The following is a 72,089-nucleotide window of genomic DNA, read 5'->3' as shown; positions in this document are numbered from 1 at the left end:
TGGCCAGGCCTACCAAACCTAGCATGATCATCCACAGCCTACGTGTTAAGCTCATGAGGCCTAAACAGCGTTGGCCCAAGCTGGGTGTTACCATGGATGCCATGATTGATGCAGCTCTATTGATGTATCTCTGACTTGGTTTAAACTCTTCACTTCAATATCCAAACCATAGTGACAAACGTTTAAAACGGCAAAATCTCGTTTTTCAAAAAATCAAGAATTTGAAAAAATTTCATAAATCTTGCATTTTTTTGGCAAAATCTCAGTAATAAAAAATTTAATTAAAAAATATAAAAAATATTTTCATAAAACAATATTAATAAAAATTATTTAAAAATAAAAATACACGGTTTTTTCATGATAAATAGCTGTTTAAAATGTAAATATCGTGTTTAAGTCATATTTATATTTTTTCATAAATCTCGCAATATTTTTGAAAATCTCACAAAAAAATGCCGTTTTAAACTAAGGCAATTTTTCGCAATGTTATTGCAAGATTTTTCATAAAATCTCGCGATATTTGTCACTATGATCCAAACGCATATGCTTGCAAAGGAACTGCACTTATGCAAAAGCGTGCATGGGCTTGAAGATGCAAGCTGGGGAGAGAGAGAGAGAGAGAGAGAGAGAGAGAGAGAGAGAGAGAGAGAGAGAGAGAGAGAGAGAGAGAGAGACCCTTGTTGGAACTCTAAAAGCCTCCAGTGGTAGAATCGGTTCTACCGGTAGAGGCCTCCCAAATGGTGGCATGCAATTTGTGGTCTATAGCCATCCCAATGGGGTCGCCATTACTGTGGTAAAATCATTAAAAACAAAGGGTTTTAATAAGTTTCTTTATTCACACAAAGAAAAAAGAAAGTTTTAGAATTTATTTATTTTTTATTTTATTTTTTTTAGAGAGAAGGTTTCATAAATTTTTACTGCCCAGACTTGGCTGGAGGGAGTGGGTTCTTGTCTTTGCCTTCCCCTCTATGCTTCGTTTCCTTGTAGTTTGAATGCAATGATTTTCTTTTCCTCTAAAAAAAAAAAGGTATAGAAGGAAGCTACCAACCGGGGGCTCAGCCTGTTTGGTAGGAGCAGTTAGTGCAGGTCACCTTATCTGTTTAACACCCAGCTTTCATATGAACAAAAAAAAAGTATGGAAGGAAGCTTCACCATCCCTCTTCCTTCTCCCAAAGGAATTCAAGGACATTGGACATGCATATATATCAGCAAAAGAAGGCGTTAAAATTTGCTATGTTAAATTGCTGGAGAATTAAAATATTGTGAGCGTAACTCTACATTTGATAACTGATAAAATTTTGTTCTCTCTCTATATATAGGGTAAATATTGACTAAATGAAGGTTAGAAACTAATTAGTAGAAATCACTTTTTTCTTTATTTTTTTATTTTTTGTAGATCAAATGTTACGGATGTGATCTACATAGTTTGTTTAGTAGGAAACTTGTTTTAAATTATGCGATTATGAAAAGTAATTAGGTTTTTAAAAGGGTTCAAAAATCAACAGCCCACAATGTGTAAAAAATTCTTAACTCAAAAGATCACATTTTTTACATCGGAAAAGCATTATCCAAAGGCTTGATCCTTAGCCCACAAACAAACCATGCTGAACACATCCGTGTGGTTAGATTGAGTCTATACAACTTGCTCATTAGTTTTGTACCTTCATTAGTAGTCCATATTTACCCATATATATATATATATATATATATATATATATATATATATATATATATATATATATATATATATATGTGTGTGTGTGTGTGTGTGTGTGTGTGTTTACAAATAATTTTCCTTTTTTTTTAATAACTGTGACCTTGTTTATGTGATCTACATGGTCAGTTTTGTGGGGATCAGGATTTGGATTGCAAGACTAGGTTATTCCGGTGATTCAAAATTCCACTGTCATAAACACTTCAAATTTTGTCTATTTAAAAAACGTGATTTTTCAATCACAGATAAATCAACAATGCAAAACACATCTACATTATCAAATTGAGTCAAAACAGCTTGCATCATGAGATTGCAGGTTGAGTGTACCTACAATCGATTATGTATATCTCCAAGTTGCCCCAGTGGCAGCCTGCTTGAGGGGTGAAGGTGCTAACCACTTTGTTCCAGGCTTAGGGCATCTTTAATTGGTGACCACACCTGCCGTTTACCTTGTAAGGGAGTGTGCCCATGAAGTGGTCCGGTTCTATATATATATATATATATATATATATATATATATATATATATATATATATATATATAGAGAGAGAGAGAGAGAGAGATGGTCCACCATTAAATTGTCCACCCCATTATTCTTTCCTTTAAAATGTGTATGTTAGATATGTTTTTTTTAGCACATATAAATGTGATGTTCATGTTTAAAAAACTTATGAACATTTTGCAGCCAACTTTTTTTTATGTTTAGATAGGATTTTATAAGCATCCAAAATTCAAGAAATTTATGAAAATTTTTATGTTATAAAATCTTACCAAGCCGCAAAAAACATTGATCCAAGAGTCTTATCACATCTTTTCAACCATGAAAATCACATCATATGGTAAGATTTGTCAAAAAGAAACATAACATACAAATTTTGAAAGGGTGTACAATTCAATAGGTGGATCATCCTCTCATATATATATATGCTCTCTCTCCCTCGTAAAATGCATACGCACGTGCATAGGTACGAATAAAACATTCAAGATGAGAAGAGGACAGTCATGGAATGAACAATGTGAACCGTTGGGTCAAACCCTAGGGATTCTCCACCCCCAAATGCTTAAAAAATAGAGAAGGACGTGGGTTTGCGTAGGAAAGCACACTCCCTCTTCTTTGCACTGTTAAGCGTCCAACCAATTGGCTCGCGTCCCAAACCTGACCCCATACAGCCCTTTTTTAACTTATCCCATTTCCCCACCACATAAACAATCAAACCCTAATTAAAATAAACCAAGCTTTAGAGGATTGTGCCCTCTCCTCCCATATATAACCACACCACTCCAACCAACCATTTAGACTCAACTCCCCTCTTTCCATACACCTGCAAGGGGTTTCCAAAGAGAGGTCTTGGTCTACCTCTAAACCTTATCTGCAAAGCAAGAGATGGCCACAACCCATGTCTACACTTCATCTAGCATCAAGTACCTCAGTGGACCGAGCTCGTCGAAGCGCGGCAACTGTTTCACAAGGCGGTGCGCACGGCTAGCCAAGGAGCAGCGAGCTAGGCTCTACATCCTACGTAGGTGTGCTACAATGCTGTTGTGTTGGTACATCCATGGGGATGATTGAGCCATTGTGGCTAGCTAGCTTAGTGGATCTTTTGTAAAGATGAGGATAGACTAGACATACACACACAAGAAAGGCTATTTTTTAGGAGTTTTTTTCTTTCTTTTTTTGGGTCTCTCCTTCATGGCTGTTTGGAAGTTCCCTTTTTTTGCCAGATCTTTGATGAGTTTCTTCGAGAGGGCTTGATGATCTGGTTTTTGGCAGTCATGAAGGCAACTTACACCTGCATTTCACCTAGATAAAGGAGGGTCTTTTTCCTTATTTTGGGGTTTAATTGTTCTCTGTCTCTATACTTCTATGGCTATGTACTTTCAGATCTGGTTTTGTCAATGGAGGAGTGTTTGGAAAAAAGAAAAAAAGTGGGGATATGGAATATGGAGATTAGAGGATGCGGATCTTGTATCTTGTGCTCTTCTCACTTAGCTTGTACCTGCTAGTTTTTTTTGTTTTTGTTTTTGTGTTTTTTTTAGGAAGGAGAAAAGTTTTATTTAAAGAAAAGTTCAGAAAAAGCTTGTACCTGCTACTTTTAAATCATCTGAATATAAAGAAGTGTTAATATATTTTTAGAAATATAAATGTGGTTCTTTTCTTTTTGTAATCGTAATACTTATAAAAATTGTGGCAGTACATATCCTGTTTTCCTCCATATATGAAACATTTGTGGTGCTCAGTTTGACAGCTTAAGAAGTGTGGTATTTAACTTTCAGGCATTTGGGACTATTAAACATATCCTAAAAGCCTCCAAATGATTTTAACCAACCGGGGCTCTGCTTGTCTGGTAGGAGCAGCTAGTTCACGTCACCTTGTGTTGGGACGTTACAGGTTCAAAACCAATGGTCTACTTGTATAACTGGTAGTGGTCTGCATAACCCCATCTTGCCTTTCAAAAAAAAAAGAATGGAGTTGGGTATTATCGACAAAGGCAGCTAGAGCATCTTGTGCTACCAACTTGCTTTTCTATATATGTATGGTTAATATTTTCTATCCAACAATTGTACCATACCCCTTTATCAATATTAATTTCTTATTAAACTTTTCATGGATCAAACCCTATCCTATGGACATCATCTACGCGGTTTATTTAGTCAAAAAACTTATCTCGGGTCGTCTGATTGAGCAGTCAAAGGAGGAATTTTAAGAGCTCCAAAAATCGAGGGCCATAATACACCATAATTTTATTACGGAAACTTTTTTATGTTGAAAATAGTTAATCCAATGATCAATTGCTGCTCAAACAAACTCGATATGTATATATACTGTTTCCTACCGTTGACTGTACCGTATACCCTAGTAATATCCGCTTCTTTTCAACATTTTTTTTTTGTGGATCAAGCCCTATGGATATCATCTATTCGGCTGGCTTAGTCAAGGTCATGATTTTGATCATCTAACTGGGTTGTGAAAGTAAGATTTTTAAGAGCTTAAAAATTATCGGCCCACCAAAATTTCAGATAAAGAAAAAGTTTTTCAATATTGAAAGCACTCGATCCAATGTCTAATTCCTGATCAACAGACCATAAACACATCCGTTGAGTCAGATTAATCATATAAAACTTGCAACCATGGCCTCCTAGTAGATAGTATGGTAAAGTTCGATACACCAAACATTCAACATTCTCAAATATATATAATGCTACGATGCTCTCACACCACCTACACCCACTTACTAGAAATCATTGGTGTAGGTTTCATCTTATCAATCAGACCTTATAGATGTATTCAGCATATTTTATTTGATAAAAAAATATGCTTTTTAGACCAAAATGTATTTTTTTAAGTCGTGATATTTTAATACAGTGTGAGCCCTTGATTTTTAAAGATCTTGAAAACCTACATGTATGGCAAAATCACATGATTAAAAACTTGTTTAAATCTGAAAAAATCGCATCATGTCTATAGGGTTTGATCGTTGAAAAAAAACAAAAAAAATGAATATTTAAAAGCTTCTACTTGGTGGGAGTAGGAGTTCCCCAAGCACCATATATATATATATGTGTGTGTGTGTGTGTGTGTGTGAACATACTAGGCCCCATTTCTCGTTCAGACCCATAGGTTTCAAGTGTTTTATGATAGATCTGAACTGTCAAATGTGTTTAGCATGCTCAATTTAGTAAAAATCCACTCTTGGATCATATTGTTTCCATGAAAAAATATATTTTTCTGAGCCAGAAGAAACTGGTACCTTCATAACCATTGATTTTAGATCACCAAAAAAACTTATATACATGTCAGATTTCGGCCATCCAAAAGCCTGTTTCCACTAAACAAAACCTATACATCACATTTACGGTGTTAAAAGTGAGAAAAAAAATACTTAAAACTATATTTTTTTAGAGGGGGGCTAACGAGACCTAACCAAAAAAGGTTTGATCACACGAAAACTTTAACATGTAGATCACATGTGTGTGTCTTTGTGTTAAAGTTTTATAATATGGATTGTAGATGTAATTGACTTGGTAAATACCGATTGTTTTATTTTTTATCACATTTAGCACCTTCAGCCTTTGAATCGTTGGAATCTAACTTGTATGCTGGTTTTCTTGGCAATCCAAAAATCAACGGGTATGAATGCATCAATTTTTTTTCAACTCATAAAAAAGATTCTTTCATTGAAAACAAAAAAAGATTCAAAGATCGATTCCTACTAAATCGAGCACGTTGCACACATCTATCAAATCAGATTGAGTCAAAACAACTCACATCATGAGATTCCAACTCATTGTAGCATATATATATATATATATATATATATATATATATATATATATATATATATATATATATATATATATATATATATATATATATATATAAACGCAGATGATACCGCTGTATTGAGAATGCCTGGCTTAGAAACTGTTGGATAGTAAAAACAAGCATAGTTTTGTATTGGATAAAAAATTGTAGGTGACGTGGTGTACTGCTTATCCTAGTGACAAATATCGCAAGATTTATGAAAAATCTTGGGATAATATCGTGAGAAATTGCCTGAAAGTTTAAAATGGCAATTTCTTGAGAGATTTTCAAAATATCGCGAGATTTATGAAAAAAACATCAAATGAGAGATTTATGAAATTTTTTCAATTTCTCATGAGTTTTTTAAAAACTAGAAAATGCCGATAAAAACGTGTCACTATGCTGCTTATTATGTGTACCATTTTCCACTAAAGATCATTAAAATTCTTTACTTAAAAAAAAGAAATTCTCATTTAGACTTCATCTTATTCAAATTTTTAAATGTATAATAAGTTGTACACCTGTTATGAAATCTATTTTTCGTTCTTGGTGTTGCTGCAAAAGCTCTGCGTGTTGTTTGAATCTTTGAAAATTTATAACAAGTATTCCAGTAATAAAAAACAAGAGAAGCCTCTCTCTCTCTCTCTCTCTCTCTCTCTCTCTCTCTCTCTCTCTCTCTCTCTCTCTTTGATATATACAGTCATTTTCCCATGTGAAAAGTGGTTGTGTAACCCTTTGGTGGGGCGATAAATCTTGGAATTGTTTGGTACCCACAACTGTTGAACTCGCTTATGGTCAGGCTTCTCTTGGACCAATTTTCCTATATGACTGAGATTTTTGCTGATGACATGAAACGTTAATCTTTACCTTCAAACAAATCCCTTTGGTGATTCCAAAACTTGAAAAATGTGAATGACATTACGCTTATAAATAGTCGTATTTTACTGAACAAGATTGATAGTGTTCGATCTTGGATATGGATCCAGTGTGATCAGAGGGTCTTAGACCAGAAGAGTCTGTGAACTCATTATGAAACATGATTATATGGCTTTATGGGTTGTATTGTAACCAAAAAATGATCGTAGAGGGGTTACGTGAATTGAATTTAATCCTCAGGAAAGCCTATAAACGGATAGAGCATATGTTTTTTTACACAGTTGAAGGTTTGAGTCCTCCTATCACATGCGATCCAATGACTCAATCCATCCAGGATTTCGGAACCACTGGGTTCCAATATTAGTATCAGAGCTACGTAGATGGAGTAATCCAGTCTAGCCTCAGACTTCCTCTGTTCATGGTCGAGTTCTCCGGGGGTCGACAGACCGGCGGCCTCCTTTGCCAGCCACAATGTTCTACGAGGGAGACAAAGGGTATACCCCTGCAAGTCCGCCCACCGAACCGCTGCCGATATTGCGGCATCAAAGAAAGAAAAAAAGAGAGAGAGGATTGCAAGCACTGTTGGACGGCCGAGCCTCGCTAATCGGTTGGGTTCGCCGGAGAGCTGTAAAAATAAAAGAAAAAAAATAGTCTTTTCGGTCGGAGAGTCTTGACGAAGTCTCGCCGATTGGTCGTGCCTTGCCATCTGCCGGAAGGAGACGACGACCTCCGTCAGCAGTCCCAACTGCTGGAAAACACAAATGAAAAAAAAAAATATCAACCTCTCTCTCTATGTTCGATTTAAAGGACAACGGCCCCCACCTGAGCGGGAGGTTCCGGCCAGGGACAACTGTCCGCCTCTACAGGCTCCGCCTAAATACATGTCCATCAAGATCCGATGAGGTTTTCGACAATTCAGACTTCGAAAGACGCAAATGGGGCCTCAGCCCCATCATCTCCTCCTCAACCGCCTAGCACAAACACACCACCACACCCTTTCCAGAGACAGAGTGGGAGTTGTTGCATGCCCTTAAAGAAGGCGACCCAAATCGCTCTCACAGATCGAAGCATGCTATCATGCGGGCTCTGACGAGTGAGCGCTTGGATGGTTCATTCCACTCAGAGTCCTCTCTTGGTGGCTTGCTTTGCTTCTCCAGGCATTGGTATAGAACAGGGACCGACTACTTGGTGTTCGGTTGCCACTACCAATCCTTCCCTTCATCGCAATCAACAGTAATCGGCCAGTAACCGTTGTCGGCACACAGACCATGAAGCTCCCTCACTAATGCATCGGCCTCGGAGGCGTGGATGTGTTGGAGAAGGCCAAACCGGCAAGTGGACAAGAGGTCGATGGTTGAACCACCACCTGGCATCGGCATGCCGAGCCTGCCGGTGACGCAGGTGGTGGAACCCCGTCAGGCGCCACTGTCAGCGGCGGTGGTTCGCGATGATGGACGGCGGCTAAGGAGGATGCTCCTTCGTCGGACCCCTGCTACCAAGGGATCCCTGCTGCCATGAGAGAGAGTTGCTGTTGTGAGAGGCAGCAGCTGAGGAGGTCGTCCCCGCCGACCGGCTGTTGCAGGAGTTCGACGGCGGCAAAGGAAACGAAAAGAAAAAAAATGGAGGAAGAGGGCAGCAGCTGTAGCCTCTTACTCTTGCCTCGGATAAAGAACCCTAATTGGGTTCCCACTTTTACCGTAAAGGAAACAAAAGGAAAGAAATTAAATAAAAAACATAAGAAAAAAAACAAAAAAAGAAGCTTACGTTTTTTTTTAAATGAAATTATGTTTCAATCCCGATATTTTCAGTTATTTTCGTTTAGTGTCTCTTTGTTTTACACAACAAAGGCAGTATTTTTTGGTATATTTTAGAAATAGTCTAAAAATACCTAAAATCGGGTCATATTTTTTATTTTGTTTAGAATGGTGCCCAAACTTTTCTAAAAAATACAAAAAAAATACTTAAACTTTTTGTTTACCTCTAAAATTTTTAAATATTTTGTTTTAAAATTTATGTTTGTTGTTATTTTCTAGAACTACTTCTCACTTTTTTTATTTTGCAAAAAAGTGCTTCTTGCATGTGAAATACCTCATACAGATTTATCCATTAAGGTTTGGATCTGGATTAGATGTAGTTTCTTATAAACCTGATTGGATCTGATAAATTTTTTTTTAACTCACTTATGATCTGCTTTGGATCTAATTATATTCTAGATTTTGAGTAAGTTTAGATCCAAATAAGTTTAATTGGATCCAAAATTTATTTATTTGCAAAATTAATCCATTATGTTGTTTGCTTTGTTTGATACTTCTTTGAATTCTCTCATCATATGAGTCCAGATCTAGATTTGATTTAGTTTTATGATAAAATTCATATAGTATCATGCTGGATACATTTTGGATCTAGGTGTCGATCCAATTTTTGAGTCCTAATTTATATGGATTCGGCATGACTTAGTTTTGATCAAGTTTTTATATGGATCAAGTTTAATTGAAGTAGGATCTATCAGATATGATGTTTTGATCAAGATTGGATCTGATAAGTATTTGATCAGATGTTTTGATCTAATAAGGTCATATAGACCTAGTTTGATCCAGTAAAATAATATTAGATTTAGATGAATCTGTATGGATTTGGATAGATCAATTTAATTGAGTATAAATTCAGTTGGATTAGTTTTGGATCCAGGCAATGCTATTAGATCTTGTTATACTTGAATGGATCTAAATATATTCAGTTAATAGGATATTGATTCAAAGTTTATTTTGGTTTCGGATAGTATAATTCCCTGATATGGGATATGGATCCAAATATGATCTAGAGACATCAGAAAATATACTGGCAGATGTGTAATATGGATATAGATTTGATTCAGGTTTTTTGTTGGCTCAAGATAGTATAATGCTCGAATATAAAATATGAAACTAGATTTGATCCATGGATAGTATCAAGACTGAATATTGGATCTAATAATAACATGTTTTGCATGGGCCCTAATTTGACCAAAATAAATCCAAATAAGAATAATGTTGGACCTAATATGTGGATCCATTTGAATTTTAATATGGATCATCTTGAACTTAATGGATAACGTTTCAAGTTGCATTTGGATATTGACTCATACAAATACAATAGATTTAACTCTAGATTTTTTTAGTGGGTCTGGTAATGAATCTGAACTTATATATTCACAAGCTTGTGGTTAGATTAAAGTCTTGGAATTGACTTATCATGTTTAGCATATCTAAATGGTAATTGGATAACTCTCATGGGTTTTGGATCTTGATATATTGATCCAAAATGATCATGTAGTAATTAACCTAATATAAATTTAAGCATGTTATATGTGATAATGCACATGGACAATGATAGTATATGGATTATGGTGAACGTTTGAAAATTGAGTACATTTGCTCCATGACCTTATAAAATCTATAGTACTCTACTAGTGTGGATGTGGACATTATGATGTCTAATGGTATGGTCATGGAAGAGCAAAATGAAACCCCATAACTTATGTGAGACCCACATTATGATTTATTCTCTTTGCTTCAGAACTATGAACTGCATGATTGAGTATGCAGTAGATGGTGAATATTGAGAATAAATTAATATACATTATATTGCACATAAAGGGTTACCATAAAAATTATGACATGACGAGAAACCTATATAATTATGTAAAATGAGTGCATGAAAAGATCTTGATAAAAAATTAACTTAGTTTGTACATAGCTTTATGATAGAGATATATCATGAAGAAGAAATCCAACTAATTTATATAAGACTTCATGATATCATGGTTAAACTCATACTATATGTGAAAAAGTATCATGGTTTATATGATGATGAAAAAACAGCATGACTACGTGGGAAATAACTCATAGCATGTGTAAAAACTTTATAGTTAAAATTGAATGATGAAAAAGTTTACATGATTATATGAAAAACAACTCATAACATGTGAAAAAAAATATCATTGATATAACTCCAAAAATTGTGTATGGTTATTTGGTGCATGTTTTATCATGAAATGTTATATGTGGTATATGATGCATCCATTATAATACAATGTGTGTGTTTGTTCCATATGGCCAAGTAAGAGATATTGGATCCTAGATTTAGATCTAGTATGGTCATAGGGTCTCACATCAGAACCCCAAAAACCATAAGAACGGTAGATTCATTAAGCCTAATTATGAAACAATTTTATGGGTTGTATATAACCAAAAAAAAATGTTATGAAGAATTATTGGATTTTATGGGACATTATCTCTAATTAGTGAAGAACACCTATAAATAAAAACTACAGAGCGTCTTATTTTATACTTGTCGAGAGCTTCACCATCTAAAAATTGGCTAAGCTAGCTCACCCAACAAAGCATGAATTTTTTGCACATGATGAAAGTTTGAGTCTTCATTTTATTACATGCCCCCATGCCATTCGATTCAATAAAGGAATCCAAACCGAATTTTGAAATCACCGAGTTTCAACAAATAGCTCGTGACAGCTGATCAGCACCACGTGACCACACTTATAAATAGTTCATTTTCAATTTCTTATCTCACGGAGTGGTTCAAATCTCTACTTAAAATTTTGTGCCTGAGCCCGTACTTGGCACGAAGAAACTTGCTGCAAATTACTAAAATGTATTTTAATTCTTGGTCAAGTACAAGTACCATACTCTGATTTACAGAGCAACAATTTCATGCATCTATTTATTATTCCTCATTAAATCCAACCTTTTACCTGAAATTTCAGATGTGGGATAATCTTTTCTTCAATTTCTGATGCAGTCCTAGGTTTTGCTGATAATGGTCAAATAAAGACCTATTTTAACCTACCGGTGCCTTCACCTAGCTAACCTGCATTAAATATTTTAAAATATCAAAAATACCCTTATACTTATTGGCAACTAGTTAACTTAAGTTAAATATCATTAAATACTTTAATTAGATATATTTATTTTGGATTTGACACCAATACAAGTTTATATCCAAAACTGAAAATATGAGAGATCGTTTTGAACCTAGGTCAAAACTTTGATTTGTTTTACTGCTGATATGGGTTGTCCATGGGTCAAGCTTGCAGCCTGACAATTCAGGATTTAAACCTTGACAGATGGGATCAGTCGGGCCAGCCCTAATGTCAATCCCTACCTTTGTATAGCATTTCCCTTTTAAGTCCAGTTCTTTGATTGTGAAGAGGGAGAGATAGGCCTGGATGTTTGCCTAGTTTCCATGCAGTAGCTTAGTGACTGATTGCCTAGCTTACATGCTAGCTCCAAATAGCAGGCAAACCCATACAGGAGGTAGGTCCGATCCGACCTGATACCCGCACCTCACAATTGGATCCAGGTCCGAAGCCACTCAGTTCTGATGAAGGTCCAACCTGTTGACACCCCTACCTTTTCACCCACATATTGCCATAGAACAGAAATTGGTGACAATGAGAAACTTTCAAACATCAAGGCCCAACTTTGGATCAGATAACTTCCGAAACCTAGCAGGAGCGGATGGCCGAGTTGTAGATTAAAATAACAAGTAGTTCAATCAAATTAAATAAGTTTAGACCCAATGTCCAAACAAGGATGGTTGGAGCACCGCTAAGTCATAAGAGTCCAAGGATGACTACCTTGGTAAGTCCCCTATGAGCTTTAGGTGAAACCAGATGTGTAGGGATGCAAACAGCTCGGATCCTAAACAGCTAAATACATTGGGGAGACAGATCCAGAACAGCCAAGATTTCCAAAATCTCCTTCCTGGATCCGACCCACTTGCATCCCTAGATTTGAGAAGATAATTCTATGGCTAACTAGTCTAGATGAGTAGGTGAACAAGATGAGACAACCACGAGGTGGAGTGCAACTAAAAACCAAGATTACAATCACTAAAACAAGGCCAAAGGATCAATACTTAAATATTCCCTTGTAGGCGTGACTCAAAGCAGAACAAGGTAGCCAAAGCAACCTTCGAGTTCCAATCGCCAAAGAAGGTCAAATTACTCTGTTTGGGAGCTGGTAGCTGAGACGGGAGGTGAGGATTTGGGCCTAAATTTGGTCAAACTACTGTGGTGGTGGTTGTTTGAATGGCATTGAGAAGGTAGTTGAGAAAGAACCCGAGACAATCTCTCCTTTGTATTTGCATTGAAAACTGGTTTTGAAAGCAATCACCTCTTAGATGTAGTAGCTGCCAATTTCAGGAATTGATGGCTTCCACTTTTCATAATCCATAAACTGCCTGCTTCAACAGAACAAGAGAAGAAAACGAGCAAACAAGCTATAAAGCGTGGGGATGATTGAATGAATGAAGATACCACAAGGGAAAATGAATGGATTGAATTAGGTTGATAGTACCCGTCAATATGTTCAAACAGAAAATTTCCAGTATGATTCAAAGACATTTTTTCCCACATACCATGCACTAAATCAAACCTCCCTTCTCATAATTAATCAAAATAAGGAGGGTCCAGATTGATCACACTTTAAAATTAGAAGAACAGAGCATCTCCAACAAGAGAGAGAGAGAGAGATCATGTCCCTCTAGCAAGCGTCTTCATATCTCTGAAAGGAGAGCTGCTTTTAAAGTGACATCCTCTCGTGGAACCGCAAAATAAAAACATCCATCTCATCAACCTCATTCATAGTAACGGTCGACATCCTGCAAGCTTCATCAATCCCATGCAACAAAGACACCACACATGCACCACTTTCCATATCACCAACCTCTTCAAAGTAAACACTGGCTATTGGAAAACCATCAGCCACTGTCCTCTTTGAAAGGACAATTCCATTGCACTTCCTGCCACCCTTCCCCGCCTTCTTCCTGCCCTTCAAAAGTTGGCACAGGGACCTGCTTACTCTCTTAATACCTAATTTAGACTCTGAGGCTACATGGAGTAAATGCAGAAATGCACTCAGTGCTTGTTTCATATGCTTCATGCTGTGCACACAAGGAGAATTCCCTGTTAAAGAGTATGAAGGCATATAACCCGGTTATGATTCCTGGAAGGAAACAAGTGTTTGAGAGGGTATTTAAAAGCTTGGGCATTGGCTACAGTAGATCATGTATCTTTTTAAAATAAAAGGGGTAGCCTGATTAATGGAACTCATGAATAAAATATGCCTCTAAAGGGATGGGATACAGCGTGGTGCTATAGGAGGTCATAACTTTTTCTAGCTATTCTTTTGCTTTTAGCCTTATTCCCCAGCCATTTTTTTTTAATTTATAACCCGAAGAAACCACACCCAGCACCAAGACCTGATCGTGCTGGCTTAGCCTGCCATACCTGCAGTCATCGGCATAAAACTCCGAGGCTAGGACCCCTGCCCCCGTGGCCTATGCTATGCATCTAGCAGCCAAGGTCCCACCCAACTATGCCAACTACCCTTGGGGCTTGTTCCAAAAGAGAGAGAGAGAGAGAGAGAGAGAGAGAGAGAGAGAGAGAGAGAGAGACCGTGGCTATCGGGAGTTGAACGCTTGCTAAAAAACTTTCATGGTGCTGCTTTTGACCAAGGGGTAGTTTTAAGTAATGCTGGAACGCCGCTTGATGATTACGTTCCTAATAAATATATTGATGCTCAGAAGAAAGGCAGAACTTTAGATCTAAAGAATAGTTTTTCCTGCATGCATAAAAAGACAGTAGCTTCCATAGAGTTTCCTCAAGCATGTGAATTACATGTTGGAAGCCAAGATCATAAGGCAAAAGAAAAAGAAACAAAAAAAAAAAAAAACAATATGCTCGGTCAGATGGATGTTCAGTTGATGTGGACAAATAGGAGTTTCATATTAGATCACACGGATACTCCATTTTGGCCTCCGTATTGTGTCGCCTCATATACTAGTCATGTTGAAAACTGGACAAAAATGGTGGTATCCCTGTATCCGCAGCCGTACTCAAGTAACATATGTTTCACGACAATTTTTGTAAAACAAAAGAGGACCAAATATTCCGAGTTACAGGTCCTTGCAAACTACAAGTAGATACCATGAAACAGATCCCAAAGTAGAGTGGATAAGAAGGCAAAATACAGACATTGATAGACATCGAATTTATTCAAATCGAGCACTGAATTTTGAACTTCACAATAACTTCCACCTGTTGATGCTCGACAAAATAGGAGTGAATAAAATCACACAATATTGAACATAAAAGGAACAGTACAATTATGGGTCACTATCACATGGCACTGAGCTAAATCTACACCAAGCCTGTGTTTTACCCCCAGCTTCAAGACAAACACAAACAACATGATGCAACATGGCGACATAAACTTGATAAATATTGGAGAATACACAAGATGTCATGTTTTATAAAGATAGTACTTCACATTATTAGCTTTTCCAATGTTTTATCAAACTGTACACAAATCAAACAACCAACTTTTCACAAGAGAAACAGTGCCCAGAACGGCCCATAGAAACAGATAATTGGACCTTGTAGGTGAACAAAGAAGCCGTCTGTGTCTGTAAATGTAATCTTCAAATGCAAAACAGAGGTCGTTCCTCATGTGCCCTTATCCCAAGATCAACACTACCAAATGATGACTGTACAGTTGATACTGCTAGACAAGAGAACCCTAGATGAGAGGGCAAAACCAGGCTTTTTAAAAGGTTAACCAAGAAATCATACAGAAGGCAAAGGACAATCAGTCAGACGACAAGATAAATTCTCAAAGGTCCTGAAAAGCACTTGCATGCAAAAAACACAATGAAACCAATGATTGGAATGAATAAAAGGTTGATCGTGGATTGTTCTTGGTGTAGAGATGGGCCAAGTCCAGACTCGAACTAACAGTGACAACTTGGAGAACTGAAACCAAGTGATGTACATTATTGTTCACTTTTTCTCCCTGTGATCCAATTCACTGATTGACAGGTCAAGGGGTGATGTTGACTTGAGATAGATCTGATCACCGAAGCACCTAGCCTTTGGGACCAGAAAGAAACAGGCAACAGCATACATAAAACCTTGAAGGTATACAGAAACAGTGCTCACAGCACGTTTTCTGGAAGGAAGAGGTAGCGGAAACGAGAATCAAAAGGAACAACTGCACAATTACGAGTGCCAAGCAAGCGCAGATGCCTCTGAGACATGCAATCTTCTACCATGGCAGCTTGTTGAGGTGGAAGGAATTGACAAATCCAACCAGACAGTGAGGCATCATCAACAACAGTTTTTGCAAAGCAGTGTAGCATTTTTGGCACAAATAGTTTGCCCTTTCTGCTTACACCGACTGATGCACGAACATAATCCCCTAATGATTGTTGAAGCTCTTCCCTCAGTTTTGCGGCAGTATAAATTCTCACCTGCAAGGATCAGGCAATTGATTCATCTCATGGTCAAATATTTCTTTAAATTTTAAAATGCTATTGTTGATTGCAGTACTCAGTATAAAATATTCTCAAGTGATGTTACAATGAATATGCTGCACATAACTAAATTCTTGTTGCAAAATAAAGATAGAATGAGAAAAATTATAAGTGATTATGTTTTTCAGTGGAAGTCAACACTTGACAAGTAAACTCTATAAACCTGTCTACATCCTAGCTAGTCACTAAACTGCGAAAAAATTATGTACCAAGTTTGGTACATGGAAACAAAATTTATATGACATAATTAGTATGATATACTATTATTAAGCAGGCATGGCCCAAAGCTGTTATTACTGCAAAAATAAAATATCAATAAGTGAAATTATCATTTTCTGATAAATTTTTTTTCACCAAGAATAAAGAAATCAACTGAGTCTGCAACCATTAACAAGAAAGTACAATAAAAAGGACCACATACACCAAAGCCAGATATTCCTCAAAGTTATCAAGCAAAACATGATTTTCATGAAAAGGAAGAAACACATTTCCAACCAACTCCAAGAGTTGAGGAAGTAATTTTATCCACCTTCCCTTTCTCTGCTCTATGAAGAAAGCATCAGCCCATGCCAGGATGTTCTGCTCATTCATATAACTAGATGCAAGTCCCAAAAATAATCCAACCATGAGTTGTAAAAATGGTCTCACAAGGAAAACTAATTTTGAAAGAATAATTTTTCATCCTGCCCATCTGTAAAACTCTAATTTAAAATTAAAATCCAATATCTTGCATGATTTGATGCAGGTACCCATTTATTCAAATAATATACAATCAAAAGCTGCTCAGGTAAATCCATATGCAACTTATTGATATGTACGTACAATTTCATTCCCCTCCAACAGTAAAAGGTAAACTCATTCTTATTATTATCAAAGTTTGAATATCCTATTTCTTAAAAGACAGTGAAGTTAAAAGTGCAATGCCACTAGATAAAGGCCAGTACAACTACGTCAGAAACTGCCTTAAAGACAATATCTGGATAATCTCATAAAATTATTGTCGTAATAGCATGAAAATGTCATATAGAATACAAATATACGCTGTTTATAAAATGCCAGAGTATTTTGGGAGAATATCGTGTGAAAATAACACAACATTTTTCAAAGAGTTTTTCCATAATCATCCCTACCTTATGGATGATACCTAAAGAAATCCACACCTTGTTTGATTTTCCAGAATCGTCCTTACATTTTGAAATGTTAGGATAAATGCAGCTTCCATCATGTGACATCTAGTTACCTTAAGGATGTTTTCATGTGGTTGGCAAAATCGGGAGGATGATTTTGAAAATGGGATAAAGGAAGGATGGTTTTGGATTTGCCTTATAAGGGAATGATGATTATGGAAAAAACTCTTTTCAACAGTATCAGATTTTGCACTGTGGATTAAACTAAAGATGAACTAGTTTGGACATGTGTATCATAAAAGTTGACTCACAAGGTATGCAATGTAAGTACTAATATGTCATGTCCTACAGTTGACAGCTGTATACAAAGAAGAAGAATGTTCTCATTAGACAATGCAAATGTATGTGCTTCACAAAAAGAAGAGTGTGACATGTTATGAAGGGCCAAACAAAATGTGCATGTGCACGTGTACTTCACACAGACATGCACATGCAGAAGTACTAACCGCAGGTGAGGAGTACATCCCAGAGCTGAGAGCAAATGTTACAAGTGGATCAGGACCATCGACCGAGAATTTCCGTTGTTCCTCGGATGTCTTCAGCTTGTGAAGGGCAAGAAGTAATGCCTAAAGAATTTATTTAATTGACAACATTAGTTTAATATGGATTTTTATGGTGAAACCATAGAAGATAAGCAAGGATAGACCATGAGAAAAGGATATAGATCTCATACTGTTTGTGGCCTATGGACAGGAGGCTTCATCTTCAAAATTACATATTCAATAGCAGCAGCACTGAAAGAGTGCCCACAAACAGTATATGCTGCCTGCAGAAGTACAAACAACACAAGGAAAAACCTTTAGGCATCAAACAATATTGATTTTTTAATTTGCTTAAATAGTATATTCCCTTGAACAATTTTTCAGAAGAGTGTGGTTGGATGCATGGGCATAAGCACCAACTTATATAAATAATGGAAAGATCAATGATAACTCACAGGATCTGGAACAGATATTTTGTGAAGAATAAATCCAGGAGTTTATTGTTTGGAAAAAATGACTGCACTTGCCAAAAGAGGAGGTACCTTTTGCATCAAAGAGAAGAGTTTCAACTCGCTCTTGGGAACTCCATATGCCAAGTAAGCCTGCAACAAGCCCAAAAAAACAATTCATTTCCAATGATCCAAACAGCAGACAATCTTTAATAATGGATTAGTTGCATTCTTAATACATTATGAAAAATGCAAGTCAAAAGAAGCACAAACACAATGAATAAAAAACACGCACATGCATGATTAGTGCATTGTATAAGTTTATCCAGAAAGCCAGCTTCTCATCACAGCACAAATTAGTCGGGTTCACTTTTGCCAGCTGCTCAACCAATGATCTGCCTTGCAAGAAAATGAAGCATAGCATACAATATCAAATATCTGTGTCAAGACAATGCACAACTAAAAATCATAGAACATCAACTTAAAGTACATGTTTGACAAACCAAAGTCAGCTAGTAGTTCATCATGAATAGAAAGAAACAGCTAGTAGAGAATCTCATAATAGAATATGAACTAAAATTCAGTGGCCAAAAGCATTATACACAGTTCACATCAAACTCTACCGCAGCTATCAGAACAGAAAACCAACTAAATCCTTTGATTAGATTTAATATACTGAATAAAATTTGAAGTTGAACTAAACTGCATCTCTAAGCCTGCTGACTTAAGAAATATATGTACCCATCTTTCCAACTATAAGACCGAACCCCAGTTTTAATGTACATGTTTAAAATTGAAATGCATATGGCTTTATGCTTATGTAGGGGAAACAGAAAAATAGATGTGAATGAAGTCCGCACCAATGAAATCCAAATTTGAAAAAAAGAAACATCAGATATCGAACAAGGACTGCAAAGAATCTCACCTAAATCTTCGAAGTGCTCCAGCAGCATATTCAAGCTGTTGCTTCCCCACTGACATCCAAGAAACCTCAACAGCCGAACTGTAGTTTCCAATATTAGCCCAGCTTAGCTTTCCCCGTACTTTATAAGGATCAAATACATTATCATCTGCAAGAACATCTCCACTACAATGCAATTCAACCACTGGACTTTGGATTAATGACATTGTAGACAGCTCAGATGGCTCAGAAAACGATGACAAAGATGCAGCAGATAGGTGTCCATGTGGAGAAGTTGGGAACTGGATATTCTCCATTGAGGTAGACTTGGAAGAAACAGTGGATGAGTCTGCAAGACAAATGAATATGTTCTTCATACACCGTACCATTTCCTCTGATAGCTGATTAGGATGAAGCCAAAGGCTCTTAACTGACATCTCTTTGGTAAGCCTCCTGGATTTTATATGCCGCAACTTTTGCGGCTTTTTATCTTGGGAACAGTACACTTCTCGCTCATTCTGATGCAAAGTGTCACAGATGAGTTAAAATGATCAAACTTTTCATAGAAACCATATTAGTTAAAGAAAAAAGATTTAGGAGAAAACAAACATAGCAATTTCAAAATTCCCCCAAGAAACAAAGGTGTCCATTAGCAGAAGTTAGAAAAGCGGAGGAATTATGTAAAAGCTAATATTATAGTTCCATTCACGATTGTCTATAGACTCTGTTACACATTCTCCGCATCCAATTCTGGATAGCTGCTTTAAAAACAAGAACACATTTTTTAACTTCAGGATTCTGCCAAAGTAATCTGTACAGGTCGTTGCAGTTTGGATAGAATAGCACATCATTTGGCAGAAAAAAATTCTGTCAGCAATGAACCAGATTTTCTTCATTTAGCATAATAAAAGAAGTTCATCATAAGTATTATTTCTTGGACCAGATATCATGCCAGTGTCATCTTTTTTTTTTTTTTTTTGGGGGGGGGGGGGGGGTTGGGGGATGTGATTCCTTGTATCTGAGCAATCATCTCAAGTCTCGACCATACCCAGATCATACATTAAACGAAAGATCCTAAAAAAGCATATGGTGCGATCATCCATGAAATCTAAACTGCAATAAATTTGGGGAGAATTTTTTTTTTAAAAGTGATATGCCTTATGCCCAAACCCTAATTCCAGAACATACTTTAGGAATTAAAACTACTTAGTTTTAGCCACAAATGTGGAAGTGTAATCTCAAAAATTATTGCAAGCAACAGACAACAAAAGACACTAATCAGTGGATTATGCCATGGTTCTAACTTCTATGCATTGCAATTACTTGCTCTTTAGCAGGAGAGGCATTCAATCCTCTACATTTTACAAAACTACCTGTATATGCTGAAGTGCAGTAACTAAATCAGGTGGCTTTTTTGAAATGACACATCATCCAGAAAAAATCTAAGACCACCTACAAATTGTAAAACAAGGGGAGCACGTGAATACACTCCTAAAGGAAAGCAAGATTAATGAATTCATCATAGAATTATGACAAAGACATCAGCTTCAAAGAAAAAAAGTGAATTCATCATAGAACAGCAAGAAGATTTAGAGACCATTATATATGTGCCAACTGCAACTCTTCCCAAAATCAATGAACAAATGAAATGTCGTTTTACAAATTTCAAACCCAAGAGACAATTCCATAGCTTTGTCAAAAATCAAAACCTGTCAATTTGTTCATACAACCACATGGATGCACATACACATACACATAACTAACCAATTTTTTTTCTTAGGGCACTAACCACCATACTAAATTTTCAGTCTCATATTCTAGCTGATTTAAGCTCCAAGTAGACGGGATCTTGCTCATAATGATACAACAAAATGCTCCCATCAAAACACATGTGATTTTCTTTTTAAATCACTAAGAAACAATTATTGCTTGGCACCAATACCATCCTTCCTCTTCCCCACCCAACAGCATACACAATCCATGAATGCAACAGGTGCACACATGTACTCAAGAAATGTTATAACCTTGATAGACATGAACATATAGGATTTAGATCACTTCATTCTTTTTTTCAAAAGAAAGACATAGATTGTTATCATGTCATTGATCATTATTCTTTGCAAATTTACATGTGTGTACCATCATCATCATGCCTTATCTCATTGACATGAGACCAGTCTAACAGTCTTATGTCTCCATTCCTGCTTATTTAAAGCTAAAACAAATAAAGCTACTCTGTCTTCCCAGAAAGAACTGCAGGAGCAGAGTGTGTGTGTGTGTGTGTGTGTGTGTGTGTTATCTAGTCAAACCTCAATCTATATAAATTGAAATAATCAAATATATAACCTAGTTCCATACCCTTTGGTAAAAAATGCCAGGTCCATGACCATTCATGTCATTGAAACATAGCTTACATATGCATCACAAGACACAAGAAGATTTCATATTGCAATTTGCAAGTGACCTATGTATAGATACCGGTTTCTAAATAAATATGAACAGATAAGTGTGTTAGACATAATACACATCTAAAGAGTACAAATATTTCAGAATGAAGAGTGGATGTTTAGGCATGCTGAAAACCCAAGGCAGCAGGTGATTTTGTCCACGTTCATTATTTCCTACATATGTAGAAGATACTAACAAATGCTGTGCATGTGCTTGTTATTAGAGCATGAAGTTTGAGGTAGTCAGAACTGGACATTGATCCAGATCTGTATCACTCATGACACTGTTCACGATGTTACTATTCACATCACTGTTCATGATGTTACTGTTCAGGTCTCCTAGTTCCCTATTGTATTTTATTATACATTGTGTCCTTAAAATACCGTTATTAGTCTTCTTGTATTTTGTATTAATAAGGGTGTTTTAGTAAAGACATATTTTAGTGTAAAGTGAATATAAATAGTCACAATGAGGCACAATTTTCCCATATTGGGAATTGTGAGAGTTCAGCCCAAACCTTTCTCTTGTCTTCTTTCTTTTTGGAGGAACCTTAGAAAACCTAAATCTAACACGGTATCAGAGCCATGATCCAAAGTGGGGCTAGAAAATCTTGATGATCTTCAACATTCGATCTTTCTTTCTCCATGTAACAGTTGAGTCTTCTATTCTTTTTTCTCTTCCTCTCTTTTCTTTTCTTTTCGCTCAAATCTATGTCTCCTCTTGGTTCTTGGTTCTTAAATCATATATGCGCATTTCTTGATTCCTTAATTTCTCTTTATTTTTGTTTTCTCGTTATTTCTTTTCCTTCGAATCAAATATGCATATTTCATGACTCTTTCTTTTCTCCTTAAGATCTTGGATTTGAACTCTCTTTTATAAATTTTGGCTCGCCTGTGTTTTGAGTCACATCTTTCTGACCGAACAAGATTTATCAGATCTGAAAATATATCAGATCTGAAAAACAGATTGACGTCACCTAAAGCCAGTGATTTCTGTTTTGGCGTTATTCAACAAAAAAAGGGATTCCAAGTGTACATTGATGTATGATTTCATTAAGATATTTTATTTGAAGAGGCATATCTAATTTAATGTTCAAGTTCCTTTCTGCAAAAAAAAAAGGCGTGAATGTTATTACTGCCAATTACTGTCGCTAATTTTCTGCATCTTGGTTATTGATTATCTCATTTTCTTCTGTAATTAGTTGTTGCTCTGTTTTGTTCCTTTTGCATTGATTCCTTATTCGCCTGTCATGGATTCAAGTTCCTCTTTAGGATCCTTCACTGTTAACTTTCTTGTCCAATTAATTTCTGAAAAATTGAATAACTCCAACTACCTTACCTGAAAAAGGCAGATTATTCCTTTTATTAGGAGTCAGGATCTCGCTGGTCACCTCGATGGATCAGTTGTTGCTCCATCTGAGTTTCTTATGCAAGAAGATAAAAATGACAAAAGGATTATAACTGCAACGAGGACCGTTAGGAATCCAAATTTTGTCATCTGGATGAAGAAGGATCAAGCCTTAGTGGCCTACATCAGTTTAACCCTAACTTAAGAGGTATCGGTGAGAATTCCAAATTATTGCACTGCGATGACGTTATGGAATACATTATAGCATACCGACTTACAGATTTCAAAGGCCAAGATCATTTATTTGAAAAGATAATTTCAGATCTATGTCACATGGGTGCGGGTGCGGGTGCGGGGATTCGGCACTTCCAAAAAACCCGAGTGCGGGGGTGCGGCAGGGGCAAAAATGTAATATATATATATATATAAAAGGGGGTCCGGGGGTTCCCCTGAGGCGGGTCGGGGGTCCAATTTTTTTTGCTGGTGTGTTTGTTTGAAGACTCGTTACCCACGTTCTGCTTGTTGTGTACTTTGAGGCAACAAGACAAAATTGATGAAACGAAAGGATTGGCAATCTGATCGACCCATCCTGTTGCGTTCTGCTGACTGTCATGATTCAATCATGTCTGAAACTCCCTGGTCTTCACGAAAAAAATATAAGCGCAAGGTTTGATGTGGTTTGTTGGAGAGAGAGTCTTCATGAGGCCTACAACTCCACTGCCACGCCACGCCATAGAATTCTTCAAATTTCATTTTATATACAGTTGCACGATAGCTAAAAGAAATTTAGTGGATTGGACATGTGGAAAAGAGAGGTCTACATAAGGCTACAGCTAGAGCACCCATCTCGCCAGGAGAACAGTGAATACTAATAGCCAGCAAGGCTACCACCATCATTATCATTTATTATGGAGAGAGAAAATCCTTTACAAAAAAGAAGGATCTGGATTGAAAAGGCTCTTCAATTTTAGATGGTTTTAAAAGTGCCCCTTTATAAAACAAGAGCAGCAGCAAGCAGCTGTCAGCAGAATTCTTTTTTTTTAAATTCCGCAGCCCATTTCATAGGGCAAATTTTAAAAAAAAAAATCCAAAAAAAAAATGGACCTAAATGATCCTGGGTGCGGTCAACGCACCCAGAATCGGGTTGACCGCACCCGGTGTCGCATCCGCATCGAGTCGCGTCGACGCGGGTGCGGCACCCTGCTAGCCGAATCCCTGTGACATAGTTTCAGATGTTGAAAAAGGAGGTATCCATGTCTATTATGGAATATTTCAACAAGATCAAGTTCATTACAGATCAGTTAGCGTTAATTGGATGTCAAGTGTCAGAGAAGGACAAAATTCAGCAAGCTCTAGTTGACTTGGGACCTGAATACCATGTGTTGTCCACTACTTTACAGTATACGGGGACCGTTTATACTTTTGATTACCTGAAAATCAAACTCCTCAGTTATGAGATGTCGTTGAAGGGGATGTCAGATAAAGAAAAATCTGAAGTAGATTCCCATGATGTGTTGTTTACGGGATCCTTTTTATGCCGTATACGTGCAGGAGGACGTGGTAGAGGCAAAGGTTATAATCAGAGAAGTCGAGAAATTCTTCCTACTCCCAAAATCCCTCCAAGAGGAAGAAGTGCATTCAACAATAGCATTCCTACATACTACATTTGCTCAGAAAGGACATGTAAAAGCAAAGTGTTGGTTAAAAAATGATCTGAGGTACAATCCTGAAGCTAAAGGCAAATCTTTACCTAAGGATCAAGGGCCAAACTAGCTCTGACAAGGAGCTTTTGTTGGCTACCATTTTCGAACTCAGTTTCAAGCAAAACGATCAGGGTGTTTGGTACGTTGATTCAGGAGCTGACAGCCATGTCACAGGTGATGCAAGTAAATTCTCCAAATTGATTCTTTATTCTGGTAAAAATAACATTGCTACTGGAGATGGTAGACGCCACCCCATTACACAGACTAGAAATATTGTCCTTCCTTTATCTAAATCACATTATGTCCAGTTGTCTGATGTATTGTGTTCTTCTAATATCAAAGAGAATATAGTCTTTGTTTCTAAGACTGTTGATGATACCAATTCGTATGTTGAATTTAATTTATCTTCTACGTATGTCAAGAATCTTCAAACGAGGAAGACATTCGATGAGGGAGAAAGATGTGGAAACATGTATGTCTTCAAAAAAGATTTCTTAATTGCTTGAGCTACATTGGATAGTCACTCGAAACCTGAGTCCTCTGCGTGTATTTCAGTATTTCAAAGTCAAGTCAGTCAAATGTTTGACATAGTAGGTTAGGTCATTATGGTGGAGTTTTTTTTGAAAGACTAGTTTTAAATAAATTTACCCAAATCTATCTTGGGTGAAGAGTCTTGTGATAGTCTATGTCCTAGTTGTCAAGTTTGTAATGTTTTGTCATTTAATTTATATAATAAAAGAGTTTTGAGACCTTTTGATATTATTTATTCTGATGTCTGGGGACTATCTCCACTTCCTTCCACTTCTAATAGCAAATATTATGTATCATTTATTGATGACTATTCTCGTTACTTTTGGATATTTTTCTTAAAGCATAAGTCTAATGTTTTTTGCGTGTTTAAAACCTTTTGGGTCTATGTTCATACTCAATTTTCATCAAATATTCTAAATCTCCAGTGTGATGGTGGTGGTGAATACTCATCAAAGGAATTTGTTGAATTTTATAGAATAATGAAATTGGTCGAAGAGTTTCATGCTCGCAGATACCTCAAAAAAATGGCATTGCTGAAAGAAAGCATCATCTATTGTAGAGAGTGTGATGTCCAAGATTCATGAGAGTAAAGTTCCCATAAAGTTATAGACCGAAGCATTTCATACAGTTGTATATGTTATAAACAGATTGCCCATAAAACTTTTGTAGAACAATTCTCCCTATTTTATGCTATACGAGAAACACCCAAATTATAATGAGTTAAAGGCATTTGGATGTGTGTTTTATCTTCATGTGGACAGCCAGTTGAGAAACAAATTCTAGAATAAAGCCCATGTTTGTCGTTTTGTTGGATATGTTGATGATTACAAAGGCTACAGGTGTTATGATTTCAAGTCAAGCAGAATTAAAATATTTAAAAATGTTGTGTTTGATTAGTGTAACTTTTCTAATGATCGGTGCAGCCATTATGTTTTGCAGGACAACAATAATATTAAAGTACATCAACCTTGTCTCAATAATAGCCTATTTTCAGCTATGAATGATAAGGTACAACAGTCGAATCTTTTTCCTGATCAAAGCCAAGATATCTTAGAAGGTCCACCAACCGAATTGGATTGTGACATAGAAACCGATTCAGGCAATGTAGAAAGCACATCAAGAAGATTCAAAGAGGGATGCGTTTATACAAGTCATAATCAAAGTCAGTCGGTTCTGCAAGAACAACAACAATCGTCAGATCAAGAAACAACTTCAGTCAATGAGAAGATCAAGTAGGGTGAGACATTCGATTAAAAGATTGGTGAGTTGTGAAAATTTTGGCATAAATTTTCAGTGCTTCATTACTCAAATCGGACAGCAACAAGAACCCAAAATATTTCAACATGCAGTGCAGTCAAATAGGTAGATAGAAGCTATGAATGAAGAAATGCAAGCCTTGCATGAATGCCAAACATGAGAGATGGTGAAAAGACCTCCTGATAAAAATGTAGTTGGTTTGAAATGGGTGTATAAAATAAAATATAAACCCGATGAAACTATCGAGAGATATAAAGCTCGCCAAGTAGCAAAAGGATTTGCTCAGGAGTATGGGCATGATTATGATGAGACCATCAGTCCTATTGTCAAAATATGCATTATACAGATCAACCTTTCTCTAGCAATTGATCATGGGTGGTAACTAAGTCAATTGGATATAAAGAATGTATTCTTACATGGGCATCTTAAAGAGGAAGATTATATGAAGCAACCACGAGGGTATAGTGAAAAGGATCCAAAAACTCATGTTTGCATGTTAAAAAGAGTTATTTATGGATTGAAGCAAGCTTCAAGATCTTAGTTTGAGAGTTTTTCGGTTGCAATTTAAGGCTATGGTTTTACTCAGTCCCCATTAGATCATTCGCTTTTCATTTATAAAAGTAACAATTTTATCATTGTGTTACTAATTTATGTTGATGATATAATTGTTACTGGCAACTGTAGTAAACATATTAAAGAAGGGAAGAGGTTCTTGCACACAAATTTTAAGATGAAAGAACTTGGTCTGTTACGGTATTTTCTTGAGATAGAGGTAGATCAGCAAGTTGATTCCCTTATTTTAACTCAGCACAATTACACGATAGATCTCTTAAATAAAACGGGCATGAAAGATTGTAAAGTTGTTGCAACCCTAGTTGTCATTCATCAGAAATTGGGCGCAAATGATGGAGAATCGTTTCATGACCCAACACAGTTCAAAAGCATAATTGGAGTGTTGCAATATCTTACTTTCACTCCTCCAGATATTGTTTTTGTTGTTAATTAGGTGTCAGAATTTATACATCAGCCTATAGTATCACATATGGAGGGTGTGAAAAGAATTTTGAGATATTTACATGGCAGTGTTGGAAATGGCTTGCTCTACAAAAATAGGGCACCACATGAAGATATGTTAATGGTTACGACTTATTCAGATGTTGATTGGGCAAGAGATCTTAACAAGAGAAGGTCTATTTTGAAAAGACGTGCTTATGTGTATTTGTTCATATCGGGTCAGGGTCGAGACCCGTAATCATGTATTATACCAACAGCCGTCTTTCATTAATGGCATATATGTAATTATTCCTTGTTGTAAAAGGGTATTTTAGTACCCCGAATTTTGTATTAGTAACAACATATAATGAGAAGATTAGCAACCGATTCCTATATTGGGAATCTGGATTTCTCTGCAACTCCTTATATCTCTCTGTCCTTCACTCTTCATGCATGGTAAAACTCTGGATTTTATAAAATCTAACATGTTTTTGTAAACTGTGTTTTTCTTAGAAGAAATTTGGTCTCAAAGAGTAGTAAGAAACCAAAGGTTGTTGCGAGGTCCAATATAGAGGCTAAATATCGTTCCATGGTTGCAGTTACAGCTGAAATGGCATGGATTAGACACATGTACAATTTGGGAAAAGTCATCTCCAAGTCACTCTTTTGTGTAATAATCAAGGAGCAATCAAGATTTTAGTAAATCTCATTCAACATGGAAAGACAAAACATATCAAAATTGATCAACATTTTATTCATCAAAAAGTGGAGGATTAGGAGAATGAGACCAGCTATGTCCGGACTGAAGACCAAGTGGTTGACTTGTTAACTAAAGGCCTCACAAAGAACAGGTTTTGGTATTTAAGAAGCAAGTTGTCCATTGTTGTTAATCATGTACAATTTGAGGGAGGCTATTAGAGCGTGAGGTTTAAGGTGGTCAGATGTAAATCTTGATCCAAATCCAATCACTCATGTCACTGTTCACGACATTACTATTCACATCACTGTTTACGATGTTATTATTCGCATCACTGTTCATGTCTCCTAGTTCCTTATTGTATTTCATTATATATTGTGTTCCCAAAATACCCTTTATTACTCTTCTTGTATTTTGTGTCAATAAGGGTGTTTTAACAATGATGTATTTTAGTGTAAAGTGAATATAAATAGTCACAATGAGGCGCGATTTTTTCATATTGAGAATCATGAGAGTTCAGCCCAAACCTTTCTTTTGTCTTCTTTCTCTTTGAAGGAACCTCAGAAAACCTAAATCTAACACTTGTGTGGTCTTTTGCCCACGTGCTTATTAGAAAAGGGAATACAACAACAACAACAACTACGCCTTCATCCCAAAACAGTTGGGGTCAGCGATATGAACCAAAAAAGAAATTCATTTTGGGTCTTCCACATGAATCCTTTTCCTCCAATCATTTCTATCCAACGCCATGTCCTCGGTGAGGTTCAAAGCATTCATATCCTTTCCTATCATCTCCATCCAAGTCTTCCTAGGCCTACCCCAACCTCTTTTAACTAATATATTTTCCCATTTCTCCAACCTTCTAACTGGAGCATCATTAGGCCTTCGCCGAATATGTCCAAACCACCGTAAACGATTCTCTCGCATCTTATTTTCAATGGGTGCAACACCTGCCTTCTTACGTATCTCTTCGTTCCGAATCTTATCTTTTATTGTATTTCCACACATCCATCTAAGCATCCGCATCTCAGCTACACTCATTTTTTGAATATGATGTCTCTTGGCAGCCCAACATTCCGTACCATATAGTAAAGCGGGTCTAATAGTCGTCCTATAAAACTTTCCCTTCAACCGCAATGGCATTCTACGATCGCACAGCACTCCAGTAGCACTTTTCCATTTCATCCACCCAACCTTTATCCTATGATTTACATCTCCATCAATTTCTCCATACTTTTGAATGATGGATCCCAAATATTTGAAATAATCATTCACCGGTATATCTTGCTCACCAAGCTTCACTACACTCCCATCACTACTTCGTTGCTTACTAAACCGACATTCCATATATTCAGTCTTACTCTTACTCAACTTAAAACCTCTAGCTTCCAATGTCTGTCTCCATAATTCTAACTTAGCATTAACCCCAGCTCTAGACTCATCAATCAAAACAATATCATCAGCAAACAACATACACCACGGTACATTTTCTTGAATTGATCTCGTAAGCTCATCCATCACTATCGCAAATAGGAAAGGGCTTAAAGCAGATCCTTGATGTAACCCAACCGTTATCGGAAAATTGGTTGACACCCCTCCACAAGTGCGGACATTGGTTACTACTCCTTCATACATATCTTTAATTATACTAATGTACTTGAGAGAAACACCTTTCTTCATCATTGTCCACCAGAGAACGTCCCTAGGTACTCTATCGTATGCCTTCTCTAAATCAATAAAAACCATATGCAAATCTTTGTTCCTCTCTCTATATCTTTCAATAAGTTGTCTAAGAAGATGTATAGCTTCCATAGTTGATCTTCCAGGCATAAAACCAAATTGATTCTCCGATATCATGACAACCTTCCTCAACCTAGACTCAATCACCCTCTCCCAAAGTTTCATAGTATGACTCATGAGTTTTATACCACGATAGTTTGTGCAATCTTGTATATCACCCTTATTCTTATATAAAGGCACCAAAGTACTCTTCCTCCACTCATTAGGCATCTTATTTGTTCGCCAAATCAAGTTAAAAAGATTTGTCAACCATTCTAAACCTTTCTCTCCCAAGCATTTCCAAGCCTCGATAGGTATACCATCTGGGCCAACTGCCCTTCTTGATTTCATTTTCTTCAAAGCCTCTGCAATTTCTTTCTTTTGAATCTTGCGCATGAAGTCACGATTTATCTCATGAAAAGGAATGGAGAAGTCTCCAAGATCTTGAGCATGACTATCATTAAATAGCTTATCAAAATAATCTTTCCATCTCTCCTTAATCTCCTCATCTTTGACTAAAACCCTTTGCGTTTCATCTTTGATACATCTAACCATACCCAAATCCTTCGATTTCCTATCTCTCATCTTTGCAAGCCTATAAATATCCTTCTCGCCTTCTTTGGTATCCAACTTGTCATAAACCTCCTTATATACCTTAGCCCTCGCGTTTCGAACAACTTTTTTAGCTTCCTTCTTTGCTATCATATACTTCTCCAAATTCTCATTATCACGACTCTTACTTAGATTTCTATAACACTCTCTTTTAACCTTAATAGCTAATTTGACATCCTCATTCCACCATGATGTATCCTTACCTAGTGGTGCACCGCCTTTAGACTCACCCAATACCTCCTTAGCTACCTTTCTCATACCACCCGCTATCTTATTCCACATTGATTCTGAATCCTCCTCGAGACACCAATCAACTTCCTTAACTACCTGCTCTACAAACATTCCTTGTTTAGCTCCTTTCAGTGCCCACCACTTAATTCTAGGATCTATCCTATGTCTATCCCTTTTGCGGCATTGTCTAATTCTAAGATCTAAAATTAAGACTCTATGTTGTGTAGCTACACTTTCTCCTGGTATAACCTTACAATCGATGCAACAACCCCTATCTCTCTTTCTAAGTAGGAAAAAATCTATCTGACTCGTATTAACCCCACTTTTAAATGTTACTAGGTGAGACTCCCTCTTCCTAAACCAGGTGTTTGCTAAGATCATATCATAGGACAAACAAAAATCTAAAATCCTTTCTCCACTTTCATTTCTTTCTCCTATACCATAGCCTCCATGGATATTCTCAAATCCATCCCTACTAATGCCTACATGTCCATTAAGGTCACCGCCGATGAAAAGCTTTTCTCCATAAGATGTCTCTTGTACTACTCCATCTAAATCTTCCCAAAATTGATGCTTAATGGAATCATCTAAACCTACTTGAGGTGCATAAACACTAATAATATTAATAATATCCGTACCTAATACTAATTTAATAAGTAAAATTCTATCACCCTTCCTACGGACCTCAACTACATTATCTATAAACTGACGACTCATAACAATCCCTACTCCATTCCTATTCCTATTTATTCCTGTATACCAAATCTTATTAGAAAAGGGAATAAATAAATAAAATCACTTTATATAATCTTCAGATTAAAAACTATGAAACATGCAGAAATAATTAGCTTAAAAGTCAATTCATTTTTTAAATAACTAACCTTTTCTTCTAGCTTTCCACAATTACTGCTAGAATGCAAACAAGAAGGGTCACTTGATAATGCCATTATGGGAGAATGATTCATTTGTGAGAGGGAGCAATTAAAACTCTTTGACGAACATTCCTGAAGAAATCAGCAGAAAAATATATCATCTTAATATCTCCAATAAAAATAGAACAAACAACACAAAAAAGTGTTTCAAAGAAAGCTGACATACTGAAGTGTTAACACTATCAGGAGAAGACGGGAAATGAGAAGACGGTGACTGTTTCAAATGATACTCAGCAAGACGGCGTTCATTCCTCTCCTGACTAAGCTGAAAATGCAAGGAAACAAGCTCTTCCTCAAGCTTTGAAACAGTGACCTCCAATGCAGCAATATTGTTCAGAAGTTCCTGTGCCTGCCCATGAAAGTAAGAATGAGTCTTGAGATTCACACAACACTGTGCATGCACATGACACACCCACGTGTGTGCACCATATGGATAGGGTGTGTGCATAGAGAGAGAGAGAATCTTTTGTAAGCAATTTGCCAGTGTGTGAAGGCCGCCTATTTTAAGAAGAGCTCATGGTTCTTATATTTCTATTTGCTAATTCAGCAAAAGAAGTCAGCTTGACCTATTTGGAGTACACTACCACCTTATAATGTTTTGCAAGCACTACAGGTCTACAGCATGACCAATACCGAAAAGTTGTTTTTCCATTTTAAAGCTCATCTGATACTTATCATATTGTCGTGCAATTCAAAGAGATGTTCATGCATACTTCATCTGGGAGGCAAGTTAAACTGGATAGCGATACGGCAGTCCTTCCGATTGCACTTTCAAGGGCAGCATGGAGTTGCATTTCACCATGTAGCTTCTCTTGCAAGCTCCGAATCTATTAAGATAGATCATATCAAAAAACAGCACAGAGAACAACTTGAAAGAAAAAAAAGATACAGGAACAGCTTGCATATAATGTACTTAGATGGTTGAATTGTAATGGAAATGTGGTTAATTCCAAAAATAAAGTGCCATACAAAATCGAAAGCCTAAAAGAAAAGAACCATATTTAGATATACAAATTTTTTAATTGAACCCCATAAGTAGAAAGCTTAGCCTCTTTCCTCGAACCATATGGATCGTCTAAACATAAAAAGATAAGCATGTCAAGTCAAAATTGCTATTGTCAGGACAGCTGAAGGTTGTGGCCAATCTTAAAGGCCGTGTCAAATAACGAAAAAAACATACATGAAGGAGCTTAGGATATCCTTTTCATTTTTTTGCATGTGCGAATTCATTCCCTCAGGGTATGGCCATTCCACAGTACCAATCTAACATTCAACACCCTCATTAGGAGTGCTGGGCGAAATACCAAATTAACTGGTCAAGAGTCAGATATTTTCCTTTATGAATATCAGATGCTAAGCACAACTTTAATCAGAATACACCTACATCTCAATCGTTCATCACAATTTTCCTGACGCACTCTGTTTTTGAAGAGGTGACAAACTTTTTCTGATTGACAAGGTAGTCAAAAATTGTCATTGTCAACCTTCGCAATGACATACAATTCATAATCACAAAGATTGCTGGTATCTTAAATTATTGTGATACTATTACATTGTACAAAGTTAAAATCTTAACAAAAACAAGATAAATTCATTCTATCACGATTTTTAAGATATCATGTTCTTAATTTTTTGTTCTCTTTTAATTAATTTTTTTGTTTTTTATTTGTACACGTACTAAGTTCCCAATATTTTCCCAGAACAAATTTTTTGTTTAACGAATGCTCGTGTGCCAAGAAAACCCCAAGAACAAGATTAGTGATCATGATACAGTGGCAGCATACAGGTGTCTTGACATCAGGCAGAGAGATGCACTTACATCATGTTCAAGCTGGAGCCTGTAGGGGTTTGTACTTGCATCTTCCTCACTTGCTCTAGACTCTCCCGAAGATACCATCCTCTGGGAAAAAAACACCAAAAATCAAATCTCAACAAATGCCCAAACAGAGGACTATTCATCTTAGTAGTTTTATAGCTCAAGCCTCAAACAATAGCACGTTCGTTGAACTATGAAATGAAAATGTTGATAGTTTAATAGTCCAAACGGTAGAACAAATCAGTGGGGAAGGTCAAAAGGACGATTGATGAAGCTAATACAAAAAATAATATCTAATTCAAGTGGCCATAGCCCACCAAATAAACCAAATCTCTTGCCAAACGTAACTGAAGCAACTCATAAGACTCGTAACAGATCTAGTTAATAAGTCTACAATTTAAGTACATAAACAACCGTGTTTACATGAAAAGCTTTTTACTAAACTAGATTTCCAACATCTCTGATGCAGAACACACCACTGTAACTGCAATGAGACGAAACCAACCTCCGAATCAGAGCAACAACTGCGCCAGGACTCTCCCTTGCAAGCCAACCCATTTTCCAAAGGCAATCCTCCATCTTTGACATGTGGGTGATTTGGGGAAGAACATTTTGGTGAAGAACCACTTCTACCAAGATAGACAGAATCGTTTGAACTGATATTCACAAAGCATAAAACAGAAAGATCCAAATGAGCAAGAAAACGAAGACTAAGACCACTCATTCCTTACAAGAAGCACAAAACAGAAAGATCCAAACAAACAAGAAAAAGAAGACTAAGACTACGCATCACTCACAAGCTCATGGAGAATCCCAAACCAGGAGTTTGGAACACCCTCTTGTGGATTTCAGCGCTTAGGCAAAGCATCTGCTCCGATGAGCCCGGCTGCAAAAAAAAATTCAGCATCCAGCAGAGCGGGGATGACCACCGTTAGTTTTTATGACTGCATTCCCGCTCTCATAAACTCGCTTAATGAGTATGTTCACCATACTAATGATGCAACAGGATGGAAAAGGAAAGAAATGCAAACTCATATGTCTCTCCGTTTAAGACAATTTTTTTTTAAAAAGAAATTAAAAAGACAGGAACTAAAGCCAAAAAGAAACGATTTTCTATCAATAGAAATAGACGAGGCAGACTTGGTTCTTTCGGAAAGGAGGAAAACAGGGCCATGAAAATAAATCAGTACTAAGAAAATGGCACCATCCAGGTGGAAAAGAAAATCAATAAATTAGTTTGGGAAAACAATAAGCATGCAATTCCCCACCACGGCATTTTCACGTGAAGATAAAAAGGCCCTGCTGCAATTCAAATTTGAAGAGTACCGTTGTATCTTTCAGTCTATCTCATATACCTCATAAAAGCCGTTAAACAAATATTTATGGTTTCCTCTCATCCCTGTGCATACTACAGCAGTAACAATACGGAATGTGGAAAGGGGACATCCGTCGATTGACCTGGAACTACATGGTACCGAGCATAAAGCCAGCTCAGCCCCCACTGGCCGTACAATATTTAATATGTCATGTCCCAATATTTTACTAGAGAATAAAGACCCAACACCCACACCAGGCCCAAGTACACGTCCTTCGGAACAGGTCTACAGTACCCAGGGTGAAATGAGATTGCATTAGCTCAGAGTGTGCTTTGACGGTAATCTCTTTTGAGCGCCGTTGATCTCAATATGAACGGTATCCAAACCTGTACGAACGAGATGCCTATCATTTGGATAGGCCTCACTTTTTCCCGACACTGTTCGTGTTCCGGATGGATGGCATGTCGATGGTATCCAAACCTATTTCATGAGTGCCGTTCATTTTTAAGATGAACGGCATCCAAGAAGCCACTGACGGTGTGACTGTCAGAGGTGCCTCTGACCTGATCCTCTCTCAGGAGAAATTAACCGTCTCCGTGTGTTAATTTTAAGGATCCGGTCAGAGGGTGCTTCTGATGCCGCTCATCCATGTGATGAACGGCAACCCAAATACCATCCTTGGATAGTATATCAGATGGGTTCCACAAAACTTTTCAGAGCTATTCATATTCTAGATGAACGACATTTAAAGCACAAAAAAATGAAAAACTGACAAATAAGAAAATTGACGGAGTTGGGATTGTCGTTCATCTCATGGATTAACGGCATCCAAGATGCGTCTGACGATAATATGGTCAATATTAAAAGAGTAAAGACCCTTTCAAAGCATGAATCTATAGTGCTGAATAAGCTTATCCAAGACCGAGAAACCCTCGAGAATGACTCACACGGACACCGCCAAATTTAATCTCTCAAAATGAGGGCACACCTACCAAGTTTTTCACGGAAATGGCAACCCAACGGACGCTACGACGGACAAGCTGGCCCAAGCCCTAGCCTGGAGACTTTCTCACCACAAGGCCACAACTGAAACAAACAAGACAGCATTTGCACCATACCCCACATTTTAATACATTAAAGCATTCTTAAGAAACAGTATTTTTAAACATATATGAATACTTTTAAGAATAAAATGAGTTTTATTTTGACAAAAAAAATCTAAAAGTCAGACATATTTTTCAAAAGATAATAAAATTATTTTAGCAATTAAATACAAAAATAAGACTGACTTTTAAGCCTAAAAAGAAAATTGGTGGAATCCCATTTGGATTAGAATAGATTCTCCTAAAACCAGACTGGTGGCTTGCCTAGTAGATGTTCTTTGTGGACTAACGCTCTCATCCAAGATTTACTATTTAGAAGAGGCCTCACTAAATGACTTCTGCCTAGACATATTCCTAATCTCATATATATATATATATATATATATATATATATATATATATGCTTTTAAGAGTATTTTAATTACATATATTTATGCTTTTAAGAATATTTTAATTATTTAAATGTTGTTAATCTTAATAAAGCTAATTCAAGATTAATAAACCAGATATTTATTTATTTGTGTGCTCAGATGGAGTCATTAGAACCCCTGACAGAACATGTACTCTTGCTAACTCCGTGCGTTAGACAATGTGTAAATTAGATAAGGGAAAGGACAATACCTCCAATCCAAGCGCGTCTCTCGATGTCACTTCCAAAGCCGAGCAAGTGTCAGGGCACCGACTTCCTGTCCAAAAAAAAAACGATTAGACACCGACGATTCCACTCCACTCACAGCAAAGGCGCGTCCACCTATTCTTAAGACAGAATATTCCAATTAATCAAACGCTTCGGTGTTTACAAGTCCACAACTGTCTCAAGACAGCAACATCAACAATCTATTCTAAGCTTCCACAGCAATCCATGATTGGATGGCCCCTCTCTTATAACACTCGCATATATCAGGCAGCATACCAAGTATAAAGGCAAAGCTTTGCGCCATGTTAGGGGAAAAAATTGAGGCTCTCTCAGCTCACATGGAAGAGTGGTAACATGACTGGGATAAGCACCAAAAGGGAGTAAAGGACTCCCAAAGTTCAAAAATTTGGAGAAAAAGCTAGTATCACAAGTTCATTTTAAAGAAACGGGTCTTACATCATTTGTCTAGGACTCTAGATTCTAGAAAGCCAAAAAAGAATACAAGAGTCAAGACCTCTTTTGCTCAATTATTATTTAGTCAAGACTTAGGGTCATGAATCAGTGAAACGAGACAACCGCCGAAGTCGGCTCGGCGCTTGGATCACTCTGCACGAGTAGGCCAGGCTCATTTATGCACTAACCAAAAACAAAATCTAGTTCAATTATTGAGAGAATATAAGAAGTTTCGGATAGAAAAACTAAATTATTTGTATAGGAAATAAGAAAAAGCTGAAAACGAATTCTCAACTCAACTATTAGGACGACTATAATTACGATGACGAGGACTAGTAAAGATACACAGAAATCACTAAGTTGACTCGGGGCCAGTGTAAGAGACCCCCTCAGGCCGGGTTGAGTCAGAGCCCCCATACACATCCTCAACTGGAAATAATTAATACGCCCTCACTACCGAAATAGACCGGACTCAACCAGTCACATCTCTCATTACGAGGATTTTCTCGTAAAGGAAAAAATCGTGAAAAACTGGTTGTTGTTTTTGGGGGATAATTTCAGGAAAATATCAGGAAATATAATATTCTAAGGACCTGTTTGGTTAGCTCCAAATATCCAGAAATTTAAGATACTGGGAAAAAATAATTGAGAGATATAGTTTTCTACTGTTTGGATAGAAAAATCTGATTTCTCAAAATCAGATTTAAAAAAAAAAGAACTTTATCAATCCAGCGGTTACCTGGATTAACAGAAACCAGAAAAAAAAATCATATTTCCATTTATCCTAAAATACGGGCCTTACCCCCACCCACCAGCCCTTGACGCCCCCCTCTCTCTCTCTCTCTCCAAGAAAATAATATACCGCCTACTTCCTCCACCTTAAACACCCTTACTGGTCCCCTAGGGTTTATCTGTCGGGGCCTGAGCAGCCATTGCTATGGTTTTAGAACCCCAAACCCCTCTCTGATGGACTTTCTGCCAATATATGGTGCACGACCGTCCTCCTCTGAAGCTGTCCATCTTCTCCTCTTGCCGTTCTGGTCATCTAGAATGATCCGGAGATATGCAAAGATGGTGTTGTACCAACTACCAATCGATGGCAGTCATCAGTTCCAGTAAATCCACTTGTTGGTGCCCTTCTAAGATGAAAGCAGGGGAGACGTTCTTTGGTGATTGTTTCTTTGTGGGCTATATGAAGTGTTGGGATATGACCATCAACTGTTTCTTGAAACCGCCCCCAAACCTAGCCGCGCTGGCTCTGCCCCGACGAAGTCGCCTGCAACAGATCTCATGTCTTTTTGTTGAAATGCTTGAAATAAAGACATGAGATCTGGTGCAGGTTTGACCTATTGGCAACCAAGTGTGCATATGGGTTTGAGAGAGAGAGAGAAACAACAAATTAATTTGGGTCAAGGGAAGAAGAATCTGGATATTTTTTTCCAGATATTTAGGTGCATCCAAACACTGTCTGTTTTCAGAATTTTAAAGAACAACTTTTAGAAACCCCAAAATGCAAAAATCTAGAAAACTAGATTTCTGGATTTGCATCCAAACAGGACCTAAAAAATATAAGAAAAATAAAACAAAATAAATGCAAAAGTAAATTATAAATTAAAAATTACGTAAAATTGTGATACATTGAGGGGATGTTTGCGTTGGGGGACAAAAGCCGCCCGACGCAAGCTGTCCGGAATGCCACGTTTAAAGGGATTGAACCAGGCTGGAATACTCCAACCCAAACCCGATTCAATTTTCGTTTGTGTATCTTAGACAAATAAAATACCAGATCCAGATTAGAGAAAACCTTACAGCATCTAACCTGTCAAATGATGGGATCTCCAAAATCTACTGAATGAATTCGGATCCATCGGTGCTCTATCGAAACCCATACCAGTTAAAGTAATAATCGTAATCCTACTCTCGAACTAGGCCAAGGTATTATTCCATTCCCCAAACACAAGCCCTAAGCAAATTTCCTGCAGTGTCGTTGCTTAACTATACATACAACAAGAAAGTTGATACCTACAAGTTTTTTTATGTCAGCTCTAGTTTGTTTGTTTTTTGTCTTGCTAAGCAAGGACACTGAAGGAAATTTGTTTAAAAGTTTCCGCGTATTTAAGACTTGGTTCTCATTAGTTCGTACTACCTACTAGATTCCACCTGTCCCATACTGTTTTCTTTTGCATGATCAAACCCTACTAATATAACCCTGATATCGTCTTGAAAAACATCAAAATCAACGGCCTACAATACATCAGAATTTCATGATCGAAACAAGTAAGAATTTACTATTTCAAAAGATACGAGGCCCCTGGCATCTCCAACCAGACTTCAATAAAAACCTATTTAGGTACACCAACTATACGTGTTTACAGTAAGCAAAACTTAGTAACCATTTATTGGACCATTAGAACCTACCAATATAGAAATGATAAATGACATAGTCATAGTCATCTTCATCATAAATGAAAAGGAACAACCCAAGGGGGGGGGGGCGCAAAGAGGGGGTTTATAAGAATATCATTGCTTGGTGGAGCTCATACGGTAAAAAAGACAACAAATAGTAAAAGGCCAACGACGTTACCGCCCTCACAAACCCCCAAAGCAAAGATTTTACCGGGTAAGTTTGATTTTGTAATATAATCAAAACGTGCTAGGGTTAGCATGCTAACCTACTTATTGGCGTAAGAAGATTTTGAAACTCCACACATTACATTTCATGCTTGGGGTCAAAGACCTGACCTAGCTGTCGTGAAAAAAGAGAGCGTGTCAGATCAGGGTATTAATACCATCCATGGTCCCCAAATGTCATTCAACCATTTGATGAACTGCATCCAACTACCACGGTTGGATTGGTTAGGCCGCATAAAAAAATTAAAAATAAACAAAACAGAACAAAAAAAAAATCCAGAGCTGTTCATGCCCTTGATGAACGGGATCTAGAGCATAATGAAATGGACGGCCAAGATGATGCTGAAAACCATGGCGGCAGGGACATAGGGTAACTCTTGACCTGATCCGCCCACATTTCCCACAAGTAAATTTCAGGATCTGCAGGACACGGTAAAGATGGTTTGATTGTGCCAAAAGGGGAGGGCAAAAGGAAAAGAACAAAAAGACTTCCAAAGAAGACATACACACATCCGAAAAAAGGTTTCAGGGAAAAAGAAAAGACAATGTGGTTGAGGGTACAGAGTCTACAGACCACAGAGTACACAAGGAGGATAAGAACAAAAGTATCAAGGCGAGGTTGCCTGCAAAGATTCTGCGCTCTTTACAAACTTGAGATGAGGTTGGCAAAATTTAGAAATTTAACTCATGATTGGGTTTTGCAATGAAGCCAACAGATGAGGCAGCCTTGACGTAGTGAGGGTATTACTGTCCTCTAGCATTTCACAAGCTAAGTAAGATCGTCTTTCCACAAGGGAACTCGAGATAACTGGAGGGCAACATCAAGTATGGGAAACATAGTTTTTTTTTTAAAGGCAAGCCGTGGTTAGACGCAGACCCCTACCAGTTATACAACTATACCATTGGGTTTTGAACCTGCAACGTCCGTGACGTGTACTAGCTGCTCCCACCAGACAACCGGAGCCCCCGTTGGTATGGGAAACATAGCTAGTTACCAAGAAACGAGACGGATACGAGAAGCAGAGATGCCTGAAGCAGAATCGGGAAAGCAATTGTTAAAAACGTAGCATGAAGCGGGAAGCTGGGTACGATTGAGAAGCATTACACAAGTACATGAAAAATGAAAAAAAAAACACATAAAAAGCAATATGAAGCGCATAAGAAATGACGTAAACACAATTATAAAACAACATATAAGTGTTATAAAATTTTACTCTTCTAATATGAAAAACATAAAAACTGAAGGCAAAGTGGATGAGAAGTAAAAAGAAATGACAGAAATGTTAAGAAAGAGAAAGGGAATCAATTTAGAAAACAAAAAAAGAAGCTCATTTTTCGCTAAAGAGGATAGAAGTTTTCCATATTTCATAAGCAGGTTTCCCAAAGCTTCCCATCCACGATCATGTCAGCTTGCTTGGCCAAGTTAACCATGTCCTCACAATTCACCACCCAAACCTAGGTCGGGTCAAGCCAAGGACACACTGACCCAGGGCCCCAACGGACACAACTAGGCCGGACCAGGTCTAGCTTCACATAAGCTTTCTGTCCCTATCGGACTCTTTCGGGGCCCAGCAAGTCGAATTTAACACACTTTTATGGTGTCACGTCTAAAGGGCCCGTTTGGTGACATCCAGCCACACTATCACGGCCGTGTGGCTGCTCGGAAAGCATAGAAAGAAAAGGAAATAAAAAATAAATAGGAAAGAGACACGGTATGCACTTGCAATGAGAAATAGGGTCAATTATCTTCCCAAACAGAAAGAAAATCATCCCGAAAGAAAAAAAAACTATAAAATTTTGAATTAATTTTAGGAATTTTTGGGAAAATGACAAGAAGAAAACTTGTTCCTTCATGACATGCGATTCAAAATTCTCTTTCTTAATTTTTTTTTTAAATTCTCTTTCTTTTATTTAGCGAGAAAGAAATCGGGAGAAAAGAGAATAACTTCTCCAATAAGAAAATTCAAATCCGAGAATTAATTTTTGCTTCAAAGAAAAGGATAAAGGAATGAAGGATATCGTGATCTTCCAACTCCCTCGGTTTCACAATCACAGACGAGGAAAAATCCATCGACCCTAATCACATCATAACAACAAAAAGAGAAAAAGCAAAAAAGTTCGTTTTCGGAAAACAGAAATTCCATCATCATTCAAACACGATCTTTTAGTTTTTTCAACTTTTTAGATCCTTCCTTCGCAGACGTGGTTTTCCTTTTCCAACTAAAATGATAAAATCCCAAAAAACTCTAAAAAAAAAGATGAAAAGCCCAGCTCAAACCCTCGGGAGCATACAATAAGCGCGAGAAGAAATACTTTGAGAAAACCTCAACTTCACGGAGAACGATCACAAATCGCGAAACGAGAACTGAAAATTCCACAAAAAACCTTGCCCGAGACTCCACAACTCGCAAAAACAGAACAAAAATCTCGGAAATCCTAAGAACAGAAGGGGCGGGGTGGGGGACTCATTTTTCGTCAAATGCAGAAACCTAACGAGAGAGATTACCTCCACGAGACGCATCGAGCCCAGATCCGCCGCTCGCTCCGCCCAGAGTCCGAACTCCAAACAGCTCCGCCTCGACCTCGCTTCCACCGGACCATAAAACAACCGGGAGATCGCGATCGCGCTTCGAAACCCGCGGATTATTTTAGTGTTTTCCTTTTCAAAAATCAAAAATTCCCGTGCCCGACGTTCCAGATTTTTCAAAATTTCAAACGAGGGAAAAGAAAACGCTTCTTATGGCTCCGAGTCGGGCGGCTTGGAGCAAGCAGCAAGCGAACAGAGGGAAGAGTTACAAAAAAGTACCGACCTCCTCCGTCTTTTCTCTCCGATCCTTTCAGATTCGCGACGATTCCGCTCCTTTGCTCCCCTCTCTCTTCCTCTGGGTGCGATCTGTACTCTCTTTGACCCTACGTGCAGAAACTTAGGGTTTTCTGTGGATCAAGGACAATAGGAAAAAGACAGAAAACAGAGCTCAAAGAAAGGCAAAGAAATTCGACTCCCATCGTTCTCCGTTTAATTAATCCCGATCTTGGGAGGACTTCTTTTGTTTAGGGTTTTTCGAGTTGAGTAGGGGATTCGCGAGGGGCGCCATTGCCGAGGGAGAGTGTGGTGTTAAAACTTAAAATGAAGAGGCAGGGGCAAATCTGGAAAAAAGAAAATGTCTCTTTCTTCGTCTCTTAATTTTTGGAGCGAGCGGAGCGGAACGGAACGGAACGGAACGGAACTCACCCGATTATCAAATGAAGTTGACCGCTGTCTAGCTTTTGGATCGCCCGGACAAACCGCCGCCTGTGAATAAGCACTTCCGGTAAAACCTTCAGGTCCCGTTTGGAATCTAAGAACTGGGATGGGAATTGATGCATTTGGCAAAAAGTTGGTAAAACTACCACCTGGTAGCTGTTTGAAAACTGATAGCTGGGATGGGATTTAGGGCCTGTTTGGAATCTCGGCATTGGGATGGGCGTTTATGCATTTGGCGTTCTCAACGTAAAATCTTGATCAAATGCCTATGGTGGTCCTGTTTGGAATCTCTGCAATAAAATGCTCCTTTATGCATTTGGAATGGAAAGTGGCATTGTATTTACCCTAAAGCATGGAATTGACAGCTAACTTTTTGCAGCGGCCACTTCCTCAAATGCCACTTTCCATCACAGCTACTAGTTTCCAAACAGGATCTTAATTACTTAAAAAAAAAAAAACTTTAACTATTAGGGACGGCAGTGGATTGGGAGACAACGGGCCTCACCCCGCCTTGCCCTGTTTGGATTGGGGATGAAGGTTAAAATATATCCGCATGCAAGGATGGAGGCGGGGATAGACTTATGCTTTCTCCCGCCCTCATCTCCATTACAATCCCTGCCTTGCCCCACCTCGCCCTGTCTCCAATCCTTTAAGGGATGACTATAGACCGAGGGGAAACGAGGCCCTGCCCCACCTCGCCCTGTCTCCAATCCTTTAAGGGATGATTATAGACTGAGGGGAAACGAGGCTCCGCCCCACCTCGCCCCCATTTGAACCGGGGATAGAGGACTTTAAACAAGGATGGAGGCAGGGGTGGAGGTTAAAATCCATCCCCGTGCAGGGATGGAGAGAGGGATGGAAGTTCTGATTTTGAGATGGGGGCAGGGGTGGACACCTTGTCCCCCGCCCCGGTCCACCGCCATCCCTATTAACTACTGTGAAATAATGAGATGACAACCAAATCACGGCATAGTTAGAAGATCGGACCCGAGTACTTTTACAAAGTAATAGAATCAAACAAAACACATAAAATTGCTATGCGTGCAACTATTTGAACCGCCAGGCCCATACATACAATGATTTTCTGTGTTTGTGTTACCCAAATACTTTGTAAAATACAAAACATAGAAAATCACTACACTGCTCCATGTTTTGTGTAGACTGAATCAATGTTATCAGTATCGGTATCGGCCCTGTATTGTTTGGATAACGATTCAACTGAATTAAATCGTTCTGAATTGGTTAAAAATTATTATGTGTCAATCAGAATGTGACACAAATTAAAGCCATTAAATAATAACAAAATAATTTTAAGTACTTTTTATATTTGTTAAAAATAGCAGATTAAGGGCTGAAACCTATCGATTTTCTGACAATACGATAAGCATCAGCCCATACGCACCAATACTGACAGCATTCGTTCGGATATAGTTGAATATCTGATCTGAACCCGATATTTTTTCTGGATCTCATATCCATAAAAATTGATCGACATGTGCATTCGGCTCTTATTTTGAATTTGACTCATCAGATTATTTTCAAAGTTGGATCCGATTCATATCAGTATTTTAAGCCGGATCTAATTCAGACTCATGCCAAGATTTGATCCTATTGGAATTTTTTATGTAAAAAGCTTGTTTTAAATATTTTTTTTAAGGAATCCAGTGTTACTACATATATTTGGGATCCAGATTCAACCTTACTTTATTGGATATTATTCAGATCCAGACTCAAATTTGGATCTACTTTTTGTCAGATTCACATTTGGATCTGGCATTATATATCCAGTCCGCAAGTTTGCACCCCAATCCGAACCACCACGATAAACCCACCTGGGCAACTAGTACCGATTGCCCGTGCACCAGTATCTCTATGTATGAGGCGATGCATTCATCAAAATGGTATGCATGAAATGAAAAAAATGGGCCAGGTTTTTGGACCAGTTTTGAACATATCCAATTCTGACCCAAACCCAGATATTCTTAATCATAACTGTTTCAAACGTAATGTAGATTCTGACACGTAACGTCTGGATCTGGTAATATGGGCCAGATTTAGTCTGGAATCGGGTCGGAGATCTAACCCATTTGCAACCATAGATCCGATCATTCAATGAGCTCTTGAACCATTTCGTTCCCTTGAATCGCGCGCGACTTTCCCCCGTCGTTTTCAACAGCTATCCGAAATGTTATCAATGCACTACAATTACAAAATTAGCCATGCTTTGTAGTGGTTGTAACTTGTAAGCCCTCACTAAGGTCTGTGCAGGGGGGCGTATATTTAATGTTACCCAGGGTCCTGCGATGAACGACATCTAAGCTTGCCGTGATTTTGGCTTCATCTCATTCGTCCATCAGTTATGGTCTGGATGCCGTTCATCTAGAACATGACCGACTCCCAAAACTTTGTGAGGCCGTTCATCAGTTATGGATGAACTCTCTGAAATTTTAAGTGCATGATTTGAGGATTCAAGTTTCTTGATTTAACCTCTGGTCGCATATTAGGGTCCTGAAACCGGGTTGGATTCGGTTCTTGTACCAAATCCAATTCAATTGGATCTAATACTGATTGCTAATAAGGTTCCAGATCTTATTTTACTTACAAAATGAGTTCTGATTTGGGACTAAAGTGGGTCGGGTCGTGCATAACCTGACACTAGAGTTCTCACTGGTCGGATATGTGTGAGATATTCGATCCATCCCAAAATTAATTTCTCAGGCATGCACCAACCCGAATACTGTTTGGGTCAAACCTAACCCGAAGTAAGTTGACTCAAAGTACTTTATTTGTATTTATAGGAAAATTCTATATAGGTACTAACCTTTTGCCTTAATCTTCAAAAAAGGGCTTGACCATCATAATTTCTTGACATAGGCCTCTGTTTTTTTCTAGAAACTGCCAAACAGAGACTTTACTCTTACGGTTCAAAGTTATGTCAATCTCATTTAAATTGAGACTTTCAAAACGACAAATACTTTCCATTTTCTGTTCTGTAATGCTAAATAAGTATTTTTCAACTCCAAAGGAAAATATATGAAAATTAAAAAAAAAACGTTTCCCAAGGCTAAACACATAAACTAAGGTCTCTATCTGGCAGTTTTCAGAAAACTTAGTTGCCCATATCAGGAAATTCAGAAAACTGGGGCTGTTTTTTCAAAATTAAGGATGAGTTTCGTTTTTCTACGTAAAAAAGTAATTTCGGTATTTCAAAAAGTCAAAGGTCAAAATCAACCTTTCTGTGATATGCAGGGGGATTTGACCTTCAGTTTTCGTGTGGAGTGTTGTCGGTATCGGTGCGTATCGGCCTTGTATCGTATTGCCAGAACATCGATAAGATACTGACCTGAATCGGTTATTTTTTTAATAAATTTAAAAAATAGCTTAAAATAAAAAAAAAATTAATATGTTCTAATATTACTTTTGTAGCTTTAACACATGTTACGTTTTGATTGACATATAATATTTTCCAATTATTTTTTGGCCGATTCATAACGATTCACTTGAGAATCGGTATCGACCGATTCACCTGAATCGTTGGCCAAATTATACAAGTCCGATTCCGATACTGACAACATTCAACTTTCCCGGTGAAACTATTCGGACGACCCTGATTGGTAAAAGCGCCGCCACGTCACCACTGTGGGGCCCGATGAGAAGACTGGCCAATGGCACCGTCCGACGTGGTGGCATCACCGTGGGCCCACGGTTCTGCTTCAAATTAGCCAAATCGATCGGTGTGCGGGATGGGCTGGGTGCATGCATGCACGTCAGAAGCATGTGCGGCCCTAAACAAATTGACGTTTCTATGTCAATTATTTCCGTAAGTAACACTCACCCACAAGGGGTCATGTCTCCCCCACATGTAGATGTAGGGTGTCAACGGGTCGGGTTTGGTTTCCACTCAAGTGGAATCAGACATAGACCAGATTCAGAAAGTAATATTTTTTTATCATTTTTACGTTGAAAAATTATGGGTCTTAATCGAAACTTGGATTGGATCTAGGTCTGGTATAAAATTTCACAAACTATACTCGGGTCCATGTATTAATCAGGCCTTTGGATCCGGAAGCGAGTCTTAACCGGGTGTTCTTATTTGTCACCATACTCGGACCCTATAGGGTTTGGTCCAGGTAGTGTCTGGGTAAACGTGACCCTTTGACACCCTGCTCACTTGTCTGGGAAGGGAGCTCATCACATGGATCATCATTCATCAACCTTGGAGATGTGGGACCCACACTTTTATGGATTGATGAAAAAATAATTTGTTGATATTTTAATGTTAAAAATTGTATTTTTATTAAAATAAAACCTTAAAACACTAACAATTATTAAAATAATATTATAACATTGTGAGTGTCCAAGCTCACGTGTCTGTTGTGCAACTAGGGACATGCCATTAAAATGGCATGTCCCTGTGACTAGGTATCAATGTATCGAACCTCAGGCATAATTAGGGTTGCAAACAGTTCGGATTTTGGTTAATTAAATACATTGGGGAGTCAGATCAGAAACAGCTAAAATTTGCAGAAGCCCCATTCTGAATCTGAACCGTTTGAAACCCTAGCCAGAAATGAAAGGTCCGGACACAGAGAGGTGCTGGTACTGGTTTCACATTAGAGTGCAACCAGATCTTTTATAGAAAAATCATGGCCAGATCCAATAAGAATTATGTACACCAAACCCAATCTATACCCGGTAAAATCATATTTTGTTATAATTTTCGCTGGTCGTAATCGAAACTTGGGTCTGTGTCAAATGTCATAAACCATATTCAGGTCCATATGCTAACCGGATCTCACATATCAAAACCCTTTCTTTGTTACCAAACCCTGACCCTAACAGATTCGGCATAGGCTGGAAACTGGTTAACTATACCACCACCACCACCACCACCCCCTCTTCCCGCATCTCCTGGGTAAGGAACCCCCGGCGGTTAGAACTCATAGGGGAGGTTGTTTTAACAAAATCTGATCTCATATGTGTTCAACTTGTTAAAATAGAATCATATTTTTTTGACATAAAAACATGTTTTGTCACTACAACAAAGCAGTAGATTAGCGACGACCACATTCCGTCGATAATCCGTTGCTAACATGGTTAGCGACGAATTAGCGACAACGAGGCGACAGTATGCTTACGTCGCGAATATTTCGACGCTAACTGGCGACGGAATTATTCTGTCGCCAGGTCCGTCGCTAATTGCGACGGAATAACGAGCGCTATATTCCGTCGCCAATCCGCCGGTACTAAACGGCGACCATGGTTTGGCGACGGATTTACTTCCGTCGCTATGCCGTCGCTAGATTAATATGAATAGCGACGAATGGTTCCGTCGCAAACACGAAAAAAAATAAAAAAAATTATTTGAAAATTAATTACCGAGAACTGTACAATTTCTATTTCCTGTACAATTTATATTTCCTGTATAATTTATATTTCCTGTAAATAAAAAACAAACCACACAAAAAAATTCATATAACAAGAATCTACAACAATTAATCGTTCCACCTTAAAATTAAGAAGTTTAATTATTTACAATTCAACAATTACAATTAGGAAAAATAAAAAAAATAGAACTTCTTCAACACAGTCCTCTAATCATCGCCAAAATTTTGTGCGTCTTCTTGTTCATTGTCTTTATCTGTCCCTTCAGCTCCACTACCCTGATTATCGCTAGCAGCCTACACAAGAAAAGAACAGACAGTATTGATAAACAAAATATAATGAAATAAATTACACACTATATGTGATTCTATCATGTGCTCATGTGTGATCTAAGGCAATAAAAAAACTCTATATGTGATTCTATCATGCTCATATGTGTGCTAAGGCAGTCAAAAAATTGAATATGTGATTATAGCATGTTCATATGTGTTCTAAGGCATCTAAAAAAACTGTATATGTGATTCTACCATGCTCAGATGTGCTTTAAGGCAGGCAAAAAACTATATATGTGATTCGATCATGCTCGTATGTGTGCTAAGGCAGTCAAAAAATTGAATATGTGAATATAGCATGCTCATATGTGCTCTAAGGCAGGCAAAGCCAAAAATTTTATATGTGATTCTATCATAAATAATATATAACATGTTCATATGTGTTCTAAGGCAGTAAAAAAACTCTATATGTTATTATAGCATGTTCATATGTGTGTTAAGGCAGTCAAAAAACTGAATATGTGATTATAATATGCTCATATGTGTTCTTAGGCAGTCAAAAAACTGAATATGTGATTATAGCATGCTCATATGTGTTCTAATGCAGTCAAAAAAACTTTATATGTGATTCTATCATGCTCATATGTGCTCTAAGGTAGACAAAAAGTTTTATATATATATATATATATGATTCTATCATGCTCATATATGTGCTAAGGCAGTAAAAAAATTGAATATGTGATTATAGCATGTTCATATGTGTTCTAAGGCATCTAAAAAAACTCTATATGTGATTCTACCATGCTCAGATGTGCTTTAAGGCAGGCAAAAAGCTATATATGTGATTCGATCATGCTCGTATGTGTGCTAAGACAGTAAAAAAATTGAATATGTGAATATAGCATGCTCATATGTGCTCTAAGGCAGGCAAAGCCAAAAAATTTATATGTGATTCTATCATAAATGATATATAACATGTTCATATGTGTTCTAAGGCAGTAAAAAAACTCTATATGTTATTATAGCATGCTCATATGTGTGCTAAGGCAGTCAAAAAACTGAATATGTGATTATAATATGCTCATATGTGTTCTTAGGCAGTCAAAAAACTGAATATGTGATTATAGCATGCTCATATGTGTTCTAATGGAGTCAAAAAACTTTATATGTGATTCTATCATGCTCATATGTGCTCTAAGGCAGACAAAAAGTTATATATATATATATATATATATATATATATATATATATATGTGATTCTATCATGCTCATATGTGTGCTAAGGCAGTCAAAAAATTGAATATGTGATTATAGCATGTTCATATGTGTTCTAAGGCATCTAAAAAAACTATATATGTGATTCTACCATGCTCAGATATGCTTTAAGGCAGGCAAAAAACTATATATGTGATTCGATCATGCTCGTATGTGTGCTAAGGCAGTCAAAAAATTGAATATGTGAATATAGCATGCTCATATGTGCTCTAAGGCAGGCAAAGCAACTTTATATGTGATTATAGCATGCTCATATATGCTCTAAGGCAGACAAAAAAACTTTATATGTGATTATAGCATGCTCATATGTGCTCTAATGCAATAAAAAAACTCTATATGTTATTATAGCATGCTCATATGTGCTCTAAGGCAGTCAAAAAACTGAATATGTGATTATACCTGAGAGGGACCTGGAATCGAAGATCCCCTATCCTGAACAGCGGCCTTGATCTCATTTCGGAGAAAGGGGGCGACGGTGTATTGAAAGTAGTTATTCAGTGATTCATTAATGATCTGACGTACATCATCACCGGAAAGAATAGTCGGTTGCTTGGAGCTTATGTCGGCGCAAGAAGTCGGTGAGCCGTAACTGGAAGAACCAATAACTGGTGAAGTGTTCATATTACTCTCAAACCCGAACACGTGACCTTTTTTGGGTTCACCTGCTGCAGTCACCCATGCTGTAGGATCAAATGATGGATGCTGAGTAGCGTCATCGCCATATCGCTCTACCATCTGTTGCTCATATGCCTCCTACAAAATAATGTTTAAAGTATTCATTAATAATTAATGATAACATTATGATAACTTGCATATATATTGCAATGATTATTAATAGAATTAATACATACCGTTGTCGTTCTCGTCTTCTCTGATACGAAGACTCTCGTGGTCTTCCGTTTATGTGTTTCTATAAACACATCCTTATATGGTACACTGTCTCCTTTTTCTGCTTCCTACGAAGTTAAATGACAAAAGATTTAGTACACAAGTTTGCAACAATACTTATAAAATTAATATTATATATTGATAAGTTACCATTTTCTTTAGGTGGCTCCCAAATGTCTTAGATCCACCTGTGTGTAGATGGGCTTCGGGCATCTTCGATCGATTTTGTGCAGCCTTCGCAGAGCGATTTCTAAATGCATCTCCCGCCCACTTATCGCACATTTCATCCCAGTAATCTCTCCTGATAGTAATAGGACCATGGCCCTTCCACAGTAATGGATCATCTACTACGCCAGATGCTTTTTTTGCTGCAGTCTTCATAGTGTGCAGCATGTCTGCAAATCGATTGGCAGCCACCTTCTGCCACACCTTCCTTGCATCATTTTCTTCCACCGTAGTTGCGAAGCGATTCGAAGCCTACAAATATTTTCAGAAAGTTAGTAGACATTGCTTAAATAAATTAAATATGAAACACATTAACTATGAGGACAACTGTATACCATGAATGAGGACCACAATCTGTCTAACACCTCCTTTGGGTACTCTTTCCATTGAGCAACTGGTCCTGGTAGATGTTGAAAAAGTGAATTCCTAATCTCTCATACTACTTCTTGTGGCTCAAACCTCGTGTTGCACATGAATTGTTACACAGTAAATATCAATATAAAATATTTAAAAGATATGCAATAATTGAAAACAAAATACTTACGGTCGATTATCGATATACACTATTCGAATGAGTCTTCTTGTGCCAGCCTGAGAAGACCCTGTTTCCTGTGTTGGCTGTTGACTTGTGTGATCAACTGGTGTAGGTGGATCGTGTACAGGCGCAACATCATCTGTAAAAAAATACATTAGAAATTCTCAGAATGTGCATTTGAACTAATCAAGCATCTAATTAGTTATATGATATACCTATCACAGGAGCCCGTGAAGATGAAGGCTGAGCCTGGCTACTACTGGATGAGCGACCACTATAACCTCCACGTACCATATTCTAACAAATAACATATGTCATACAATACATTCAAATAATTCACATCAAGTATTACAATGCATTCAAGTCATTCACATCAAGCATTACAATGCATTCAAATAATTAAAATCATTGACATCAAGTATTGCACTAATTCAAATCATTCGTTAATTGCATAAATTATAATACATTCAGATAATTGAAATCATTCACATCAAGTATTACAATGCATTCGAATCATTCGTATCAAGTATTAATATACATTCAAATAAAATTTTTAATCATTCACACCAAGTATTGCAATACAACTCACATCAAGTATTACAATGCATTTAAATAGAGGTTTGTAGTATAAGATTTTGCTCACTAGCTTGAGAATTCTTCCTCGTCACTAGTTTGACTTTCTTCTTCTTCTTCATTATTTGCCCATCCACTTGGTACATCATTTGGATCACATTCCTCTATGAATGTTCCATCGGCCAATGGAGATATGACATGTATATCATGCGCAACATCGTGACCATAAGCGAAGTCATAGACATCATCTGATTGATAGTAATCACTGTCTTCAGCTAACTCATCTTCCTGTAACTGATCATACTTGGGGTATAGTTTAGATTTCACCTTGCAAACTGCCCACCATTCATTTCTATCTGACTTTTTTATACTCGGATATGAAGTATAATAAACTTGTTGAGCTTGCGAGGCTAATATGAATGTTTCATATGTTCCAAACCTGGATTTATGATTCACCTCCACAATGCCTGAAGTTTTGTCGAGTCTTGTTGCAGTTGGATCAAACCAATGACACTTGAATATCGTAACCCTGTTATTCATGCCTAAGTAAGTCAACTCCATTATTTCCTCTATAACACTGTAGTAATTATGTTCATTTTCACCGTAGCTGCTACCCTTGACACGCACGCCACTATTTATCGTTGATTTGTTTATACCGTAGTCTTTTGTATGGAATCGATAACCATTTACGATATACCCGTTGTAGCATTGCACAACTTTGGTCGGACTATTTTCTAAATCACATATTCCTTGATCTTTAACATCACCATGGCGAACCTACGCACAGACATAAACAATTATTGTGATCATGATCAATTAAGTAACTTAGTGTTGTTTATAAGTACAAAATTTATGTTAGCTTCTTTACCAACTGTTTCAACCACTCCACAAACTTAGTTTCACGTTCTTTTTGTACTTTTGCATCAGTGAGATGTGAAACTTCGCTTTGCAACTCCAGATCAAATCGTCTGCAAACCACAAATACTTATATTACCGAGCCATGTATCCACATATAGAACATAAAAGGATTTATAATTGAGTTGCATATACATATACTTACTCGATGTATGGGTCGATCGCTGAGCAATTAAAAAGAATATAGATGTGTGTTGCATCTTACTCTCGATCTGTCAATAGCCTTGATCGGCAACTACCAAATGCATGCCCAAGTGGTTGAAATATCGACAGCTTGTCAGCTACAGTTACTTGTTCTCCATCATCGTTACGGGGCGGGCATGTGTAACGTGTTGGAATATGAGGTTCGAAGTACATAGATGAGAAATTTGAAATCTCTTCTAAAGTGTACGCCTCACAAATAGAGCCTTCTACTCTTGCTTTATTACGAACCTTTTTTTTAGGTCAAACATGCATCTGACAAGAATATACATTTCAAATTTTAAATATCTGTCATTAAAGAGACAAATATAAAAAAACATATACCTTTCAAATGGGTACATCCATCGCTATTGCACAGGGCCACCAACCCTTAGTTCATATGGCAGATGTATGATCAAATGTTCCATAACATCGAAAAATGCTGGCAGAAATATCTTTTCTAGCAGACAAACTGTGGTGATGACAGAGTCCTCTAGATTCTTTACATCTGATACTACGATCTCCGATGCGCACAATGTTCTGAAAAATCCGCTCAACTCAGACAATACCCCCCATATAGGTTTGTCTAAGATATCATGGAATGCTAGGGGTATCAATCGTTGCATAAAGATATGACAATCATGGCTCTTTAACCCATATAACTGTTCATCGTCAATCTTCACAGCCCGAGCAATGTTAGAGACATATCCATCTGGAAATCTCAGTTGTCTCAACCATTGACATACATGTTTTATTTGATCAGGTCCGAGCACGTACTTCACCTTTGGTTTCAGTACTTTGCCATTATACTCTTTGAGTTCCAATTCTGGTCTTTTACATATTAATTTTAAATCCATACGGGCCTTCGGATTATCCTTCGTTTTTCCTTTAATATTCATTACTGTATTGAACACATTATCAAACACATTTTTCTCTACATGCATCACATCCAAATTATGTCGTATCAATAGGGTCGGCCAATACGGTAGTTCCCAAAAAATAGATTTTTTCGTCCAATTGTGATCCTTCCCAAATCCACGGAAGGGTGTAGTACTACGGGCATCTGTTAATACATCTGGAAAGTATCGCAATCTTCTTAGAATCTCTATGCCCGACAATCTTGAGGATGGACCTTCCGTTTCAGTTGTGCCTGCTTTAAATACATTCTTTTGACGTCGGAACGGATGATCACTGGGTAGAAATCGACGATGGCAATCAAACCAGCAAGGCTTCCTTCCATGCCTCAATCTAAAAGCTTTGGAATCCTCCATGCAGTACGGACAAGCCAACCTCCCATGTGTGCTCCAACCAGATAACATACCATATGCAGGGAAGTCACTGATTGTCCATAGAACAGCGACCTTCATGTTAAAATTTTGTTTTTTGTGGGCATCATACATGATAACACTGTCATCCCACAGTACTTTTAATTCATCAATCAATGGCCTTAGATATACATCAAGATTTTGGCCAGGTGAGGTCGGACCAGGGATCAACAGAGACAAGAAAAGATTTGGACGTTTCATACACAAGCTTGGTGGAAGGTTGTATGGAGTTACAAATACTGGCCAGCATGAGTATGGAGTTGATCTACCCCCAAATGGATTAAATCCATCTGTACATAGACCGAGTCTAACATTTCGCACTTCCATTGCGAAGTTCTGATGAGTACGATCAAAGTGCTTTCAAGCTTCAGCGTCAACAGGATCGTGATTTTGTTTTCATCGTGTCGAACTTTATTTGCATGTCATCTCATGTGTTTAGCTGTCCTTGAAGACATATACAATCGCTGCAATCTAGGAGTGATAGGAAAGTAGCGGAGCGACTTGTATGAAACTTCCTTTGATCTCGTGCTACCATTGCCTCTTGTCTTTGGCTTGAACCGAGGATGCCCACATGACGGGCATGATATGTCATTTTTCTGCTCCTTGAAATACAACATGCAGTGATTTGGACAAGCATCAATCTTTTTGTAACCCATACCTAGAGCGTTGACCATAACTTTCGCACGATAGAAATTTTGTGGCAATTTCTCATCTTTAGGCAACATACTCTTCACAATCATGCACAAACGGTCAAAACATGATTGACTCAAATTATACTCGGACTTCAAATTCATTAGTTGAAGAACTGCAGACAAGATAGTGTGACTCTCACAACCGTTCCAAAGTGGCTCATCAGCATCTCTAAGTAAATCATAAAATCTACTAGCTGCATCGTTTGGTGATTCTTCATCTACGACAGTTCTTACATCACTAGAACTCATAGCAGAACCCAGTTCTGTTCCTGCAGCATCAAATATCAAATTTGTATATAGATTATCGTGCACCACATTCACCCGCGCATCAAAATCGTTTCTAAATTCTTCTCCATGAAACGTCCAGTTCTGATAATCACTCACAAAACCCTTCCTGTATAGGTGATGTCTAACGCCATGAGGTTCTACAAATCGATTATTCTTACAAATCTTGCAGGGATACCTAATCCGACCTGTGGGATCTATCGTACTGACACTTGTCGTTGCAAATTCAATAAAACTGTCAACACCATCCATATATTCATGCGATAACTCATTGTCCACTATCCTACGGTACATCCATTCACGGTTTGCAGTCATTCTGTCGTATGATGTTACGAATAGTATCCTAACCAGTTAAAAGAGAACCATCAGAATGCTATGATGAAGAAAATATCAAATTTATCATGCAATATATGATGTCATACAATCACAAGAATTATGATGCATGCATTGATAACTTAATATTTTCATGTGCAAACTATTCATGACACGATACATTCATTTGAAGCATGCTTTCAGTATACAATTTCACATGGAAGACATAATCAAATTGAAAGTAACTACATGTAAGCATGGATACAATCACATCAAACATTGCAATACATCGAAATAATTCATATCAAACAAATGTCAAACATGTACCTGCAGCAAACACACTTCAATATCCCACTAACTACTACCATGCATAACATGGACTCCGTACTCCAAAAATAAGAACACTTCCATATTCATACATTAAAATCATGCTCAGCATGATCTCTGAACTCCAACAAAGCAGTCCTAGATATCAACAACTAAGTGAGTGTGTGAACAATAAAGTGTTACATTCAATAAATTAAATAACATGTGATGCACTTGCATCACTTACTCACCATGGGTATTTACCCGATTTGCATTGTTTTTGTCACTTACTTACCACGGGTGGCGGGGCACAAGCGAGTTCCGTTGAGAAATCTGCAAAAAACACTGTGTTAAAATGAATATTGAAGCTAATTAGGGAAACACAAACACTTATGCAATGCAAAAAACAACTAAACTGTTGATGATATATCTAATGATGAAATGCGATGAAATAAAGTGAAAAAGAAGCATTGAACATCATGGAAAAAATGAATTAAGAAGAAGCAATTCACATGTGGAGGGATTGTGATTTCTACCCTGACATAGAAATTGATACCTTATCGCATAGGTCTCTTATAAAAATCAGCAGTGACAAGGATGAGTTTGAAATGCATGACCAAATTATATAGAATTATAGAAAAGTCCTTATTTCTAACTTGTGTTTTAATGTTCTGATATCCAAGATATATTTAACTTGAAAGCAAAGTTACAATATTAGCAAATTGATGTAGTTTCTGATCCTCGATTTCAAATACCTACTCTACCTGATTTGTATCAAAAGTTGGTTACAAGTGGAAAGTCAGAAAGTTATGTCATACTAACTAGATTATTTTATTTTGTATTGACATTACTAGTTTCTATAATCACTACAGAATGAGCATTTTCAGTGATGAAGCATGTAAGATGAAAATTCGTAACAAAATGGACGACGATTTTCTTGCTGACTATATGACATTCTACATCGAACGAGAATATACTATGACTTTAGTTATAGATGACTTTTATGCTGCGGGTAACCGTCGAGGTCTATTTTAGTTAATACTTTTGTATTTTGATTTATTTTGTCATAAATAAAATTTATGCATTGTTATGAACTTCAAATTATCGCACCAGTGTTATATATTGTCATTAGATAATGTTTAAGAACTTTATGTTGAGGTTGAGAAAGACTGCAATAGATAGTTTTGATTTGTCCATATGAGATAGATTTTTATTAATAATTGTAGCTATTTTTTATTTGATTTGTCCATATGACTTGTGAACGTCACGGACTCAAACCTTGCCACAAGATTAGAGTTGGGTGTAAATTTAGGGAGGAAAACGGCCCAGATCCGAAACAGTTATAAATACATGGGATTCGGACAGGAATCAAATTTGGAACCGCCAAAAATTGTAAAACCCACAGGATGGATTCGACCCATTTACATGATTGCATCCTTAGTGTACTTCCAAACGAGCAGGGGGGGCTCAAGGCCATGTGCAACAGATTACATCAGAGCCTTTTTACCCCTAACCTAGCCCAGAAAAAAAAGGTAAAATGCCAATTTACAGCATAAAAGTACCAAATGCAGTGTTCCCAAGTAGCAAGGGTACTCAAAAAACCGCAATTCAAGGTCCCCAGCCAGAGATTTTCCTTGGCAGTTAAACATGATACAATTCCCAAACCTCTTCAGCTCTTATACCACGTAGCCACATATAATCAACACGATGAGAAAAGAACCACGTAGCCACTTACACTTTGAACTTACCAGAGCATTCAACAAGAGAGTTCAAGTATCTTTCAGAACATCTAAATGGGAAAATGAAAACACTTAAATTTCCAAATGGCATTATATATAGCAAACTAAATGGCCAAAAAACAAAAACTGAGATTCGTTATCAATATAATCGGATCTACGGAAATAAATGCAATCCACCGTAACTAAGAACAATAAATGCAATCTATTTTTATTTTTCATGTATTCTGCTGTTTGAGAGCAATGGCATTGTCAAAACACTGCATTAAGAATGGAGTTTGGCAGCCCAAACACCGCGCTTCAACACCATTCAGATGTTTTTGGCAACCCCAAGGGCCCAACCATGTTTTGGCAACATACAGGAATCTCAATGCACCGTTAACTATGGATAGATTTTGAAAGAACCATTCATTCATATGAGCAAAAATAATGACCTGGAGGCTGCAGATGAGGAATCGGAGGAAGAAGAAGAAGAAGAAGAAGAAGAAGAAGAAGAAGAAGAAGAAGAAGAAGAAGAAGAAGAAGAAGATGCAAGTGATTACCTGCGCGTCGTCGGGCGGTGGCGGGAGGCTGACGGGAAGCGGCAGCTGGCGAGCGGTGGACGGCTGGCGAGCGGCGGCTGGCGAGCGGTGGACGGCTGGCGAGCGGCGGCGGCCGGGCGGTGGCGAGAGCCGACGGGCGGCGAGAGGGAGAGGGCGGCGGGCGGGAGCAAGACAGCGAAACAGGAAAAAGAGAAAGAGGGATGGGATTAGGGATTTACGCGACATTTAGCGACGACTTAGCGACGAAAAAATTCCGTCGCTAAGCCGTCGTAAATCAAAATACCAAAAAAGCGACGGAATATATTCTGTCGCTACGCCGTCGCTAATTAGCGACGGATTAGCGACGACAGAGTTCCCTCTCTAAATCCATCGCTAAAATGGTGTTCTTGTAATAAAAATTAGCGAAAAAAAATTGCAGTCGCTAATCCATCGCTAAGTAGCGACAGATTTGCGATAAAAGTTGTTTCCTCGCTAATCCGTCGCGAATTACCGACAGATTGTATCTCTAGCTAATTTGTCGCTAATTAGCGACGGAAAAAATCCGTCGCAAATTTCTGTCGCTAATTAACAATTTTCTTGTAGTGTGTTGAGGTTTGAAAATTTGGTACATTGGAGGCAATTGATCCATCGATGTTTCATTACTTATATATATATATATATATATATATATATATATATATATATATATATATATATATATATATATATATATATATATATATATATATATATATATATATATATATATATAGAGAGAGAGAGAGAGAGAGAGAGAGAGAGAGAGAGATAGATATAGATATATATATTAAGCAATTATTATCTAAAGGTCAGTTTCTACTAAACTTGATATTACATCACAGGTTCAAATTTGCAAAAACCTGAAGTAGAAATAGATCCTTAACCCCAAGAAGTAGAAATAGATCAGGAGATCTTATGATATAGATGTGGTTTATGTACTTGATTTTATAGGGATCAGCTTTTGAAACATTCAATTCCGACATAGGGGAGGGTTTTTCTAATCTTCAAAAAAACTATGGTTCAAAATCTTTATAAAATTTTAAGGATCCTAAACTATCCCAAAGACTTCTAAGAAATAGTTGCAGACGCCCCAAGGGAGGTTGGCATAGTGTGGTGGGGCCTTGACATTTAGACAGGCGGTCATGGTTGGATTCTAATGGGTGTCACCTCTCTACACTAGTCAATGCCCAACATAAGCCCTGGGGCCGGGGGTCCTAGCCTTGGAGTTTTATGCTGTTGGCACGATGACAGTAGGTATGGTAGGCTGAGCCAGTGATTTGGTCTGTGGTTTTTTGAGTTATAAAAAAATATGTGCAGAGATCTTTTTGGTTAATTTAGATGAGTTCACCATTACTTATTCACTAAAAACTATATCTTGAATCAAATTGATTGGATAAGAAACCTCAATTTCTATTTCACTTACTGTATGTGTTTTACTATGTAAACATTAAAGAATAGGTCTACACATTTATAATAAGCAAATACCAGAAACTTTGTTCTTTTAAAGTCATTCATGATGTTACTCATCTCTCTATCTCTCTCTCTTTACATTATATATATATATATATATATATAAGAGGAAGGGAGACCCTCCAACCAAAGGAATCCAATACTTGAGCATCTCATGGATCGGACCTCATATATTTTTGTTATTTAGAATTTATTTATTCAAAATATATTTTACATGAAGACTTTTCATCATATAGACATGTTTTTAAAAACGTACTCATAATACATTTAAAACTTCACAATATAAAGTATTGTGGGTCATTGATTTTTAGCTTTCAAAACTCTCAAAGAAAACAAAATTAGCTTTCAAAAGCACATTTAAACATCAAAAATTAGTAATCCAAAACATGTCGCTCACTAAATGAATGACAAAAATCCAATGTATAAAGTCTGATCAATGAAAAACTCAATCATTATATAAGAAACACCATTGATTATCATCTGTTGTAGATTTTGAACCTTCCTGTGGTATATATATATATATATATATATATATATATGAAAAATGAACATATTAGGCTCCTTTTTTTGTTAGGTCTTGTTGGGTCCCATTGTTTGAAGTGTTTTATGATAGATCTGACATTAGATGTGTTTATCATGCTAGATTTAGTAGGAATCATCGCTTGGATGATGTTTTTTCGATGATAAAATGTTTTTTATGAGCCCAAAAACTTGTTGACTTTATGGCCATTGAGTTTTGGATCACAAAAAAAAACCTGTATACAGGTTAGATAGCGGCCTTCCAAAAGCCACTTCTCACTAAGCAAAACCTACATATCACATCTATGGTGTTAGATGTGAAAAAAAATACCAAACTATAATATTTTAATGAGCCAAGCGAGACCTAATGAGAAAATAGGGCCTAAGGAGCGCATTACTCTCTCTCTCTCTCTCTCTCTCTCTCTCTCTCTCTCTCTCTCTCTATATATATATATATATATATATATATATATATATATATATATATATATATATATATTAGTTGAGTGACATTTTCAGAGTATCATTGATAAAATTACCTGTTTGTTCCGGATCCATCAATTTGAAGTGAAAAAAAGGGCTTAAGATGATGTGATACTTTGAAAATTGATGGATCTGAACCAAACAGGCAATTTTATTAGTGATACTCTGAAAATGACACACAACTACGTAAAATAATTAAGAGAATATATATATATATATATATATATATATATATATATATATATATATATATATATATATATATATATATATATATATATATATATATATATATATATATATATATATATGACCAACTCATTTGCATTCCTATTTGATGTAAATTGAGAGAGATTGATTTACAAGAAAATCTATCAACTACGATTATATTTAAAAAAGGCCGAAAATATGAGAAATAACTACAAAAATGCAAAAAAATAATGCAAAGCACAGAACAAATCAATTAAATAGAAAATTAATTGGTTTATGAAATTCTAAACTCTAAATTGTGTACTCTTACCCTAGATCTTTTCTATATATATATATATATATATAGGAGAAGAATTCTAATCCTATTAGACTCAATCTAACTACTAAAAGAGAATATGGATCGATTATTAAGATTTAATATCCATTAAATAATGCAAAATAAAAATATTCAAACTAAAATAAAATGGATCTCAAATGATCCAATGAAGGAATGTGGACCCTGATATGCATCACTCTACTCCTGCATCATTCTCTCCTAGTTGGAGAAAGACTTGCCCTTAAGTCTTTATCTCGCTTACTCTTCTCCTGAGTTTCATTCAAATTTGTGGGTTAAGGGTCCACAATATGAAACTGGATTTGTGTACTGCACCACAAACTAACTGGATAGAGCTGGATCTGCTCCATTATGTATTTGAAACCCTAGAATAGTCATCATGAACCATCCATAGTCATAGGAATCTCTACACATATCAGGATCTGATAGCCCCAGTATAAGCTTGATCCAACTTAAAGAAATCACTGAATATAGGATTTAAACCACTTGCTTTGTCAACCCACGATCCAAACATTGATTCAAAATATGGCTTTGGGCCAAGAAACTTTGTCATGCTTCGAAATTTAAAACCTCATATTTTATCAAAAATTTTGAAAAAAAAAATATTTTTGAATTGAGACAAAAAATAATGTTTTTGTTATTACTACTGGGTTTCGTAATTCCAGGTGAGTAAGAGGGGTGCATCAACATCAAGCATATCAGAGTCAAACCAAAACATTATTTACATAGTCATTGTCAAAAATATAATGTTCAAAATACAAAGCTTGAGAAAACCAAAATATTGTGAACAAAATCCCAAGTTGGGTCCTGGATCCTCGAGAGAGTGCTAATCCTCGATGCCGCTCCTGCCCCACATTCACTGTCTTGAACCTGAACAAAACACCATTAAAGGGTCAAACTTTTGATAGTTTGGTAAGTCTACACTAATTTCATGTAATTCATAATATTAATACATATTTTAGCTCTATTGATATAACTCATATGTCACAATTCGTCTATAGCTAGGACTAGAACTATTCCACAAAAATGTATAAAAAAGAGCATGCTTAGCTGTTTTGCATTATCAGGGCATGTTTTCAAGATTATGTGATTCCAATGGTCTTTGTTTTAATATTTAATCATCTACCCTATTACGCGGGGGTGACCATTGTAGACAGCTGAAACATCCTGAAGCTGTATTATTTTCAAGTATTTTAACTTGGTGCTTGACTGAAATATACCCAAAGTGGGCGGTCTGTGATCGGAAGAAGTCAATGGTAAGGCCGAATAGAAATAGGATGCATCATTGACTAACTGCATTAGTTGGGGATCTATCACCAAGAATACATGAATAGCCTTGACCTCTAAAACCTATGAGCGAATGGAGACTACTTGTACACCTTGCTCTAAAAAACTTAACAAAATCATTTGAGATTGTACCATCTACTTTTTCCTGGATAAATACGATTTTTGAATGGGTCTAAAGAGTTATCTTTATTATAGGGATCATTATTTGCCTCATTCTTATAGGTAGGGGAGGGAATTTCTGACACGACCCGCCAACCCGCTTCTTAGCCGGGTTCGGGTTTGGCTTAAACGGGTTCATGTCGTAAACGGGTCGACCCGCCTAACCTGTTTATTAAACGGGTCGGGTTCGTGTTAAAGGTATGCCAACCCGCCAACCCGTTTAATAAACGGGTTAGGCGGGTCGGGTCAACCCGTTTACCCGAACCTGACCCGCCAACCCGTAAACTTTTCAATGTAAAACCCTAAACCCGCCCCGCCAACCCGCCCGCTAACCCGCCAACCCGTTTACCCGACCCGACTCATTTATTAAACGGGTTAACTGTGTCGTGTTGGCTTACCCGTTTAATAAATGGGTCGGGTTCGTGTTTGCCACAACCGACCTGTTTAATAAACGGGTCAGGTTCGTGTTGAGGTATGCTGACCCGCCAACCCGACCTGATTGCCACCCCTGCTTATAGGTTAAACCAAGGTTTAGTAACCCAAGTACCCGTTCAGGGTAATAATCATAGTCATGTGTACCAAAACCATTCAATGATTGCTCTGTATATATGAGCACTTCACCTGTAGTGTGGATCCCAATTTTAGGTTTGTGTAGGCATATTTTATTTATCATATCCCTCGTTCGCATTTCTAGGGTTCAAGGCACGAAAGTCAACCCAATAAAGATATATGCCTTACACTATTTTGTGCTTATGGTACCAAAAATGTTCCTCAAACCTTAGCTTCTATGGAACCACAAGTGTTTTATTTTATGCTTGCCCTTATTGTGGCAGAATATCATATAGCATATAGGGTTCCGCAAACCCAAAGCTCCATTATTCAACTAACAAATTATTATTGCATGTTATCATACACAAGTACATTTGTTCTTTTACGAGTGCCCACGTGTGTTATTAAAATGACATATGCGAACTTTTCATATAAACGTAAGGTATGCGAGTTTTTAAAATAATATGTGTGAACATTATATGAAACAAGACATGTAGCAAAACACATGTGAAATTAAGGTTTGCATGTAAAATGATGCATGCAAATAAACTATTATTTTTATGCATAGCAAAACACATGCGAAATTAGGCTTTGCACATAAAATGATGCATGCATAAAATGATGCATGAGAATAACTATTACTTTATTTATAACAAATACATGCGATATGAGGATCTAGTTTTTCTATGCATGTGAAATAATATCAGTTTATGCATAACGAAAAGCATATGCGAGATTATCAAAACATAAACTAATCATATAAGAGTACATGTGCAACAAGAATATAATTTTAACATTGAAATTATGAGCATTTAGTATAGAAACCTTGAAAAGCATGTTAAATCAAAGAGACAAGAAAATCTTAGAATATCCCCGGGGAAACTTTCCTCCAAAATAATATGCAAAGTGTGATATGGTGAGTTAGTGAGTCTGATCCATGGAGTTGATGATCGAGGCGAACCGAGGTGGAGTCAACTTACGCAAACTGGGTCAACAAGAGGAGGAAAACGGGTCAGCTAAAGAACCAGATCTCTATGGGGAACCGAGCCTCTAGGTGAATCGAGTAAGAGACTAGACCAACTAAGGGACCGAAACAAGTAAGGGTGGGACCGAACTGAGCTAAGGGGATGGACCAAACCAGGCTAAGGGCTGGACCAAACTGGCTAGGGGACTCCTAAGGGGGAGGAGAACCACCAAAAATGGTGGTGAGAGGGGGAGCTCATGGGAGAGAGGAGAGAAGGGAAAGAGAAGGCTAGAATCAAGCTAAGGGGGAGGGAAGGCCCTCTATTTATAGGAAAAGTGAGGCTCAAGGGGCTTGCCAAGTGGTTGCATGGGGCTTACACTTACCAAGCTACATGCAAACCATGAGTTGCAAGGGGGGTGTGAGCATGGATCTGGGTCTTAAGATCAGACCCAAATGTAAAGTCTGCAAATTTTTAAATTTTTCAGAAATAATAAGGTATTATACAAGTATTTTTATGAGTAATTCATCAACACTTAAATTATTGAAGAGATTTTTTGGATTTTTATCAAGTTCTTAAACAGTTACAAGCTTTTTAAACATCGTTGGTCATGGATCTCAATGTCGGATCCACAAGGATCGACACCCATGAAACCCAGTATGAAATACGCATTTGAGATGCACGGGATCCACTGGATTCCCTAGTTAAATAAGTTTGGATCCGAACAATGATCTGAATTGGCAAAATACCACAATAAGGACTTAGATCTATTCAATGGACCCAATCCAACTTAAGAATAATTTTGAGTTGGATATCATAAGAGATCCAGATTACTCAAAATCTTAAGGCGTAGGATTCTCAAAACAAGTGGATCTGAAAGGCATCCAAATTGATGAACACTTCGGGTCTAGAATTGGATCCAAATACATGCACCGATTCTTAAGCATACAAAAATCTAAAGATTTTACTATTTTGATTGGATCCATTAGATAGACCCAATCCACTCTAAACTAAACATCCATATATATATATATATATATATATATATATATATATATATATATATATATATATATAAATAAAAGTGTGAATGGTTAGTTTAGATCCAAGATCCAAGCGAGACCCAAAGTGGGTCTCATCTAAGATAATATATGGTTTGGGTCCATTCGAAACATAGAACATAACACTATTTAGTGTTTGAACACATTGGATTGGAATTGGATCCAAAATGAACCCAACCCAATACAAAACAAATTCTAAACACATTTAATATTTATATAGTAGTGTATTGAGTTGGTCCAAATGAACCCAAACCAATCAAACAACACTTAACCCTTTTTCAAGTGTTTTGGGTTTGGGATTGGATCCAACCGGATCCAACCCAAACACATCATCACCAACCGATCCCATGAAAAACTATAAGAACCCCCTCGTTGCATTCTCTCTCTCTCTCTCTCTCTCTCTGCTGGGCACCGAACCCAGTCCCCTTTGCTTTTTTGATGCCTTATGTGAGCTCTGCCACCTCCCTTGCCTTCTTCGGCAAATTAGGAGTGGGTCGGCAAGGCCGCCCCACCCTCCCCATTTTTTTCCCTTCACCAGTGAATCAGGTAGCCAACAAACACCTGGGTCCTTCCTCTATCAGACGAGAGGAGCTCCTGCTCCTCTCGAGCTTATGGCAGTGAGGCCTGCGCCACCATCTACCTCTTCTTTTGCCTCCCTTGTTCACGATGACACTACTATGCCACCATCATTTTATGCACTTTCGGCAACCACGATAGTTGCAACCATGGTTGTTGTCGTTTGTTACAAACCCAAGCAGGGCTCAGTTGTAACACCCCAATTTTATAACCCAAAAAATGGTATTTTTTTTAAACCCTTTTAAAATACTTTAACAAATACAGTGAAAAAATCATCAAGTCTAAAATTTTGCTCACTACTTCACATGAACACTTGCAAACATACAATTGTGAAATTCAAAATTTAACAACTAGTTAACCATGCATGAAATAAAATCAAATGCCTACAATATCCAAAATTAATTACTTTAGTTCATTGACATAATAATCAAATAATAAATTAGAGTCCAAAAATCTTGTAAATGCAAAGGAAAGGTAGGCTCAGTCCCCGTCACAACCTCCCACCTTCGCATGTAAGATACTCCTCATCACCTGAAAAATATTAATCCGTATAGGGTCAGACAACACATGTCTGAGTAGAGTGAGATATACTAAACTCGTAAGACAAAAATACAAAGCTAGAATTTGAACAACAGTTTCATAGTTTAGCATTTAAAATTTACTGAAATAATTACATAACTAGTCATGCATATTCAATCTACTAAATTAAACAAGAGAGCATCAGTTCATACATTCAAGAAGTAAAATGCATGAGCAGTTAATATGCATAACTTATCATATGCAGAAACTCATTGATGCATGCATATATTCTTGTCTTTAATCGCATTCTCTTTCTTAAATGATGCATGCAATGCTTAACTAATACACATATATCTTAAGTTATCACTTCTTAGCCCTGCTGATACGACACAGACTTGACTCTCAGATCAGGACCATGGCTCAGGTAGTATTTTACATACAAGGGTGGCTTTGGCCTGACCGAACCCTTTCACCACGATGGGGTGAGTGATGATAATATGAGAGAGATTCTTAATACCTTTTAACCCAATGCATCAAATTTTCTCGTGAGTACCTTGCCTTTTACACTACAGTCTAATGCAGAGGTTTCTCCATAAAATCATGGAAGGAGAGGAGTAACCTTACGTGCTTGAAACATACATGCCCCACGAAGTTTTGTACCATCTGTCACTCTAATATCAAGTATCTTGATTTTAATGTCAAATGTTTACTTGATTATATTCATATTTTTCATGCAACATCAAAACCTTTGGCCACTTTACGGGTAATGGATGCATTATTATAAAGCATTGAAAAAATTATTCAGTCATGCTTTTAACATAAACTTGAGCATATGCGAAAATGAAAATTTCATTCACATTAATGCTTTAGTTAGCACATATGCATGTACATGGCCAATGCAATAAAGAACATGAATTAGAGAATCCATATTGTTGCAACATCAATATCATTATCATCATCATTATAACATAGGTATACATGCAGACAACACAATATTTGAAAATTAAATCATAAATTTGCATTCATTTGACCCTTCGATCATTTATCTTTATGTGTAGGCTTTCTTCGGGCAATTCATGTTTTAAGCTAGACATATAAACTTTTACATAAAATCAGACTTGCATATTCATTCACATGCTACATACTATTTGATATGAAGAAATTTATATGACATATATACAAACTACACAAAAATTGACCCTTGGTCTAAAGACCAGTCTTGATTAGCGAAATCCTCAACTTTGTCCGACTGTTAAAGAGTTAACAAAAAAATTTATTTTCCGTGAATAGAGTTGATATTTTTACAATATGTAGGAAATTTTCTCAGCTTTTGGTAGTCGCAAACCGTTCATAAAAATTCTTTCGTATGAGGGAGTTATGAATATTTTACTATAGACATAATATATTTTGTTTCGACTATCACATGGCCATTCTCAGTCCATGAATAGAGCCCAAAATTTCATAGTAGAAGTAAAATTTTGTTAGCTTTTCAATATAATAAACCATTCATCAAAACTCCTTCAGACGAGGGAGATACGAATGTTTTACTAGTCGAATATTTGGCCAAAAAATTATAATTATGGGTTTATGCATTCGGGTTAGACCAAATCGGGTCACCCGAATTCGTACACTTGTGATTTTTCTTGCAAAAATTTAATAAAACCCAGAATAAAATATACAACTAGGTCTGATATATTTTAACTGAGACAAATCATACCTTCCCTCAGTCGTTTAGCCAGAAAAATATGCTTGTCTTGCACATGCTTTATTTTCTCATAAATTAATTTAGTGAAATAAATTAACTAAATCAGGAATATGCATGAAATAAAAGCTCAAAAAAATCTACAAAAATTACAAAATATCTATTTTAATATAATATATCAACTACTATTGAATATTGACAGCCTTTTACTTCCTCTGATTAATGAAGATCGCAACATTGAATGTTAGGGATTTGGGTTGCTGGTGGGCCCATCGGCAAATTTTGGAAGTCCCTGAAGTCAAGAAACTTTTTTATTGTGTATAGTTTTATTAAATTTTATATAAAAAACTAAATGATTACTATATAGTTTGCCAAATTGGCGAAATGGGGAGTCCATAAATCTTTGAAGGACCATTCCACCTGACTGGATCCCTTCGAGGAAAATCACGTACTGTAATATATTTGTAACCTGAATGAAAACCGGTAGGGGTCTGCCTAATCCCAGCTGGCCTTTCAAAAAAAAAAATGTTTCAATTATTGCATTATAACACAGTGCATGTAGGGATGGACATCGTGCCAAGGCATCCTGGCCCGGCTCAACAGCCCCGACATGGACCCAGGTCTGCCAAAGTTGGTGCCTCGCCCAGATCTTATCAGGCTGAGATCCAACTGGGTCAGGTTGGACCGTGAAGCTCAACTACTAAACAGGCCATGTCAGGCCAGGCTCTATTGAGATGTCATTTTGTTCCTACTCAGACCCAGCCCCTTTGCTAGTTGGCCTTATTTAGGCTCAGGTCAGGTACCCGACCCGATGTTCACACCTAAGTGCATTGCATATATTTGCTCTTTTTTTATACAACTCATCTTATGCACTTCCATTAAACAAGCGTTTTGGTCGGTTGAATTAGTTGAACGAAATTAAAGCTAACTGAACTGTATATCTTTGAAACGTATATAAATGAAAAAGCACCAACTGTATGTAATAAAGAAAAATTTGGGTAGCCTTGTGTAAATAAATGAAAAGTTAGGCAGATTTTTGTAAATTAGCAAAATTGCCATAAAACATGAAAGAACAAAGGCTTTTTTTCTTTTTGTCACTTGATTTGTATTTTAAAGCACTACTCACAGTACTTAGAATGTTATATAAAAGGGCTGTAAGGTGACCTCTTAAGAAGCTTTGGATAGAAAATGTTTGGTTCATACTTTGCAGGGCACTTAATTCTTGTGTCCTTGTTGAACTGCAAAATGCATAAAGACCACTGAGTCTTTAGAACAGTTGCTCCCAATTTACAGTCCTTTCTGTAAAGGTACATCGATGTCAAGGGGAAAAGGATGGCTTCCTATGAGATGATGTTTAATCATAAGATGTTGATCCTAGCCGTCCAACTGAATGCATCTGAATGTCTGGGATCGTATGTATGAATAGATAGCTCCCGGAAACGCAATGAGCCACTTAGAGTTTGGCTCATGCTTGGCTCACAAAGAGCTCGTTCGAACCCGTAAAATAAGTTGGGGAAGCTAGACACAAAGAATGGTGTTTGGCTTGACTTGACTTGTATATGCTTGTTAATTAAGTAGTAATAAATATATTTTATCATGGATTTTATATCATATAATTGATAATGTAGTGTAAAAGAAATAATCGATGTGTAGCTTGCAAGCAACAGGTCTAGAGCTAAAGTCCTATTACTTCCACTACTTTTGAAGCTCTTCTTCTTCTTCTTCTTCTTTGTAAACAAGCAAACATGGACTTGGTTCGTTTAGCTCAAGCTCATCATGAGCTCGAACTCGGTTTGACTCACCCCAGAAATACCTCAAGTTTGGTTTGTTTGGTTCATTTGCCAACCCTAAGAATGGATAAGGAATGTGGACAGATACATTCAGTTGGATGACTAAGATCCACATATGATGCACAATATCATGTCATATGATACGATCCTTGTTTTTTTTTTCTCATGACACACTGGGATTGTCAATCTCCTTCGATACTCCAGTACATGGTTTCCAGCACTAAGCACTTCTTTCTGCTTTCTTTCAAGCATTCTTAAGCTATACAATTAATTTTCCTAAAATTATTGTTGGGTTGATATAATGTATAGTTTTTGTTTAATTGGGTGATATCAAACTATCCATCTCGTCTCCTAGAGTTGAAAAGTAATCTTCCTCATTGTTGAGTGACACTAGAGAGAAAGGGTGAGTTATCATAACACATGGAGTTTGTGCTTTTCTCATTGCAAACGATGGAAAATAGAGAGGGTGTAGAACGAGATAGCTCAGTAGCTAAGATTGCCTTTGAGCCCTGACGCTGTTGAGGGTGGTATTTGAGTGAGAGTGAGGGGTAGGGAGAGATAGAGAGGTAAAATGAAAGGAGACCAGTTTACATGGTTTGACCTTGATAGGTCTACATCCACATACTGTACGGTTTTTTCATCTTATTATTCATCAGCACTTAGAGATCTCTTTGGACTAAACTTTCTCGAGAATAAAATGACAATCTTGCTGCTTGGTTGTCATAGTGCATCTTCATTCATGGGCACGGTGACTTCCAGTCCCATCTCTGTAAGGAGTGCTTTGGTCCAGGTTAGCTCGCAGGCAGTAGTGGAGGCCATCACTCTCTATTCGGCTTCTATGTTGGATTTGGCGATGATGTTTTGTTTCTTATTTTTTCATGATACAATATTTCATCTAACTAATACGCAGAATCTTGTTATAGACCTTCTATCGGTGGCACTACCTGCCCAGTTAGCATTGGAGTATCCGGTTATTTTGTGATGCCTGTTTCTTTGCATCCAGATCCCCTGGCCTGGGGCTAACGAGGCTGATGGCATAGGTAATGTCTGGTCGGGTGATGGTGAGGTATATCAAATTTTTGACTAGGTGTGTGCTACTTCAATTTCCAAGAAATACCTTAGTTTGCCAAGATCTTTTGTAAAACCCGTGAAATTTATGAAATTCTAAATGAATAAAAGGGATCCGTTATGTAAAATAGTAAGATTTTAAGTTAGACAGTACAATTTTTATGACTTATGGTTTCTAGAACGAAACCGATAACAAACTCTCACAAGTGGTTTTGGATCCGGATCTTGGCGAGATCCGATGATCCGACCCGGTTCACGAGTCCAAGTAAGGAAACTCGATGCTTTCGGGATGATAGCGTGAGATCCGAAGCACATTTAAAGTAAGCAAGTGCAAGTTTAAAACCAATGGGTGAAAAATCCACTTGAAAATGGAAGAAATCCATCAACAAGGAAAAACGTCCCAATATGACATAAAAAAATATTTTCGCAAAAGTAAACAATAAGTGGTGAAGTGGAGTTATGGTAGGACGCATAGGGTTGTAGAGTTGCAACCTCAACTCAAAACCCCCTGTGCACAAATTATTTTTTTTCACAAGAAAGTGATGTTTTCTACCTTGGTGAAAAGGGTAAAAACGTGGGATTATGTTAAGCCTAAATTTTTGGCTTTTCCATCTAGCTCTACCAAGGATTGAGGAGAATCCCAGGTGACATGGAAGAGGGGTACCTATAAAGCAAATAGTGAGGGAAGTTAGAGGAAATCATGCCAAAGACAGGAGGGGGGCATTGTTGGAAATAGACATCACCCACCAAAAACGTAAGATTTGGGTGAAGTTTTAATGCCTTAAAAATTTGGTAACTTCCCCCTAAATAGAGGAGTTAAATGAGAGATTTTTGGTAAGGAGTTACATTAGACGTATCTCTTTCTCTCTCACTCTCTCTCTCTCTCTCACGGTGGTGGTCGACCTCCATTGTTGGACTGTGT

At 37.3% G+C, this 72,089-nt stretch overlaps 1 protein-coding gene across 2 annotated transcripts; it reads right to left on the bottom strand.

Annotated features, from left to right (window-relative positions):
- Nucleotides 1–15,178: 15,178 nt before the first annotated feature.
- On the bottom strand, nt 15,179–42,819 carry LOC149843287 (uncharacterized). 2 transcript variants are annotated; one of them, XM_090001769.1, is made up of 14 exons: nt 42,277–42,819; nt 36,671–36,735; nt 34,428–34,516; nt 34,136–34,286; nt 33,634–33,714; nt 32,528–32,641; nt 31,981–32,163; nt 31,764–31,886; nt 19,309–19,802; nt 18,679–18,778; nt 18,477–18,536; nt 18,126–18,218; nt 17,899–18,018; nt 15,179–16,202 (listed from the first exon to the last, which is right to left on the bottom strand). In XM_090001769.1, exons 3-14 carry the CDS (start codon nt 34,496–34,498, stop codon nt 15,888–15,890), a joined length of 1,905 nt encoding a protein of 634 aa, XP_089857895.1. In that variant the 5' UTR covers nt 34,499–34,516; nt 36,671–36,735; nt 42,277–42,819; the 3' UTR covers nt 15,179–15,887. The 2 variants fall into 2 exon arrangements, with proteins under 2 accessions (XP_089857895.1, XP_089857896.1); XM_090001770.1 differs by having other exon boundaries at nt 42,581–42,819.
- Between the last annotated feature and the right edge of the window lie 29,270 nt (nt 42,820–72,089).

This window comes from Nuphar pumila, chromosome 3 (genome assembly GCF_984573655.1).
Source record: "Nuphar pumila chromosome 3, dmNupPumi1.hap1.1, whole genome shotgun sequence".
NCBI lineage: Eukaryota > Viridiplantae > Streptophyta > Magnoliopsida > Nymphaeales > Nymphaeaceae > Nuphar > Nuphar pumila.
This window is presented reverse-complemented; position numbering and strand designations above follow the sequence as displayed.

Excerpts from the sequence above, each read along its gene's own strand:
- LOC149843287 (XM_090001769.1), bottom strand. The coding sequence starts at position 34,498 with ATGCTTTGCCTAAGCGCTGAAATCCACAAGAGGGTGTTCCAAACTCCT. Across the intron at positions 18,779-19,308 it reads GGAGCACTTCGAAGATTTAG|ATCATTGGTTGAGCAGCTGG; the intron begins GTGAGATTCTTT and ends CTTGCAAGGCAG. Across the intron at positions 18,019-18,125 it reads CTGTCCATAGGCCACAAACA|GCATTACTTCTTGCCCTTCA; the intron begins GTATGAGATCTA and ends TAAATTCTTTAG.